Source organism: Echiichthys vipera (assembly GCF_963691815.1).
Source record: "Echiichthys vipera genome assembly, chromosome: 20".
NCBI classification, from domain to species: domain Eukaryota; kingdom Metazoa; phylum Chordata; class Actinopteri; order Perciformes; family Trachinidae; genus Echiichthys; species Echiichthys vipera.
This window is the reverse complement of record NC_139845.1, coordinates 17,863,045-17,935,133: the sequence shown is the minus strand read 5'-3', so window position 1 is coordinate 17,935,133 and position 72,089 is coordinate 17,863,045. Positions and strand designations below refer to the sequence as shown.

At 40.6% G+C, this 72,089-nt stretch overlaps 1 protein-coding gene across 1 annotated transcript; it reads right to left on the bottom strand.

The window, feature by feature from the left end:
• Positions 1-18,049: 18,049 nt before the first annotated feature.
• On the bottom strand, positions 18,050-57,775 carry ntf3 (neurotrophin 3). The gene is made up of 2 exons (XM_083934932.1): positions 57,646-57,775; positions 18,050-19,136 (listed from the first exon to the last, which is right to left on the bottom strand). Exons 1-2 carry the CDS (start codon positions 57,661-57,663, stop codon positions 18,258-18,260), a joined length of 897 nt encoding a protein of 298 aa, XP_083791058.1. The 5' UTR covers positions 57,664-57,775; the 3' UTR covers positions 18,050-18,257.
• Positions 57,776-72,089: the final 14,314 nt, after the last annotated feature.

Here is a 72,089-nt window from a genome sequence, read left to right as displayed (position 1 = left end):
TTAGGTTTGAACAGAACATAAGGATGCAATAAGCAAGAAATCATAAATGTCTCAGTACATCTCACGATGTAGTTACACATTACACTTTAAGTCTAAAACCACAAAGATCACTTATGGCGTCCATATGTTTTCAAAAACACAGACAGAAACACGCAGCCTACTATCCCACATCACTTCACACAACCTCTGTACATTTAGCACCCTCAGAGCGGGCAACTTCTTTAACCTTAGGTCCCTGAACATCGCTGACGCCCCGACATCACTCATCCGTCTGCTCATATCAGGAAACAGCTCTGGCCTTTAAATACTTCCCCCAAAATACATAAAACATAACTGTTTAATACACCAAACATTAATTATATATGGTATTTTAATATTGGAGTGATTAATTTGGGGTTGTACTCAAGACCCATCTTGCAATGTTTCCTTTAGAATTTTAGGCTTTGGTGCGTACATGCATGCCTATGTGCCACTGGCAGGCAGAGTAAATATAAGAAAAATATTAAACATCACATTTGACTGCAAAACAAACTTTAGGACTTATTTATTGACATCTCTTTATTCGTAGAGTATGATGTTAACAGCACCATTTTCACCAAGAAGGGATGACCTGAAAGTCAGGAGATCACTTTCATGCACTTTTTTGGATCCTTGAGGTCTCATTGGGCTTGACTTCAATTTCCATCCATCCTTATTTGACCATCTGTGTCACAGTGGTCACAGCAGGTTAAGGAAAGTAGCCAGATGTCATATTCCCCAGCTTCTCCTGGGGGATCTCAAGACTTTTTCCCAGGAGAAACAGCAGAATAAGTAGTTTCAATATATTTCCTATAACGCCTAAATTTTTTCATTCAACCAAACTACTCTAGCCGCCGCAATTATTCCGACTTTTGTCCATTAGGTGCAAATGTCACGAACATCACATAGGATGGATGGGTCATTGTAACCAGGATGAAGGCATTTACAAAATATGGCTTTTATTGTTTATTTATCTGGCTTGCTAAATCATTCCAAGGACAGACAAGATATATAAGTCCTCCAGCATGCTACAGTAGGGGTGAGTCTCAACTTAGTTGGCATGCCCAAAAAACCTCTAAAGAGAGGCCTTACCAGATGTCTGAACCGCCTCAACTGACTCCATTAAATGCAAAGGAGCAGCAGTTCTAACCCAAACTTCCTCTGGATGTCAAATGATGCCAATCTCTGAGTTGGAGTTTACGCATTCTAAAAAGGAAACTCATTTGGGTTGCTTTTATCCGCAATCTTATTCTTCCAAGTAAAGCCCAAAGCACATGATAATAGTTGATCAGGGCTCCAACATAGATTGATGGGTAAATCGAGAGCTCAGCTACCTCTTCACCAATCCATTTAATCCAGTTTATGATTGACAAGTTTGTTCACTGTGTGTGACTTTAGATAGTGCAAGACAGGACTTTAATGTACCTGATGGGAAAGAAGAATTTGAACATCTACTCTTGCTCTTACCAAAGAGGGGGTAGGCGCTCCTGGAAGGCTCAAGCAAGAGGAGACAGCTGCCAAATATCAACTGAACAAGACTTGGTTCTTAATGTCAGACTCAACCTGGATTCAGATGTATTTTCAGTAAGTTCTTTTGTCCAGTGTGCTCTGGCCCATCTTTGTTTTATAATCCTAGGTAGGCAAAAGAATGTTGCGGAAAATGGGAAACCTGTACATTTTAAGCACAGAATTAAAATTGTTGTTGGGTCCTCGGTGACAGCCAAGTGCAACTGCAGGCATAGTTTGACAGTTGTACCACAGATCAGACAGAGAGCTTTGCAAAGCAATCTCTGAGTGCAAAGATCTAATTTGTTGCCTGAAATCAGATGTGAGCGAGCTGCTTTGTGATGACTTGGAGTGACTCTGTAAAAGCTCTTGTCATGAAGGATTCCTAACACGCCTTGTGTCTTAATGCCTGAAACCTCTGCAACTAAGTCGTGCCCCGCAAGAGGCTTAACTCCTCCTCAATACCCATTGCCCAGCACAGTTCCAGGCCTCAGGGGACTCAGCTCAACCTGCAGACACTACGGTAGTACAGGTGTACATAATGGGTTTGGGTGTGTGATTCCATAGATGGGGACCCCAGGGGTATGGAACTTCTTTCATGGTCTTTTTAAGGCATGTGCATGAATATGTTTGTACATGTGTGTTTATCGGTGCTGATCCTGTTATGTTGTACGTTTTTATAACCATTTTTGGCAGTGACGCTGTTTGGATAGTCTCCTGACCTCAATCTCTCTTAGGCCAGAAGTGTGTATGCATATTGGGATGTGGTTGTATGTATGCTCAATGCACAAGGCTGTGTTGAACATCATCCCCATCCCAGCAGCAAAATTATTTTTGCACCAAACATGCATGCGTATGGGCTTATCTTTTCTTCAAGACATTTAATAACATTCAGAGAGTATATTTTTGGCCACAAGAGTCCTTTATGATTGCCCAAGCTAAAATGAAGGACAAATGTTGGAGTTCATTGTAAGCTCCTTAACCCCTAGGACGCCAGGGCATCCTTGGCGTAGTGTGTTTGCGTGCTAACACTCGCTGATAAGCACTTTACACAAAGTACAGCTGAGGCGGATGGGGATGTTATTACTATTGGGTATTTTGTCAGAAACCAAAGATTTGAACCTGATGGATGGCTATTTTAATAGAAAACCAATTACTGTTGAGGTATTGACTCAAAACCTCAAATGTCAACCACACAGTTATGCTAATAGTAAACCTAGGGGATCACCAAAACCATTAAGATTCATCTTCTGAGGACCACAAATGTCTGAACCATATTCCATACCCATTAATCAATCTGACAGTGGATGAGATATTTCACTCTGGACCAAGGTAATGGGCCGGGACACCAAGAGCATTATCATTGTCTTTCCAACAGTAACCTGGTTACTCCACAGACTTTACCACAGTTTTCATTGGAATTTCTTTCAACCAAAGAAATAGTCCTGATGAAAATTGATGTTGTGTTCCATGAAATATCCAGACCTACAGAGACTGTCTCTGTAAAAACATTTTGTTTATGAAATGCAGCTCAACCAATGTAGTTAGTGTATTTATGCAATCCAGACCGAAATATAAATCTTCCGCTTGCATGTAAGAGGAAGAATATACATTTATACTCCTTTACATTTGCAGTTTGTCTCAGTGATTTATGACACAATCCCTCTGTGAACCACAGTCAAATTAATGATATTTCTTGTGGTGATCAATCTGCCTTTGAGACCAGAATGGCCATTTTTTTTCTTAGAAGGATAAACATGAGGTTTTATGACTAAAACTGGGGCACTCAAGCTGTAAGAGACACATACAAGGTATTATTTAGAGTGACCGGGTTATGACTCTACTTCAACAGGGACTAAAATAACATTATGTCAGAGAGTTATGGGAACAGGAGTGTTGTGGAGAGGATCTCAGTCTCTTCGTTGAAGCTAAGAGCTCACATTTCCGTCTTACGCCCTTGTGCTGTGTTAGACATGGGAACCAGACCAGTCATGTAAGAAATGACAAGCACAAGAAGGGCTGATTCCATAGAGGCCAAAATATATAATAACAAGCCTTAATAATGGAGAAAAGCTCCCTGTAATAACAATTTACAGTATATAATGTAACGTTTTGTGGTAATCTGAGACATTAGATGAATCAGTGCTTTGGCTTTTATAGATATTTTGAAAAAAAGAGGGATAGCCATTGAATTCCCTTTGCACCATTAAGTAGCAAAAGAAATCCACCTTAAATGTATTAGCCTGCATTTATCCTGCATTAGTGCTGCCAGACAGCCTTTCCTCTCTTCAGTGTTGCACACATGCTTTTTCACATTTCTCATAAAAGAAAAACTTTCCCCGCATATGATCATTTTTATATCAGTTACTCACTCTGTGTTGAGTTCTTGAAGAAAACACGTTTATGCAGAAGTGTTATGAATAGTAAGGTATTAACACATTGTGAAGTACTGAGCATATGGCTAGATAAATGACACTTGGGTTTTAATGCATGAGTTGTGTGGGAGTTTGATGTTTTGATATAGTTTAGCTGTTATTAAATGTGGCCCCCTATTATTTCAATGCTTCGACTTTTCTCCTTCCGTGATTCTTTGTTTACCTTGGAACAAAAAACAAAGCTTTCTTCATGAATTCAAGGCAACAATCTTGAGTAACTGATTTACCAAAATGGTCATATTGGAGGTGATGGGACATGAATTAAAAATGTTACGGCGATCTATCCAATAGTTTTAGAGAGATGATTGACTAGCTACAGGACCCGGAAGTGCATATATGGCGATTGAAAAAAAAAAAAGCTTTTTTTGTCCGTTCTTGGAGCCACTCTGACTGCAATTAGTATGAACGACCAGGAAACCTCAAGGAATGTATGTGCGCCCTCCCAACATGCCAACCACAACAAGCATGAAATAGGTATTAGGGCTGGGAAAAGATCATGGGTGGGGAGGCACATGGGATGTGAACGGTGACCCTCTGAGTGAAAGTCCTGTGTTTGTTTACTTATCCCCCACCCTGACATCCCCCCTACGTAGACTTTGTTGCTCTTGTCTAATATTAATATTGATGGATTTACAGTTGAAAGCACAGTACATTTCATACAGATGCCCAAGGGTGCCTTGTGCATTGGTATCAATTGTAGAGGGCCGTGACAATACATCAGTATTTGATGCCCTGGGAATGAGAACGGGCTGGACATTTCAAAACCATTATATATACTGCATATAGTCATTCTATCTACTGTATACTTTTACAAGCACTGCAGGTTGGTACAGCATAGTATTGAAATGATCTGTTTTGTTGTTTTCTTCAATAAGCATGGTGTGGTATTATGTTAGCTATCACGGCTATTGGATGTCTACCATGTGTGGAGTCTGAAGTGTATCCGTGACTTGATATTACTGTGCATGTTTTATTTGTTCCGCCTGGACTGCCAATTCGTTTTTATTTGGGGATAACAAATTTAATCAACTCCAGTTTTGACAAGCTTGGAACTGTTTTTAAAGAAGATCATTTCAAAAGCTGTGGAAATTGAATTCCCACAGCTTTTGAAACAATTTATGTACAGTGGAGATCAAACTTTGAGAGCAAAGTGTTAATTCTTGATTCATTCTGAAATACTGTTATTTTTTATTGTTCATAATTTGATAGAATATCTGCTTTGGCCAGGTGTGTCGTTAGACCTGGGCATTTGGGGCTATAGCCCCAGACCTATGTGCTATCAAATAAAAAAAACATAATGATGATGAAAATAGCTCTGTACAGTATACTTTTATATGGTTGCCGCAAAATTCTGACGTGTCAACACACTGACTTGATAACTTCATAATCAAACTTAAAGCAGACTGACATGCCGGTGTTTCGGTTTAACTAGTGACCCTGTTAGCTGTGAGTGCCTCTGCAGATCCAGATCTAAACCCCATAGAGAACCTCTGGAAAATCCTCAGCAACAAAGTAATGTCTAAGAAACCCACTACAGTTACTGAACTGTGGAAGAGACTGAGTCAGAATGGACCAAGATCAAAGCAGAGCCATGTGAGAAACTAGTGATGTCCTGTGGGCGCAGATGTGCTGAAGTCATTCAAAGCTGTGGCCTCTACACTTCCTGTTCATTTTTGAAACCTATAGAAGAAAACATTGTTTAAAACTTCTCTTCTGACACAGTGGTTACTGTTCTCTAATTTTGCTCACTGCTTTTTTTCACAAAATAAAGGTTTAAGTTGAAGTGCCTTGGTTATTTAGAAAACATGCTAGTACAACACTGGAATAGCCACATCTGATACTCTATGAAATGTATCTATTCATCTATACAGCTATATATCTGTAAAATCTGTTTATATATATATATATATATATATATATATATACAGTATGTATATACAGAATATATGTATATATATATATATATATACATATATAAAGCATGCAATTAAAACATAAAACTGCATAATTAAAGGGAAACATTTTAACCTTTAAACCTTTTATGTGAATGTCCAATCAGTGCTGATGGTAGATGTAGTCAATTGGAGAAATAAATTCCTCAGTGCGTGATACAAAGTTTGTGTATTGATTGAGGAAACTGATTTCTCCTTCTCACAGAGCCGTGCATACATCTATCAAAGCATTGTGTGCGTGCGCTGAGTTCACATTCCACAAGCTGTTCGCTTTCTTTAGTCTTATAAATTAACAAAATGAACTTACACCTTAACAGATACAACTGTACACCGTACACAGCTAAGACATGTAAAACACACAATAAAACTCACCCAAACCCTTGCGCCCCATAAACACAGAGGACATCAGCAACTGCACATTCTCCAAAAAGAGGGCATGTTCCCCTGGATAGATAGCAGCAGCATGTTTGCATTGGGAATGGGGATTTTACTGACATTCCTTTTGTTATTCTTATCCCCTCTGTGGAATTTTGAATATTCCACATATAATCAATCATTTCCAAAGGCTCTAGCATGCTTACACATATTCAATATACATTTTGAACTGTGGGTCAACCCTCTACTGTATATCCCGGTCAGGCCCAGCAGTGTGAGCTAAATGCACCTTGAACTCTTTGCCAGGAGAAAAGAAAAGCATACAATCTTTAAGCTCAGTGGATTTCCAACCATAATATGACTCTGGTCACCCAACACATTAAAAGATTTGGATATGTGTGAATCAGCAGCCAGCAGACTAGTCAAACAAAGTAGGGTCAGCTTTAGTGAACAACAAACACCACACAGAAAGTCATCCTTTACTAAAATAGAAACCTGTCACATTCGTTTAATTCTCAGGATGTTCTATATGGCTCAGGGGCTAGATGAGAGGGATGAAGAGGGGAACGCACAAAGACTCTTTTGATTTTTTAAGAACTTTTTTTTTCTCTGATTCAAACTGTCTTGGAGACACATTTGGTTCAACAAAGCAGAGGACATCCATTCATCGCGCTGGAGTCAGATCCGTTTGCGTGACTGGTCAATGCTTTTAGGCGCCGTATAGCTGCAGGGACTAAAGAAACGCCCATTAAAAAATGAAGCTGGAAAACAAGGGAATATCTAATTGTGATAACCTCAGTGATCTTGTGCATTAACCTGATACTCATTTGACTGAGAACTCAACACATCCACATACTTTATTGAAAACAGTGGTGATTTTAAACATGTGATTGTAACACATAACCATTGTATTTAATGTTGTTAACTGGAACTATAAGTTTAGGCAACAAAACTACTTGGTTAAGATTGGGAAAATATCATGGATTGGCTTAAAATGACTCACAGACGTAACTTTTTTGTGTTGTGATACTCCTAAATCAGCAAGTTAGGAGCATGGACGTATGAAAGTATTGGCAGCGTACCAAAAATTGGCGCCCATGTATTCCTATGAAAGCTGCTCAGTGGCGTATGATTGCTTTAGAACGTTGCTCTTTCCTGGTTGTGTGGCGTCTTCGTGTGAACGTTGGAGGACTGTAGAAATGTTCACGTTCCCAGAGCCCATACCAGAGCGCCAAGCATGGAACATAAAAAACAATAGAAAAAACATTGGCCTTTATGAAGATGGGAACTAATCTGCTGAATGTGTTTCACTACAGCTCTTTTTAGCTGCCCACCCTCTAAAATTATGTCCACCTACATTTTTTTAGTAGAGGGTCTCAAGATAATTATGAGCCTTTGGATTGGTATCCAGAAACTTTTTCAGAGGTGATCTCCTCTTCCCCGCATGTATGGGAGTGAATGCGTGAATGTGTAGGGGCCAAAGGACATGACACAAACTGCCGAGTGCTGCAGTACCGTGTTTGTCCCCTTAGCCCATAGGAGTATTTGACAAGAGTGCTGGTCCTAGGGACCTGGTTAGGAGCTACTTTTAATCTTAAGATCTTTTGTGAATACATGCCCCTTAACTATGAAGTCCATTGTTAAGTTGTGTTGTTTTACTGTCAAGCTGTTGATTGGTGGTTGGTCCATTTTAATAAGACTTGACGTTTAAAAATTGCAACATATAGGTGGATATTGAGAAGGAGACCTCAGGGGCTCTGTGTGTGTGTGTGTGTGTGTGTGTGTGCGCGCGCGTGCGCGTCATCCAATAGGAAACAATTTTAGAGGAAACAGCACTCCCTACGGACTCCATGTGCCTATTAAAAGACCTATATATTGCTATACAAAGAAACATTTTCTTCCGTCAAGGCCTCTGTCCCTCTTACACTCACACACCCAAAGACCCAGTGGGTGGTCAATGCTGCGTTTAGCTCCAGATGTTCACACAGCAGGCCAGCTCAGTCATGGCCTCACATCTCACAAAATTTCTCCTGTCAATCATTTTGTGTGTGTGTGTGTGCTCACCCCCTGCCATAAACACAGGCCTCCCATTGTCACCTAATTTAAATGTCTCCATGTGGAACGGCTTCTCTCAACCGCTGCCAGTGTCAATACTGAATGTGCTGCAACTTAGAAATGCCTTAAGATCTTTTTGATCAAGCATTTGGCAACGCCTCTGTTTTTCTTTTGCCTTCCAATGTCAAGGACTCTGCCAGCAACGTTGTGTGACATGCTGATCGAGAGGGAAGTACATTACAGGATAATTGTTGTGTACACTTAAGAAGCATAAGAAACTGTTCAAACATGTTTTTGTTTGACACTATTAACCCTAATGTGTGGTAGCTTCAGTGTTCTAATTCTGGGACGGCATCAGATATTGATCATGAGTAATTCTTGCCGAAATTGGTCAAAATGAGCTGTTCCAAATACAGAGGGTAAGTAAATATGTTGCTGTACAGCTTTGTAAACTCAGTTTGTAAATGTAACTGTATCCCCAGCTTTAAAAGTGTTCAGGTCTGCAACCTTGAGCTGACCTTTAAACATTTTTAATAGGCTTGTTTCTGTTTTGCAGCATAATGGTTAATGTATCTCATCATCAAAAAGCATTTGAAGAATGGCTAAGTATACATAGATTTAAAATGTATTGCGCAGCATCCCTTTTTTGGGCAATGCTGTGAGATGGCCCCCCTGAGAACCATATTAGGACTTGTGTCTTGAAATACTTGGAGTTTAAAAACATGGTATTAGTGGATCTCTCGAAGCCCTGTTGTGGAATGTGTGATGTTGAACGAAGCACTTGCTCTGGGTATGACCCGGCCCCCTAAAGTACTGTTTAATCCTCTGAAAGTCAGAGCTTTTGGCATGAGAGCTGGTTCAGATATGTTTGACAGGGCTCCCACACAAAAAAACAATATCCTTGAATGTTTGATAACTGTACAATGTTACATTTGTTAAAACATAAACTCAAAACGTATGTAAGTGATCCTCAAAATCACTAGGAATTATTCTGAGGGAGACATGAATGTCTGTACCAAATGTCACAGAAATCCATGTAGGTTGATTCATTTCCATGTGAAACTCAAATGCTTTTGTTAAATTAGGAGGAAAAGTCCATGTAGTAGGCTGATGCAAGACAGAAATGTAAAATCATTAGAGCTTTGTTGTGTGGTAGCCATTGACAGACTGGTTCATGCTTATTTAGTCAGGGAACTTGAAATGAATCACTTTAACATAATTCAGTGGATGCATTTTTCCAAGCCTTACGCACAAAATGACTTGTATTACTATCAGAAATGGATCTATTCAGTCTGATATTTGGAAAGTCTAGAAGAGCCGCATGATTAAATAATTTAATCCAAGTCAAGTTAGCCAGATTGCTAAACTGTAACTAGCCAGCTCAGCCAGCAGAAGTCTCTATTGCACCTGCTCTATGGGCCCAACATTGTGAAAGTAATGCCAGTCATCCAGGTATTTTAAACGCAGTAGTTGAACTTTATTGGGTTCATGCACAACTGAGCAACTTTCATAGGAATGAACGAGACTCTTCTTCAAACGCTGTATCCAGCCAAACTCTAACTAATAACAGCAGCTACTTATGTGTCTCCAATGTACTCAATTATGCTATTTAAAAGCCTATTGCATTCAAACTGATGGCAGTTTTTAAAAAATCCCAACAGAATATGAGGTGCATTTATCCCTCCATTGACCTGTATTAGCTTCTACATAATTCTAATGAAAATATATCACTCCCTAAGTAACTTTTCTTGTATTTGCTTTTTGTACTGTATAAATCATGAAGCTTCCTCAGAGACTCCCCAAATCCACTGGCTGTTCTTAGGATCAGTCATTTTCCTTTGAAAGTTTATGTCTTTTCAAATCAGCATAATACTTTTCTTTCTCTTTTCTATTTACCCAATTAAACTCAGTAGAGCACACATCTCCTCCGTTGCTGAAACATTTCTCACAGGCCCTCAGCTTCCATAATGCTTCATGTTTATTGTTTAATCTTTGATTTCCTGATAAAATAACCCAACATTCACACTTGACCTGCAAAAATCACACCACAGCTGAATGCAGCTTGATAATGAAGAAGAAAAATGTGTTTCATTTTGGAAATCCCCACCATCTTATCACCTGATGCAGTGACTTCCAGGCAAAATAACTTCAGAAATATTTGAGATATCTTGAGAACAAACATTTAAATATGGGTGGAAACAAAACCTCTTGAAGTTTGTTGGCTTTGAAGACCAAAGCTTGAAGTTTGTTGGCTTACAAGCGGTGTACTATTATTTTGACCTAATGCACTCTTGTCAGAAATATAGTAACAACAAATATCATCGACTCTCATCCTTGTGATCCTGCCATCTGTAAACACTTGTGACCTGTGACCTCCATTCTGTCAGCAGGATCTAGGACTGTATGAACCCCCCCCCCCCAGAATAGCTTTCAATGCCTTAGTCCAAGACAAGGATCTCACGCACCCCTCACCATGAACAGTCGGACCAGGGTACAGAATACCCTTCCCTGCAAATCCTCCCTACAGGTATCAATATAGGATTGAGAGGCATAAACCGTTTAAAGTACAGCAAGCCCTCATTGTGCCCACGTCTGTCAAGTAATTTCTCGTTTGTCAGGCGTGCAACAACTAATTTTAACTTTGCTCTGGTAACATAGCTGGCAGGGCTGTGAAGGCCACCAAATGAGATGGTAGTGAAAATTCCTCTTCTAGGAGCAGAAAACTATTAAGAAAGCTAGTCCTTGATGTTTATTTGAGCTTTTACTCTCAAATGATCCTCCTTTTATAACAATGCTGTAACACAAAGGTTTAAGCGTGGATGTCTCTGGTTACAAGGGATATTCTTTCAGCAACTACGTAATCAATCTGGCTGCTCTTACAGTCACCTACAGTTCCCCTACTAATACTGTCTGGAGCTGTACGTTGTGACATTACAGATTAGATGAGTGGGCAGTGTCTGCGCTTTTAGCTCTGGCTGTAAGAGAAGGCATGAAAGAGCCAACTGGGGACAGGAAGGCATCTTTTGCAGGAAGAAATGCATTTTTTTGGAGAGCGCTTATGAATGGTTGTGTCAATTTTGCACACTGAAACACTTTGGGCAGCTGCTACACCCTCAGACACAATTGGACTATAAGGGCAGTTTAAATGTATGAACGAAATGAACAATTGCTTTAGTACTTTCTGTCATTAATGAGTTATTTTCTGCTTCTTACCCCTACCCAGAGAGCACCAGTCTGCCTGAGGTTAAGGTTTCTTTTATATTCACTGAATTTGCCCTTTACACATAAAGCACTCCTATAAGCACACATTCAGTTAGCACATTGAAGGCATTGCTGATTTGCTCGCCTCTGCAGCCTGACAAGTGGTAAGCTCCTCTTAGAATAAGAGATTACTGCCTCAAATCCCAGCTCTGCATGTATGTACATCTCCTTAAGTCAGCTTTACCCTTCTGTAAAACCCCTGGGTCATTAGAGACAGCACATTCTGCTGCTCCCCCCAACTGCTTCCCTCACTTGCCTCATAAACAACATATCCAACACATCTGCAGGTCATGAATGAATAGGCTTCTGAAGGGGTGCGTGTCTGATCACACCTCAAGGTCGGAGGAAACCGTCTCTTGCCTGAGGACGATGGGGTCAGTGGGAGGCAGAGAGGGGTGATGGATAATCATGGGAGGTCTAATTGATGTTGTCACATTTTGTGACAAGCTTTGGTGAGAGATAATCAGCAGTGAATGACCCCATGACCTGTCTGACATCACTGCCAAGCTTTGTGGCTGTTACCATTTACGCCAAAGTTTGGTGGCAAGAAAATATGCTATGGCAAAAACCCTAAAAGGCAATAATCTTCTGTTAGAATACAAAATAAAGTAAGAATAAGAGAAACCTATAGTTACAGTTTTCACTAGTGATAGACCAATACATCGGCCTGCCGATATTATCGGTGTATCGTATTGGCCGAATACGATACGAAAATCCATATCGATCCCTAGTTTTCACCAGTACACGTTGTGCTCCAGTGAATTGTATACAGTACCTTGCTGTACATTCATTCATATTTCCAGTCCTTAATTGTTGTCATACCCTTAAGAGCTCTGGGTTTTCAGTAGAGCTACTAAACTCCTTCTGTACTTTGCCTCCGAACCCGACAAAAAGTAATATTTTCATGAATACTGAAGAAATAAGTCATGTTTTGTACCACGAGTTACAAGGAATCTTTGCACAACATGTAGGAATCATACTGATCACCATAAATGAGTGTCGATATTGGATGATTCTGCAAAACTCTGAATGTTTTTTCCTATAGAGTACTAATGTTTTTATAATTCTTGCTCTTTATAATACCTCCATACAGCAACTAGGGAATGTTTCATGAAATACTGTTGTTATGACAGAAAAGTCACTGTTAAGGGGCCAGTGCATTGAAGGAATTGGAGAGGCTGTTTGCTACATGCCTAATCACCCCCTGGTACACTTGCCTCACTACAATTAGGGCACACTGCTTCCTGCATTGGCGCTGACCATTGACAGTGAACGTACTTCCTGTGGCAGTACTGTATGGCAAAAACATACACACTTGCTCATCACTCAGTACCCAGTGCAACCAAAGAAAGAGATTTCACACATCCATTCAGTGCTTACAGCATGTTTTAATTGGTAAATATGGAAAACCAGTGCTTCAGAATGATGGACACCAGTGCTTGAGTTTGGTTCACAGCCTTCTGCACAAAAGTCTGTCTGCTTTGAGTTCAAACATTTACAGCCCAATTGAGAGTCAACCATCCTGCAGATAAAGCTGCTTGTGGATGTGTAGGCAGTATCAGGTTTGTGACCAAATCCTATGCCACATGGAAGAATCTGCCCCTGAAAGGTAAAGTATGTGCCCTAAAGTAAGACACTTAAAGGGAAAATCCACCTTCCCAGTTATAGGTTGTTGTTAACTTTATTGAGGGCTTCTTTATCACTTCCTCTATCACTTTTAGAATCTTTCAATACATTTTCTGGACTGTCATTGTAATATCTTAGAGCATTGTCAATGTGGGGTATCTAAAGAGTATTATCATTATTATTATCATTATCCATTGTGGATGTACGCCCTCATTGTGGGGATAGTAGTGTTAATGGTTAGTGTAGTATTAAGCCAGTTGGCTTCTGGGGTTATCGGGAGTAATTTGGGATTGAGATTGACCTTTTTTATTGTAACAACATTCCACTGACTTGCTTTGGTTATTGACTTACTACATTTCCCACGGTGCCTTTCACCGGCCCTAAGAGAACATACATAACTTGTTGCAATCAGATCTGAAAGTTGCGTTTAACTGCAGAATACAATAGCAAAAGCAATATAGCTGTAGTGTTTCTAGGCTAGAGAGTCATATATTACTTACCAAGTCATGTAGCTGCCTTGTTCTATTTTGTGCTTCTGTGGGAGTCTTAATGATCTTTATCTCTTGCTCTGTGCAATAGCATTTTCTTCATGTGATTGATAACCATTGGTGCATGTTGGTAGCTTTAGAACGAATGTGTTAAAAGGTGGATTTTTCCTTTAAAACCAAAAAAAAAATCTTTCCAATCCAAAATAATGGTTTGAATACAAACGTGTGCAGTCCCCCACAACATCCATTACATCCTTTTTATTAATAACCTTTCTTGCTGAAATCAGTCTATTTTGAAACAACACAGTGGAATCTGTTCTTAAAAGTGATATATATTATTTTGACTGATACCCAAGATGATTCATACCTCATAATGACCCAGGACATGTGTTTCTGTCATGATAGCGATCATCTGTTATTAGTCACTCTAACTCAGGGGTGTAAAACTGGTCCAGTAAAGGGCCACTGTGGCTGCATGTTTTCATTCTAACCAAGCAAGAACACACCTGATCCAACAAATCAACTGTGTGAAGACAATTCAGGTGATTGAATGAGTCGAGTCAGGTGTGTTCTTGCTTGGTTGGAATGAAAACCTGCAGCCACCTTTACTGGATCAGTTTGACACCTATGCCTAGAATCTTCTTCCTGGTAGCTTCTAATTGGCAAATTCTTCCTGTCTCCTAACATGCAATCCAACACACTGCATACCTTTACTGTTAACACACAGTGTGGGATTTGCAGTGACCTCTGAGGAATTTGATAATGACTGATTTATATCTTTGTCACATTATCGCCTCCGGCCTGTTTCTGTCTCGCTGCACATTCAGGGATTTGCGTAATTCAGTTTTTCAGTTTCTCTGTTTGTTCTCTGCCGTTCGGTCTGATGTGTATTTTTACACCTATGTCGGTCTGTCTTCGTTGATCCACTGCTTTGCTCTTGGCTGCAGGTTTCTGGCATGAATTCAGATTTGGCTCTGAGCTTTGAAAAACGTCACATTAATTGCCTTGTTTCTAAAAGTTTTTTTTCTCTGCTTACGCTGTTTCTGAAACCTCCTTTTCTGAGGCAGGATGTTCTTTTTTCCACACTTCAGGCTTGTTTAAAACCTATTTGTATGTATGAGCAGATTAGAACTGCAACTAAAAATGTTTTTCTGTATGGATTAATCTGTCAATTATGCTCTTGATTATTTGCTTAATTGTTTGGCCCATAAGATGTCAGTAAATGGTGAAAAAGTAAATCGCTGTTTAAAGTCCAAGGTGATATCCACAAATGTCATGTTTTGTCCAGAGCTCAAAGATATTCATGTAACTGTCATAGAGGAGGAAAAAGATATTCAAAACAACTGATCAATTATCAAAATAGTCTGTGATTATTTATATAGTTGACAAATGATCAATTAATCAAGTTATTGTTGCAGCTCTCTGACATATAACCAAGGCAACTGGGTTTTTAACCTCTATATACTGTAATATCATAGATCATAACAATGGCACAGGGAAAACCATCACTGAAGTTTGACTTTGAGTTGATTCTGCATTTAACCTGCCGCACACCGTGGGAGCCATTGTAGAAGTCCATCTAGAACCATTATTTCTTCAATATGCGTGAAATGATGAAAGGCTGCTACAAGACCTTTTGACTCTTAAGTGTTACCAAGACACATCTATACATCACACACACCTACAAACACTTTTTTGTCTATTTAAACACTGACCCCATGTGATAAAGTTCCATCTGATACCAATGTTCTCACTGTGTGCTGTAACTGGCGAGATAACTGAAGTGTAAAACATCTGATCAGATCGGAGAATAAATTACTATTGATTAGACCTCTGATCATCACCACTGTTTTATTTCTCTTGCTCAACCCTGAACAAATATCACTGCCATACACTATTTTGGGGAATAGCACAAATATATTCTTACAAATGTTTGATAGAGGCAAATATTTATGAGGATAAGGCTAATGAGGATCGATGTGATCGTTATTGTCGACGAATCCCAGGTATATAGCAAAACTAAACATTCATCAGTCCGTTTCTCAGTAAATTGGCCTTCAGGCAAATTTGTTCCCATTGAACACATAAATCTTTAAAAACTCAAATAGTTTTCTTTTCTTTTTTTAAAGATGGCATTGCTGTCCCTATGGTTACTAGAATGAAGGAACATGTCACCCAGTGCAACAGTGTGGCTCATAGATTTTAATAGTTTTTAGACAACAGTGTAGCTCTATGGCACAGAGAAAGACGATAAATCAGGCTGTGACACACACACAATACTTGTAAGTATGTTCAGTTCATTGTATGTTTTTTGTCATGGGATGTCTTGATAATAAGAAACATAAAGAATATATCCAGACTTTTTAAGCTTAAAGTTGTACTCCATAAGATTTGGGATACCTTGTTTCTCGCCGCCTCTGTGGCACTAAGATGTAAGTGCACCTTTCTTTCAGAACCTCCATCTGGTCACGCTTATGGTGACTATTGTATTTTTTTTTTTTTGCTCTTTTGTAAAATTTAATGAAACACATTCACCTCTCTACTCACAGCCCGTCCTCTATATGTTACCCTCTAAAATCCATACCCACACACATGTTTCTATTACACTTCTGCCCTTACTACACGCCTGACTCAGAAGTTGGAATTTCCGATTACAAGTGAACGCAGCATAACCATTGGTGACGATCTGGGCCGATAAACAAACGGCTGTCAGCAACATCACTAACATGGCGGCGTATTTCTAGCCCGGGAATGTCGCCACAGTCACGTATATTGGAATACTTGTCAAAAAAGTCAGGTAGAAGTGCTTTCATTAGGTGGTCATATGATCAATCACCATTGTTTTAACTCACTATTTGATGTTTATTAACTTAAAAGGCAATTAAATAGATGGAAATCTTACAGAGTACAACTTTAAACCATTAAATTAATTTACCTTCTTGTATACTGTCAGGAAACGTCACAACTCCATTTTCTGCACTTCAGTTGAGGGAGTTCTATCTCGGTTCGGGTTCTCTCCAATAAACATGTAAAACTCAGAGGCCCTCAAACAACTAAACATCTTGTGATCGCAAAGTCCGTTGTCTGACTCACCAGATGTTGGGATAAATCCTGCCACTGACCGTCTATTTAAGCAAGCATTCTCCTCCCCTTCAGCTATCTATTTGGCAAGGGCACAGTTGCTGTATCCTGGGAGTCAGTGCCAACCGAAACAATTGTGATTGGTTTAAAGAAATACAAACAACCCAGAACATTTTTCACGTTAACTCGTGCAGCCAGTAGCCGGTAACAGATTCAAATGTTACAAACACAACGTCAGCATAAAGCCAGCTCTATCTTATAACTGGACAGGAGCAGAGTGAGGGATTTCTGCAATGGCTGCTGCTGTACAAAAACTAATATTTGGTAATAGCTTTGATAGGAATTAAAGAGCTATTACTTCATCTTAGAATTGATAATAAGTTACCAGCAGCTGGTCAAAATATATTTTGAAAGATGACTGAATAATTTGATTAGGCAATACTACATCATTCCACCTATATAATGTAATCGTTGTCACCATGTTACTTTCCCCCCCTAAATTTAAAAATTGCAATTTGTTAATAAAATGTTTCCAACTTTGAGAGATATAAGTTTTTATTGATGGGAAGAAACAAAAACACCTGATGATAGTAAAACATGATGAACAGAGTCGAGATGGACTGATGGAAACCAAACAGATGAATCTCTGTCAGTCACTGCCAGCAGATTCCACAAGAGAAATACCTATCTTTATTAAGTCAACACTGTCTCCCAGAGGAAAACATGGATGTGTGGTGTGTTACATGGTCAGCTGTGAACACAGTGTGAATGTATTTGGTCACAATCCTCAGATCAGTGTTTTGGTCATCGGATCCTTATATCTCATTAAGGGGTGATGCAAAGAGTTTGGGTCCCATATTGGTCCAGGACAGGCCCCCACTTTTTAGGTTAATTCCCAAAACACTTGCGGAAACTGCTGAGTCATCATGTCCTATCTCTGCTCTGCAGCCACACTGGTCAAGGCACATGTAGAGTCTTACTGTGAAGCACCTTTGCAGCCTTGCTCTGTATAATAGTCTCACAATGAGTTCATAGCTTGTTTCATTCCTTTTTTATAGACACTTCTTTCAATAAATAACACAAATATATTTATACGTCATATATATATATATATACAGTATATATACTTATATATATATATATAGATACATGTATAAACTACATGCATTTCATATAATTTAAATAATTTATATGTACAGTTCCCCCTCCCTCCCCAGCCCCTCTCAAATGAGTTCTTCTGTAACAGTGGCGCTGCACTGGTTTGTGGGTTGCAGCGCATTAATGTGAAATATCATTTAAATGGACCCAAGATCTCTTCAGTAGGAGTTTCCGTTTGTGTGTTGCTTCACCAACATGACATATAATCCTGTGGTGGGGAGCACTGTGAACAGGAAATAAAATCCTAAACAGGAAGTAGAATTCCAAACAGGTAGTCCGCAGCAAGGCTTGTGCTGTTTTGTTTACGTCCTATGACGTTTCCTTGACAATGCGCACACGCAGGAAGTGTCTATGCGTATCCACCTCCAGCCCACTGAATTGCGAACCTGGGTCAGCGCTCGGACATACGTCTGCGTCGTCTTGCATTGAGAGTTCCAGTTCTTGTCATCAATGCCCCTGCAGCCACCTTTGAAAGGCCTGGCGGTTCGACAGCGTGTCTCATAAAAGTACTGTTTGATGTCCTGCGTGGCGCTGGTTTTAATTTTGGCCAGAACAGTGACAGGGTCCCCCCTGGTGTCCACTGCTTGGGTTTTATCCGTCACCCACTGGCTCTCACTGTCGCACACAGAATACTCCCCACGATAGCTCTTGTGCTCAGCGTAACGCTTCTTCCGTGTCTTGTTTACCGCTGCCCCGCCGTCCAATCCACCGCTCACGTAATCGTCCGCTAGGTAGAGCGGCGGCGGTTGCAGTGGTGGCCGGTCACTTAACAGCACCCGAGGTGAGTTGTACCGCTTGTGCTGCCGGAGAAGGTCTGAGTTCAACAGCATCAACTGCTGGTCGACCACGTCGTCGCTGCTTCCGCCGCTGCGACCCCCCATGCTCCACTGCTCCACATCGCCCTGCTCCGCTAAAGGAAAGTTTGCACTGAGAGGAGGCAGCGTGTCCTGGGGCTCGGTGTCCCTGCTTTTCCCCTGTTGGCTCTGGTTCCCTCGGGTCTTCCCTCTCGTCAGGTCAGCCTGAAGCAGCTGGATGATGAGGGAGTTTAAGGGGTCAGGACTCGGCTGCTGCTGCTGTTGCCCCTGGCGACTGCTGTCCATGTTGGTTGCCTGGATACCATAGAGGTACACAAGGACCATCACATACAGCAGGATGGACATCACTAGATTCACCTGTAAGATCTGCAAAGACCGAAAGAGAGACAATTTTAGTGATTTTGCTTTACTCATGGTTTTCATCCTAATCAGGACTTATTTTCTTTTTAAATTAACAATTGACACACACCCATCCCTCTACACCAGAGGGATGGGTGAACCTGCCCAGGAGGTCACAGGAGAGTTTAAAGGGGGAGGGAAAGACTTGAGGCAAAGAAACTGTGTGGTGTATAAAAAGCAGGCGCATGCTATTGTTCTTAAAAACAACACAAAGTTAATTATTGTAGTTTGTCCCAGTGATTGTTCCACCTCCACAGTGAATGTGATAGATTTGGTGTGACCTGCACTTCCTGAGGATATTATTATCTTTGATGTCTTGTTACCTCAGAATATGACAGAGAGACGTTTTCCTCCGTTACATTGCAAACAGGAATCTCTATTAGCTATTTACACACAAAACAGGTGTGGCTTTGTGGGAACCAGTGAAATAACAGCAGCAGTGTGTTTGTATACGTGTGTGTTTTGGTATGAACAAACAGTTATGGGAACTAACGGGCTGATACATGCACAACATACCATGTGGTCATAAAACGCCCATAATTCTGTTACGGGGAGCACATTGACATGTTTGGCACGGCCATCTAAAATGTGCAGGATAAAACCTGGCTCACACACACACACACCCTCTTTGTTGGGTCGCCAAAAAGTGTGTTTCTCTTTTTAAAAAGCATCAATTACAGTTGTAGTAATTGATTAGTTTTGTTCTACTTGGTGGAGAGGCAGTTTTGTGACAGGAAGGTTTCCAGTTTGAGTCCCCAGAGCAGCAGGATGATTCTGTGAGGATACACCCTGCTTCATATATGCAATACTGTTGGATAATAACACACACTGAAAGGTCAAATAGTTTCACTAGATTTCCACTGACTGTTTTCATGGTTTTTGTCTTGCTTTCTTTAACTCTATGATCTGTACATTTCCAAGATGACTTAAAACACCCTTTTAACTAGTAGTTTAGGAAATGTCAAAGATTGCATCAGACCAGCTGCTTCCTTCTTCCAGTCAAAGCCAAAAATGCCACTGAGATGAGCCCTGCCGAAAGAATCTCTTCCAAAAGTTTGTCATCGAGTGGTTTGAGTTATGTTCTGAGCTCCGGTGCCCTCAATGCAGTCATCTGTTTAGCCCTGAATGATTTCCAGCTTTTTGTTCTTTATTTTCTCGCTTTTACATTTGATTACTCGTGAAAGTGTTTTAAATCAGGTTGTGTTCAGTTATATCTGTAATTCACAGTAGCATCATGACACAGAACATTTTTCTGATGTTTGTTTGCATGTGCACAAAAGCAGATGTCTCAGCAACACATGCTTGTTCCCACTCAGCATGGGTCAGGATGTGCGGGTGGTGTTAACCTCAGGGAAGAGTTATTACCACTTCCTAGAGTTCTTAGAAAAGCTGTTTCTGTCTTTGTTTTTGTTTTGTTTTTTTAGTAAAGCTGCAGGCTTCAAGTTCCACATGTTAGCAGCCTCCAACTGCAGTCAGTCTTCTACTGTTGACGAGGGGGAAACTTGTTGGGAAGGGCATGTTTTTCATTCATTCATTCTTTAATTTAGTCAGTCTGGAGATGTTTCCTAGCTTTTTAATGAACGGTGTTTAGGTTTCATTACCTAAAGGCTCCAATATACTCCCAAACAAACATGTACATGGACAACTGTGGACACTGCAGACTTAACATAGTTATATTTACACCATCCACATGGAGGATGTGTTCCGTACATGCAAAGTAGATCATGACACTACCACTTGCTGTATAGGGGCTGACATCTCTGCATGTCTTATGCACATTCTAAGGAAGCAGGACCTTTTCATTGGAGCCACCATAGGTTCTCTACACGCTTGCAAAATGATAACTCAGTTGTTTGCAATCTGCAACATCACTGCTAGATGCCACTTAATTCTACAGACTGCTCCTTTAAAGCACTTCCTCATATTTCAGCCACTTGGGGTCAGAAGAAACACTGACGTATTATCACATTATCTCATATGGCAAACTTGTAGGAGGTTTACTTATTTACACATCCAGCAGACACACATTTGTCACATTTCATTTCTGGCCACCTGACACAGATAAATCCAGTATTCTCCTTTTAGCACTGTTTTTATGTCTCTACAAACTCTTGTGGGAATTGCTGGGACATAAGTGGATAAATACATCACTATGTTCACCAGTTAGCTGCTAACTTTTTGTGTTCATTGTTTGCTGCTGGCAAGGTAATGTACAGTGGCTTTATCAGATATTTTTCACTGAAAACAGCTGTCCGCTTCAGACAGAAACCATACTGATACTATAAGCTGAAATATTCTAAAATGCAACACAGAGCTGAGGTGGAATTTAGAATTTGGCGATGATTGTCTGTGGATTTGTATTGTTCATGTAACCTGCTTCAAAATAACTCAGCTTCTCTGCAGCACTTTTATTTCAAAGATCCTCCATCTCTCCATTAGCAATGTTTGGCGTTTTCCTCTGCAGTTGCTAGGATAATTCTCTTTCTCTGACGTACTATATGGTAAAAATAATTCAAACGCGCAGCTTTCAATTTTAACTTGTCAGGTGCTTTACAGTCCTTGAAGATGAGTGATTTTGCTTTATTGTGGCCAAAATGAATAGTTGATTATAACTTGCACAAAAAGGCCAGAGGCTCCTCCGTTTTTTTACAGCAAAGGCCAAGTAAGGCTGTCATGTTGTAACCAAATGGATCACTAAGGATGAGAATTCAATCACTGCACCTAAAAGGTTTTCAAAGCTCAGACCACAGCCAATGTTAATTAAAGTTAAAAAAAAAATTGGTGTATCCTGTCCATGATTCAGAATGTAATGGGTTCTTCCATGGCCCACCCTACACCCATCCACCACGTTTCATGAAAATCAGACTTGTATTTTTACGTAATCCTGCTAAAAAATAAACCAAACTGAAAACGTGAGCTCCTCCTCTCTGTCAGGTAATAAGATGTGCTCTGTGATTGGACAGGTACATTTTAATACAGCATCAGTAGGTCTGTGATTAGGCTTTGCATCGCAGCTAATGTATTTGTGCAAATATGAGGTGTATATGTTCTGAAATTATCATTATGTAAGCAGTCAAACACTATTTCTCTGTTTGAACACAAGTTTAAAGATTAAACAGAAAACAAAACTAGCCTATAGAGTAATACCTGTATGTACTCATTCAAAAGAGTTCTATTTATTATAGATGGTCAATCCGAGCTTGATGTTACCTAACATCCTGGCTAATAAACACCATTATTCTCTTATCTTCTCAAAATAGGTATCAGCATACTTTTCTCAAGTGTCACCTGACGTAATGATCCCACAGATAAGCAGAAGGTGATGAGTGTTTCATGTTTCAGGGCAGTTGTTGTTTATGATCCAATCTAATGCACGCACACCGGTTGTGTCACCAAATGTGTTTTAGGGAGAGAGGAGAAAAAAGAGGGATAATGGGTAAACAGACGGCTGTCTCCTTATCAGTGACTTGAACACGCACACACCCACTGCTCTGTGTTTCAGCCCGAAGAGAGGTATCAGAGGAATATAGGAAATTCTGCACATGCACACTTGCATGAACGCAAACACACATACACTCTTACTTTTGCACTCTCAAAGATCCTCACTGACATAATACATTCATACATACAGTACCTTAACCCTGACATGTAGTCTTCAACCTCAAACAACCCCTTGTTTTCAGTGTCATGACACAGTCAAGCGTGAACACACAGAAGTCATACACACACTGCTGGAATGTTCATCACCATTAAACATTCATGAATCCACTCCCTGACACTTATTTATAGTCCATGCGTTCTTCTTCCATGTCAAAACCTGGTTCCGACATTACCCACAAAGCAACTTGACCCTGACAGTTTGGGTGTGTTACGCTGTAAGCGCCTCTTTTAAACACTATGTTTTAGCTGTGGCATGAGATTAATGGACTAAACAATGAAGGAATGATTAATTCTTACTGATTTATTAATTCATCTACAGATGGCAGACACTTTCTCAAAGCTAACAATAGGAGAGCAACGTTGACAAATTTTACAGCATCTGCCTTTAAAATGACACCTGGGTGCTGTAAAGTTGTCTAATATTTGGACTGTTTTATATTTTGTCACTTCTCAGCTCCTCAGCCTGAAACGATCCGCACTTAAGAGAAACAGATGTGATCAGGGTTTTCACTCAGTTTTCTTGCTTCTGCTTTGGTGATTCCAAATGTAGGAATAGGTTGCCTTTGTAAATCAGGCGCCCAGCCTGTGAAAACTGCATGCAGTGAGACAAATTATTTTTCCCTCCCGCTGCCATAATTGCCTCCACGAAAGCCCTAACTGTAGTTATGTGTTCAAGATCGCCTTCTGCAGACTAAAGACTAAATGGGTATTTACTGCCTACTTAAGTAACGATTAAATATGCCATTACCAGCACACAGTTCACACTGGAGCAAACTCAAGCAACAGGTCTTATCTGCATCACGGCTGTATCCATCAGGGCTTTATCGCTCTATAGTTTACCTCTCCCACTCAACTCAATATTTCAAGTATTATTTTAAGGCAAATAAGTTCTTCAGTAGATTAAATATTTGTGAGCTCCCGTGATTTCCCTCTTAAATGTCACTTAATGTGGCTCGCCTCGATGATTTAAACCATCTGCCTCACAGTCCGACATTGGACAGTCTGAAAACCTGCAATGCATTTTGAGGGGGTTGTGGCAATGCATTTTCTCGCGTACAGAAAATCGACATACTATGCAGCTGGAGCCCACTACATACTCAATTTTTCTCAATTGTTGACATTCAGGCTTATGGAGGCACAGTGGGTAAGCGATACCTTTCTCAGAAGGCAGGGTGACAATAAGACTGTGTGTGTGTGTGTGTGTGTGTGTGTGTGTGTGTGTGTGTGTGTGTGTGTGTGTGTGTGTGTGTGTGTGTGTGTGTGTGTGTGTGTGTGTGTGTGTGTGTCCTGCTTTGCTGTGCCGATTGTAAGAACAAATGTCTGCACACGGATAGGAAAATGAGGAAACACCTCCCCACTGAGGACACTTTGCCCGTCATCACCTCTGCAAGAAGTTATTTTAGGACAAGGTTATTTTTATTCAGAGGTTAGATTTATTATTAGGTGTTGGTTTATTGTTAGGGAATAAATGTAGTCACTGAAAGTCAAAGTGTTACGTGCAAGAGAGATGGAGGGAAAAGAAGCAGCCTGACAGAAAGATAAAATGCAGTAAAATATATTGGTGTGCAGCCACAGATTGTCAGGAGATTATGAGTCCACCTGCTTCATTTACAGACACACTCTGTACCATATTCTGTTTCCATGTGTGACCACAGAGCTGATAATGAATGACGAACTTTGTTTGCTTGTTTACTCTGTCTTTCAGGCTGCCTTCGGCTAAGATTCAGATCAGGAGGCAGCATGGCTGGGCACGGTGCATGGCTGACACTGACACATTAATGCAAGGACAAAGAAGGTATTTTTCAAGACTATGCTGTGGTGTCTTTTATTACGGTTAAGCAGTCAGTATGCTTGTAATGAAGTGCTTGTTGGATTATGTGTTGGACAGCGTCTGAAACAGTTACAGCTGAATTATTACCAGCAGCCTCTGGACTTAAAGGAGATTTGAGGTAAGATTGTATTCACCCTGAGGGACATTTCTGTGCAGCAGTTGCAGTACAAAGTAGAAAATAGTGCAAATACAAAATATCATGAGGTGCAAATTCCAAATAAACCCAACACCAAAAACTATACAGTAGCTATGTATGTACAATGTCACATCTGAACTATACCAAGTACATATGATAAATTAAAAAATGGTACGGATTATGTCCATGATACCGCACTTAATATCCTAAATTGGAGTACTCAGGTGGTTTAGTACGGAACAATTCATCCAACACCGCTCAGGATAAGTTATTGCAGAGTGATTTTCTGAAAGTATGTGCTACTATCATTATATCATCATCATTATCATTATAAGTTGAAACAAGTTTTAGATTTTTTGTGTGGATTTAAAGTGGTCAGAACATTTTCTCAGCCCACAGAGTACGCTGCTTCCACTGAATCTGGTTCAGAGCTTGTTAGTTACCTGCACTGCGTAAATACTGTAAATGACTAAAGAGCAGGCTTGGGCAAGAAGAAACATCTGAAGCCTCAGGGAACTCAGGATTCCTCACATTCATCTACAGGTCACCAGAGATTCTGTGGAGTTTCAGTGTTCAGGACAGGTACTTACAGCCTGTTGCTTTAGCATGAGGTCACCTTCTGTGTCTCTTTTATAAGCTTTTCCTTAAACTGACTTATCCCCTCAAACAACAGGGGACTCGACAGTAGGCATGTTTACAAGAAACTCACCACGTGGCTCTGAGCGTAAAAAAAAAACACTAAATGGATAATTGCTCAAGGAAAGTTTATTTTTCATGTGACATTCAGATGGTACTGTGACCTTAAAATAGAACTAAATAGAACTGGGTGAAACTGGAGTGTAAGTTTTTGGTCGTTGTCACTCCACACCACCTCAATGCCCCGTGTGACATTATGAATATTGGCAAAATGCTTTCCTGTGTCCATTGGTGACAATTCTGGGAAAGTTCTCCAGCTAGACATCTGCTTAAATGTCTTGTTTGTGCAAAAACAAAAGTAAATAAAATGTCTTTCTTTTCTGAGAGCTCATACACTGCACCTGTTCTAGACGTGCTAGTGGCGTGGCCCTAGGGATGGCGATGTCAGTCTGATAGTCCACCACTGTGGTCCATACTGAAATATCTTAACAAATATCAAATGGACTACAATGACATCTGCAGATGATGAACCCCACTCACTTTGAACCCCTGACTTTTTCTCTAGCACAACCAGCAGGTTTATGACCAAATACCTGCAGAACCAGCAGGTTTATGACCAAATACCTGCAAAACCAAGGTCACCCCTATCAGCCTCAGCTGTTCTTTGTGCTAAATGACCAAATATTAGCATTCTAACACCCTAAACCTAATATGATAAGAATGGTAAATATTCAACCATTATCTTTTTCTTTCTCCTTTTTCTCTTAGTTCTTTCCACAGTTACCAAATCTCTGTATCAAATATATTTCTGCTACAATGTTGGGATCATGAGGTGGGGTGAGAGGGATATACAATAGCTATTATAAAGTTTGAAAGTTCTTTGTTTCTTTCATCTGAGAACTAACTACTGTAAGGGGTCACAATTTAACAAACAAAGACATTTAAAAAGTGTGTGTTAGCATACCGATGTTAGTATTTAGCTCAAAACACCTACCACCTCAAAAAGCAGCATGTGGCTGTAGTAACGGCTTGCCTACACAAGAGGTGTTTCAGTCGGTTGTGTCACGCACATCTGACGGAACCGATACGCTTCTATTTGAATCAATCCAGCGGGGTCTACACATGTTACACTGTACACTCATCAGACATTTTGTATTTTGCAGGTCAGCTTCGCAATCTGCATAGCAACCTCTTCTACCATGCTAGAATCATGTATCATGTACATATATCCCCATAGACAATGATGATGTCATCACGTGTCCACCCAAAAAAACTGCATATAGCACCACACAACCGATTTCAATCAGAGCTAGACTTGTCACAAACATACTGCCTTGGTATATAGCGGCATATATGTTGTGCAATATGCACTGATATGAAAACTTTTTTAACAAAACAATGTAGAAATCGATGCTTGGACTGATATAGAAATGGTAGCATGGTCAGCAATACAACATACTGTATTTACCTATCGTTTTTTTTTTACTCTGTGTTAATTTCTAGAAGTTGTATCGACGCAATACATGTAAATAGTTCATAGTTAATATCGTCAATGTTACATACAGTGATAAGTAGACAGAGACTGAGTCAAACACTCTGTGAAGGACATATATTTCAGGAACAGTCCAAATAAAGCTTTACCACTGCGGCCGCTGCAGCACTCCACCTCACCCTCATCTAAACCAACACACCTGAAGCATTGTCTTGTGTTATGACAACTCATTAGCCACCACATGACTAAGGATGAAGTGTTTTATCTGCATCGATTCACTGTCACTGACGCACAAGGCAGACACTTGAAGACCGGTCAGGGCTTGATGAGACAGGTATTCAAGTGTCCTCTCCAAGATTTTGCAGAGGGACCAGTTTCCTTTATTGGTTTCCAAATGTCAGATATTTGGATAAGCTTCACTTCAGGCAATCTCCAAGGACAGAGAAGAAAAACAGAGGTTGGTACTGATTTCCCAAAAACAAATTTGATTTGATTAAATTCCATTTATTTAAATTTAATTTAATACCAATTCAATTAGCAATAGTTCAGTTACAAAAGCTATTTTCTGTGGATATGAAAGATAATCTCAGAGAGCAAATGCCGAACATCGAACAAGGAACCCCTTTATTCTGGTACATAATTAAAAATATTAAAAGTTGACAAAAGTTCCACAAAAGTTCCGCATCGGAAGATCAGCGGTTCGATCCCTAGTTCCTCCAGTCTGCATGCTAAAGTGTCCTTGGGCAAGACACTGAACCCCAAACTGCCATCGGTGGGTAAATGCACTTCTGCTATCAGAGGGTGAATGGGTGAATATGGCAAATAGTGTAAAAGTGCCTTGAGTGGTCTTGAGAAAGGAGCTAAATAAGCACTAGTCTACATACAATTTACCATCCAGTAGTAGTAGTTCAACCCTTCAGACTCTACAGTCTGTGAGTATTCAGTGACATTTACATACAGCTATCTTGAAGTCAGAGGTCAAGGGTTTGAAAATGGCCATGCCATGCTCCAAAATGCAGCCTTTAACTTTACCAACATGATAGCATGACATACTTGAAACCAATGGCTTCCTCAGGTCATTTAGTTTCATGATTGATTCTTCTTTTTATGAATCGATATCAGATCATTCAAATGAAGATCCATTTTAATCGTAAAACATCAGATTTATTTAACCCAGCCCTACGATCAATCTTAGTTGCTTTCTGTCCTGGAAGATCCAAACTGCACATAGTAAACTAGTATTAGTTATTATTGAGACTACACCTCTCAAAGGCTAAGATCTATCCTATATGGCTAATTTTGCATATTAAAATTAACTACTTATACAATATGCAACATAAATCAAAAATAATATGTTAAACATGCAAGTTTTTGTGATAAACTACCAGATGTGTATGAAAAACAGCAGTCAGTAATAACAAATAGACTTGCCATGGCATATTCCACGAAGTAGAAATAGCTGTAGGACTATGTAATGGACACCTGCTGCCTTTACTTCACTAACTGACTGTTATAAAGAATACCAACAGATCTAGTGTATGTGCAGAAATCCCAACCATAGCGACTTCCTGGTTGATCCAATAAGGAAGTGCCCAAAATTGCAATTTGTCCAGTGTCCACTAGGATCAGGTTTCATAATAGAGCATTTTCCCATTGACCCCCATGTTAAACAGGCCGTTTTCAAAGCACAATTAAACCTGTTTAAGGCCTGTTTACAAAAAACGTTCTAGTCTGTATGTCTAGGTCATATCTCCATGACAGCACTGTGTGGGTGGATTTTCTTTTTTTTGTACCAGGCTAGTTTTTATTTTATTGGAGGTTAAAGTTTATGAATAATTAGGGCCATGGCCTCTTGAGCGACAGCTAGCCTCTGGTGCTGACTTTGTGTCAGAGGAATACGTCAGTCAGATGGACGCATCCCCCTTCCCCCAATGTCACATACATGCCCTCTTTTTGGTCAGAAGAATTGAGATGGAGTCAAAGTCTGATACTCCCGTAGGCAAATACAATTGAATCAAGTTGAGAGAACGGACCTCGACATAGAGGCTACGCCCATTTTTTTTACAGACTATGATGTGCAGCCTGGGCAAAGACTTTTCTACGCTTTACTGTTACCGAACATGTACTGAGGTAAAAATATTTTCTGCCTGTTTCGCCTCTATTTTCTTCCTTTTTTTATCTAATCAGTTCATCCTTGTGTCTCTTGTTTCTCTTTCTAAATTTGATGTTATTTGTTTTGCTCATAGAGGCCATTGTTCAGTAACTTTAATCCAGTCAGACAGGGTGGAAGGCAATGCAAAACCGCCATCACAAGACCTGTTTTATATTTAACAGATTTGTACGTTTTTCAGTTCAAATTAAAATGATCACAGAAGGGAATTCATCATAATAAAAAGAGCCTTGTTGCTGAAATAGAAATCAAAAAGAACAACCCGCCTTCCCCCAACCCCCCCACTTTGCTTTTGTTCCCGTCATATGTTCAGCTTAGGAGGCTCAAGGTCCATTAGGTCAGTGTCCAGCTCGCCTCCCCCTCCTTTGACATTATCCCTGCTTCATCCGCTCATCATCTCGCACGCCTATCTTCTCATATACATCCTCACTTCACTCAATTCTCCTCTTCCCTTGCTCTATCCGCTTGTATTTCCATCCAACCCTAAAGCCCTATTTACACACAGGAAGCAGATTATGTGATTCATGAACAACCAGCACAAAGTCTCATAACCTCTGCGCAACCAATAGATTTTAATTCACAAATCATTTCCAAAGTAACTTTTTTCCCTTTGCAATTTAAACCAGCATTGTCCTCCACTTGAAATCACCCCAAACATTAGTCCAATGCAAACAGAGCGTATAAAGATATGAAAGTATATCTTTTACACGCCAGTCTGTTTGCCCATTTGTCCAAAATACCTGTGCTAATCATTCCCAAGCAAACGGAGCGGGTCGTTTGACTGCTCACTGAAGCTGATAATCTGCTTCAAGCTTGTGTCGTAACTTGGAGTTGCTGCACAGTAAAATGCACATCATGGAAATTATAGCCTATAGGCGCAAATGTGAGATGAGTCGATGAGGTTCCATTTGCATGGGGTCTGTGGGAGCCAAAGGTAGAAGCAGCTGGCTCATGTCCTCTGAGCTTAAACTAAAGATAATCAGCCTCAGTGTGGCAGCGTCTTAGCAGCAGCACAGACAGGTTTCCTCAGCAGTGACGTACTGGACGCCTGCACTGACTTGTCATGTGCACACGCAGGCCAAGCACCATTATATCATGTACTCCTCACATGGATGAGCATTTAAACTTGCAACTTCTCCCAAATACACTGAATATACCGTACGTGCACTGTGCACATTACTTTTGAGGGTGTATATTCGGCCTGTTCAGTTGGTGGCCCTTCAGGGCACATCTGGCCTAGAAGCAACCTCCATGTGCCAACAGAATCAGAAAATCAATATCATATAAAATAGAGACTGTCTTTATATCATATAATAATGAATTATCAGTGTATTTACTTGCCAAAATTTCTTGTGGCTTGTGAAGGAAATAGACCAGGGGAGCTGGCCAGGGAGCTCTGCGCTGCGGCATGTCCTGTCTGTCTGTCTAAGCAGCCCAGGTGGTTAACATGGGCGCCGACAGGAAGCGGGTTTCCCGATGCTTCAGGGTGTCCCCGCCTCCTGTCTGCGTCTGCCAATCCACAACATTTATGACACACAAGACACGGCCAAGTATCACTGCTGTTGGTGACTGGGTTTTTTAAATAATGTTCCTATTTCGCAAGAGACACACTAACACACACACACACACACACACACACACATACATGAACACAAACACACAAACACACACACACACACATACATGAACACAAACACACACACACACACACACACACACACACACACACATAGTGTACACAAGCAGACAAAGAGGTTTTAAATAGGCTTCTGAAAATGACTGGCCCACTTGAATTTGTAATTGATTAGCCCTGGTCTACATAAAGGGGATGTACTGTACTGCTGATCACTGAACAGTTTCAGAAGCTGTGAGCGCAATGATTGAACAGCATCTGAAAACTGTTCTGAAAAACTGTGTGTGTTCGTGCATGCAATGAGCAAGTGCATGCACATCAACTCTCTAAATCTGACTCTACTGTTTATCAGACCTGGTGACAAGTTAACCATAAAGCAGCAAACAGATCATGTTATCAGAACAGCAGGTATGTGTGTGCACACCGCTCGATGTCATCTGATTTAATATGTGTCAGAACTGCAGGCCAATTCAAACAAACCGTAAACAGCGGCCTCATCACTTCAAGGAAAACACGGACAGATCATCCAAAATATTTGGAATAATACCCAGAACCTCCTGGAGCAGTCCTTCAATCTTTCCTGTAGTAAGCTGGTGTGATGATCATCCTTTATTTTGAAATACTTGACAAAATACACATTTATTTTAGAAGTAATCCACCTCCTCTGAATAAAACAATTCATACTGTAAGGTTGTGAGTAACAAACAAATGTCATGGCAGTTGCTGTTTGTGATGACAGACCGATTACAAAGCAGATGTAATGTAACCTCACTGGGGTGTGGTGGGGATAAAATAGCACGCCCCTTCACTACATCCTAGTGAAAGGGGCATCAAAAGGAAAAATTGGTGTTTACCGGCAGTCGAGGAGTGGCGTGTTAGAACAGGACAGACAGCAGTCCGTCTGTCTGATTAACATGCGGTAATGATAGAAGCAGCCCCCGCAGTGTCTGGCAGCGTGGCGGCAGAGAGCGTGCCAACCGGTGTAGATACGCCAAGATGGGGAATAGGAGTATAAGAAGAAAGAAAAGGAGGGAAAGGAGAAATGACAGCCTCATATTAGCATCTCTTAGTTAACGGCCCACAAACCACAAAGATTCATATATTGATTTTACATATAGTAAGGTCAGACGTCCAGAACAATTGCATCAAAATGCACCAACATAAATACAAACAACATGAAAAAGATATCTCAAAAACGTCTAATTCTCGCCCTACGGCCAAAATATGCGTCATGTTAGTGTGGTGCAGCGGCGTTTGTTTGTTTTTTGTTGCTTCACTGTGTACATATTGAGTTTTGATAAGTTAATTTGCAGTTTGTTATGAAGGGTTTGGAAGTGTATGCTGTAGTAACTAACACTGACTTAAATAACTGGATCGCTTTAACTACAGGATACACAGTGATTTGATTGATTTATTTTAATATGAAATGTAAAGACACTCACAAAGTTGCTCTACTGACTCGCCTCTGGTCCAATGAGGTATTTATTTGAATATTTTTAAATAGTCCAGCCTTGTAAAAATAAGAGTTGAGCCATAAAGCGCCCGCACGATTGTGCACACTTCAGCTGGATAGAATGGACACACTCTGCTGCTGATGTGCTGTGGCAGCCATGTCGCACGACCTCAGCTCACCATGTGTACCTTTACCTGTTAGAGACAGACCTTCATTTCTAATTGCCCATGTTCTACAGTGAATGCAAACTCCAAACTCCAAAGGCGTTCCACCTGTGCACTGTTAGGGGAGAAACAGGCAGTCACCATGAATGAAACTCGCTAATTCCTTCCGTCAGCCTTTTTAATAAACTTAAACTTATGTGTTCAACATTTGATATAACTTGAATAACTCGCAAGTAGACAGATTTATGAAATCAGCTCATTTTGATGTGGCAAAAAAACCAATGAATGTTCTGGAAATTTAAATTAAGTAAAAACTGTATATACTCTATATCATCTATTTTCAACCACATTTGTCACTGTGAGTTCTATCCAGATCTCCCTGATATGCAAGACTGCGGTGATTTTCCGTACAAAAACTGACAGCATGCTGACAGTTAGGTACCGATATATGTATCTTATACTGTGGCACCCAGAGAATTGGGAGGAATATGAGGAAGAAAAGAAACATAATAAAGATATTTTTTAACAAAACAATCAGGGAAGAAAGAGGAGAAAGTGAAAGGGAGGCGAAAAGAGGCTCAGGGCTAAATAAAGGTGAGAGAAGATTAAGTTATTTTAAGAAGTTGGGATGAAAACAACAGTGACAAGCAAATAACTGTCTGACCTCTGAGCTGATTGTAGACGCCGGTCTGCTAATCTAATGGCAGTAATGCCACCTGCTGTCAAACTCTACTGAAGGAAAGTAAATAAGCTGGTGGGAAACACCCCACGCCACATCCAAAACTCCATGGACTTTGTGAACAAAGTCCGAGACCTAAAAATGGATCCAGATGAAACCATGGTGTCCTACGATGTGACTTCCTTGTTCACCTGTATTCCAACCATGGAGGCCTTGGCCACGGTAAGAGAGCGGCTCACACAGGACATTTCCTTACAAGACCGAACAAATCTCAAACCAGACCACATTTGCCAACTTCTGGATTTGTGCCTGAATACCACATATTTCCAGTTTAATGGCATTTTTTACAGACAGAAACACGGCTGTGCCATGGGTTCACCAGTGTCCCCGATTGTGGCAAATCTGTACATGGAGGAGGTAGAGGGCAAGGCGTTGAACTCCTTCAAAGGAGTAACCCCAAGCCATTGGTTCAGATATGTGGACGACACATGGGTTAAGATCAAATCCAAAGAGGTGCAAACTTTTACTGAACACATCAACTCAGTGGACAGAAACATCAAGTTCACCAGAGAGGAAGTTAAAGACAACAGCTTGCCCTTCTTGGACTGTGACGTCCATATGGAGAATGACAGGAGCCTCCACATAGGGGTATACAGAAAACCCACTCACACGGATCAATATCTACTTTTCGACTCTCACCACCCTTTGGAACACAAGCTTGGCGTTATCAGAACACTGCAGCACAGAGCTGATAACGTACCCACTAGCTCACAGGCTCAAGGGGAAGAACGCAAGCACCTGAGAGGCGCCCTCACAACTTGTGGCTACCCCAGCTGGACCTTTGTTAAAACGGCAGCTGCCTCCAGAAAGAAAACCAAAGTGGTTGAGAAAGAAAAAGATAACAGGAGAAACAACATAGTCATCCCATATGTGGCTGGGGTATCGGAGAAACTCAGGAGGATTTTCAACAAACACTGCATCCCTGTGCATTTCAAACCCAGTAACACACTCAGACAGAGACTAGTACATCCGAAGGACAGAACACCACACCACCACAAAAGCAATCTGGTTTATGCTGTCCAATGCAACGAGGAATGCAAAGATCTTTACATTGGAGAAACAAAACAACCACTGCATAAACGCATGGCCCAACACAGGAGAGCTAACTCCTCAGGCCTGGACTCGGCTGTCCACTTACACCTCAAGGAGAAAGCCCACTCCTTTGATGACAGCAATGTCCAAATCTTGGACAGAGAGGACAGATGGTTTGAAAGAGGAGTAAAAGAAGCCATCTATGTTAAAGTGGAGAAACCATCGCTAAACAGAGGAGGGGGTCTGAGACACCACTTATCTCCAATTTACAATGCCGCCCTTTCGTCCCTTCCCAGGAGATTCAACAATCTAACCTCAAAGGACAACTGTTCACACATGGCCCGGGTGACCCCAACGACTGTCGTTCAGACTCAATAGAGCACTAACGACGTCGAAACCAACTGCCCACCACCGACTGTCACTCTAACGACGGGCGTGGGCACTTGGAGCACAAAGGGTTTCAGTGACATCATCGGCCTTGTGAGAGGTTAAATACTTGGATCTCCACACCAGTTAGTTGGACCAGTCCCAGCCTGGTCAGATGCCTACATGAACTGATGAAGCCTCTTGGATGAGAGGTGAAACGTCTTCCTAGACAAACAACCAGTCCAGTTGTTTTTGACTGAAATTGCTTTGAGGATAACGATGACCTGGACGAATGAGAACATTCACAGGCTTAAATAAGCTTTTCTAGTCTCTTAAGAAAACAACTGTAATATCCAAATGGAAATACGTATTCAGATATAAACATCCATTTATCCTGGCACCAAATGAGAACCTAGTGATTTCTTTCCAAATCCCAGCAGTAAAGTCAAACATTGAATGCTACTTGAATTCAGCTTTATGCGTTTTGTTTGAGACAACAAACTTTACAAACTTGTTTTTTCACTGCATGTATTCAGGTGGATGCTGTTGACTCTCAGTGTTGACTCGGTTACACAACCAACACTTTTGATTAGTCAAACATGTCCCCACTGTTAAATGCTGCATTCACACTCAGACCTCAAACCCAAATGTTAAAGCTCTGGGAGTCCTGTTGTTAATTCAAACAAAATGAATTTCAGTTTGTTAGGTAGAACTCCATCCACAACCCCAACCTTTCTCCTTTTACAGAGTTTTCTGTCTTTTAATAATCCCTAACATTGTTGCTCTTTATACTACGTCATCATTACCGTGCCACAGTCGAGCAGTTGAACGAGGCACGGATGAGTGATCCAGCTTAACAGTAGAATAGATGATAACAGCCTACTGAGCCAACAAGGAGGTCGAGTAAGGCCAGATCCCATTCACGGTCACATCGGTGCATAAGAAGTCAAACCCATCTGGAGAAACAACATTCTTTAGCATGAATGAGGAGTACAAGTTGTCCAGAAATCAAAATTATCAGCTGTTTTTTTTCTAAAAGTAATTTCAGGCGAGTCTGTTCTTTCAGAGCCCTCCATCTTGTCATGTTCACGGTTGCAATACGTGCTAACTTTTTTTTTACCTTGACACACACACACACACACGTTCCTATTGCACTACTGCCCTTACTACAAGCCTGACTCAGAAGTTGGAAGTTCCAGATTTCCCATTACAATGAAACGCAGCATGCCTGCTAGTGACGAGCTCCATCAGCAGACCGACCGCTGCTGACTGAGTCAACAGTGTCACCAACATGGCTGCTCATTTACATCTAGGGAGGGAACACTTAAATTGTAATACTCTGCAAAGAGGCAACAAGTGCTTTCTTTATTGGGTCATATGATCAATCACCATTGTTTTAACTCACTCTTTGATCGATAGTAACTTAAAAGACAATTAAATAAATGGAAACTTACAAATGATATCTTTAAATGCAAGTGATGTAGAGAAGTGTCTAATCCAGCCTCTCCCTACACTCTTTGTTTGTAAAATGTCACAGATTTCAAACTGTGATCCACTGATTAATGCGTGGTTGTGTCTTATTAGGCAGTGTGGTGCATGGTGATCTCAAATCTGAAACTGCTTTACCACTGAAAAAACAAAACAGCACAACGGGAAATCTGGAAACAGCTCTTAACTTATTTTCTGACTTATTTTAAAGTTATGGAAACAGCAATGTTGACATTTCAAAGGTTTATGTTTGACAAAGCTAACATAGAACACTTTGTAATCTCAAAATGACTGTTCTTTTTTCGTTGATTTTTAATTTGGTTTACATTGTGCAGTCTGAAGAGTCGCTAAAACATGGGCTCACACATCATCAGCCGTCACTCACTGTGCAAATTTACTAAGCCAGCAAAAAGTCGAGGTGTCCGGGCAGCGGAGAAGGCAGAGGATGCAAATACAAAAGTACTCTAGCCAGAATCATTGCTGATGAAATGTTTTCTAAAACTGTGTTTAGTCTAGTTTCATATAATAACAAAAACACTGTACTGTAGTTTTGATAACATTAGGCCATTTTTTTAATAATCTGCCCAGGGTCAACAGGTGAAAATGATCTCATTGGCTAACTGAAAACTGAAATGTTGATTAATCTGCACTGTACCTGGTAAATCAATACATTCAATTAAATAAACAGTATATAAATACACTTAAAACAACTGCAAAATGAATGTTTTTCCGTGTAAGACAGCCACTAGAATAGACACAACAACAGAGGAGATGGAGAGGAGCGCGAATAACCTAATAATAAAATGATAATTAAAAAAACACCCATGCCCCCTCTTTAATATAGTTTCTGAGTCAAATGACATGCTTCAGTGCCCGTGTCCCCTGAACCTGTCCATTATGGACCACCAACAGTGTGCGAGGACTTCCCCGGAAACTTTGTTGGTCTTTCATATTTGAATTGCATCAGGTAATACGAGTTCAAACCCTGAATTAGCATCTAGCAGCATATAATCAATATCATGTAAGATTATCTCAAATCAAAAACGCTCTGTGTTAGCTCCAACCAGAAACCTGCTGGCTCAGGAAACCACTACAACTGTATCGAATTGATAAGGTGGTGACGGATGGTGTGTGCAGTAACCGTGGAGACCCCAGTGATGATGCAGTCAGGGCGCTTAGCGATGGGGCTTAGCGAGCAGTGTGCCAAACCGGCAAATCCTCCAGAGGGATTTTCACCCAACGATGTCTGAGTCCTAATGCTGTCCAATTGACTCCAGATGTTACGGCACAAAAAGAGAGGGAGCGTGACAGGGAGAGATTTTTTTTTTTACTAATATTGAGATTGCAATTCAGTGTTTTTTTTTTTCTTTTTTAAGGTTCCTTGTCTTATGAATTATTCACTATAAATGAGCGATAAATCATTATAAAGTATGTCCAACACAACATTGAATACAGTCAACATAAATTGCTCTATGCGTTATGATGAAATAAGATTTTATTGATATGAATCACTTTTTTTATTATTCAACTATTCATTTGTTTTTAAAAAAATCCTTCAATCATAGTAAAATATTATAACGTGTTACTCCAAGTTATACTCTTGCAAACAAGTAATATAATCATCATGACTTAAATAATATCTGAAATATAGCAACACGCCTGATGTGAACATTAATATGAGAAATAAATATGAAACTAACTGATTTCCTGTTAGTAAAAGAATTGATTTGGACAGCAACAACAACCTGGAAGGCAACACGACCAGTCATAACACCCAGTTCCACAAACATGTCAAAACAAATGACAAACTAAAGTGCACACTGACTCTGACTCTACCCCTCTAAAATATTTAGAGAGCTCAAAGCCTTGTTGTAGACATGTTGATAACCGTTCCTGCTTCAGCTTCCAGACCGTGGTCAGGACACTTTACTCGTAGCAGGGACGCAACACTCTGGTAATTTACTGGGTCTGATGAGCTGCAAGGTTTTTTATGGCCAATTGAAATCTGCACCATAATCAATCATTTTTTTAAAAACCTTTTTAAAATAATCAGAATCAGAAACACTTTAATAATCACAGGGGGAAGTTATTTTTGTTGCAAACTGAACAACAATGTTATAAAGATAACATATATATTTGGAAAAACAGAAATATAAAATATGTATATTACTATAAATATAAAATATAAAATTTACAATAATAATATATAAAGACCAAAAGTACTGTGATAATGTGCAATATAGCACTTGAGTTTGCGTATTTGTACTCTCATGATTTCTGCACTTTTGGGGTGGTATCTTCATGGTCAAATGCACTTATTGTAAGTCCCTTTGGATAAAAGCATCAGCTAAATGAATGTAATGTAAATGTAATAAGCTGTTCCCCAAAGGAGTAACGCCACTCGTACTCTCTTGAAGCCAAACTGAGCCATTTTCACAAAGTAGTAACTTGGCGTGGCATTTTACAATGGTGTTCAGTAAACATTCTATTACATCAATTTGAACGCGATCAAACTGAAGATGCGAGACGGCAATGGACGTAGTCGGCCCTGAGATGGTGACTGACCAGAAGCGGACCGGGATGGTTGCTTTTGGTGTTGTTTAGGGTATGGGCACCAGAACTACTGTTACGGGAACAGTTTAAGCCTCCAAAAGGTGATGGTTAGGATTAGGTAACAAAACGACTTGGTTAGGATTATTGTGGTCTGGCTTAATACGTCCAGGGCATTAACAGCAACAGGAAGTGTACCTCGCTCGCCCGGGTAAAGTCCTGTGTTGGGACCCATCCACCACCCCAGAGATTTGCGGTCTTATACAACGTTGCTTGTGTTTAATGAATACACATATATGCAGAATACACACAAATTACTGCACATTATTTTTTCGTTGTTGGAAAAATTCATGAGAGCAGCCTGGAGCGGACATATTGAACAGAATGTCTTGAGGAGCTGTCAACACAAACGGTGATAATGTGATCAACATCATATGTACAGGTATGCTTAGTATCAGTGGCATCTTTTTAATTGCACAACTTTGTAGACGTGAAGGCTGAAGTGTTGTTATGCAGCTCAGGAAAATCAAATTGATGTTTACGTATCACATCCAAAGCTCACATAAAGTGAACGAAAGTGAACTACTAACAGGAAAGAAAAGCTAGAAATGTTTTGCAGTTTTTCAAACCAAGGAATACCTGAAACATCCTGGACTTTAATAAGTATTGGAATCCAAACAAGGGAAACCTGTGGTGCAAGTCGAGATTATCAAGGATTTTTAAAAAATAATAACCTGTCTAAGCACTTCGTTCACACTATTGTTACATTAGAAACCTGAATGGAATATGATATTCCGATGATGCCTTTACTTACGGATGTGTTTTCAAACAGATAAAAGAAAGGTGTGGCAGGGTCATGGTGGAACCTTGAGTGTGTTTCTATGGATATGAATAACCTGTTTATGGTCAGGTTTTTGGAGTATCATGTTTATGTGTTTGAGCATATAAACAGCATATTCTGTTTTCAGACTCCTGGATATGCTAGCTGGACTACTCCACAAGAATCCGGGATACTGTTGCATGTTTACACCTTAACCTGGTTATCGGCTTCAGCCAAGAGACAGAACCGAAGTACAAGCTTTGCAGCAGAGAAAGTGTATCACTTTTTGAGTGATGAAGAAAAAAGAGTTTTGTCTTTCAGTAATGAAAGAGGCACGTATATTAGCCTATGTATATAGGGATATGAAAAACCTGATTTCTCTTTGCTCATGTAAACACATGCTGAATAGGATCATTAAATCCTCAAAAACTGGTTATTCATGTCCAGGTTAACACCATTTTTGGAGAATTCACCAAGTGACTGCAGTGAAATCGCTTTTTTATCTCCCGTCACTCCTTTTAGCCTCAATGTGGTCTTACTTAAACATTCAGGTTCCTCCTTTTTTTGAAATCTCAATTTTGAATAATAGTTAAAGATTTTGGGAATTTTGCTTCGAAGTTGCCTTTCTGAGAGCTGGATTAGAACCTTGATACCACACTTTACTCACGTCTATGGGCTAAATTAAGTTATCCCCAAAAGCTGCTCAGCTAAGCTAACAAAAAAATATTATATTAATGTTCATTTGTATAGGCACAAGTATGTCCAGGCCTCTCAAGTGTCACGCTTTAAGCGTGCCCAAACTGTCTCTGGCTGCAAGTAAAGGAATCAAGTGCATCTCCCCTAGAGTTCAACCGAGCTGCCACTTACCAGCGGCCAGCCAATCAAAACTAAGAAAGGGGCTACACAATAGCCAATCAGAAAATAGCACTATTGTACAGTATCTGGGTAAGATATAACGCAACAACCAATGAAGAAAAGCATAGTTATCCTGGAATGATTCACATGGTTCTGGTACAACCATATTCAAGCCCGGACCATCACTTTGAGCAGATTACAACAAATTCACAACTAGACTGCTGCTAGAGAGTGTTGCCCACTTAATTACCATCAGTTTTTCAATGCTGAGTGAAAACAGCCCCATTCCCGTGACCCTTACAGACATGGGAGTGGTATTTATCTTCTTCTTTGTCAAGAAATTAAATAAGTGTATTACCAAAAGCTTAACACCCCATTTATTTGAGCAAACAGAGTAAATTAAAAACCCCACTTTTGTGACATGGGGCTCATCCTCTGTGTCTTTCTCCACCTCCCTCCTTGCTTTCTCTTCACCCCGGAGTGCTAAGGTTAGTGAAGGGAAGGGCAGAATCCCAATCATAACAGTGAATTACCCTCTGACTGTTTTGACGTCTCCAGCCAGGTGACTCATCTGCATTATGCCTTGAGCAAACTAGTTTGTGTGGTTGCAAAAGCGAGTGTCTTTGGTGTGGTGTGAAAGTGGTTTTAAAGTGTGTGTGTGTGTGCGGTGTGCTAAAAAGCTGGTGCGGAAAGGGGAAGATTAGTACGCAGTGTTGCGGTCAAAATGCTGTGTGTGTGTGTGGGGGGGTGGGGGGGGGGGGTAGGTGTAAGTTCAAACGTAGAGCACATACCTACAGTTACACATTCCTTCACCTGACATCGAAAAACAAAGGTGAACACACACCTTGCATACATACACTACACACACCAGGGAGAGAGGAAAGAGGGAATATCCCTGTTGATTCTCTACATACATGATCACTATTAGAGTGCATATATCAAATTAAATAAAATGTAATATTTTATAGTTTAAAGCCAATCAGTAAGAGCCAACCATTTTCCCAATGGCAGTCTGTACTTGTGCCTGCAAAAAATGTTGAAAAGTTGAGTGTAGTAAACTGAACAGCTGTGTCCCCAATCTGTTTGTTCTTGCATATGAGGGGACGCACAGGCACGCAATGCTTTCACATTATCATGGATTTACAACATGCCAAAAAATGCAGAGATGCACCAGCAAAGGCAAGAAAATGGACTGCAGGCAAATAAGCATGGCTGTAAATAGTCCATTATTGTCTTTGGAGCAGCTCCACACTTTGTACTTGATGACTTCACAAGTTTGAGACTTACTTCTCTGCTTTCTGGCTTTAAGGGAGAGCAGCTCATGCTCAAACAGATTTATAGACATTTCCTAATAATGATAATAACATATTGGAACTCTTCATTTAGGTGGTGTTCTCCTTTAAATTAAATTTGGGGCTGCCCCATTGGCTCAGGGGATAAGACACTGTCAATAAACCGCTCCAGTTCAAGGTATGTCATTCTCCACCTCTCTCCCCTCATTTCCTATCATTGCCAATAAAACCATGAAGATGAAAGAAAATAAGCTTTTTCAAAAGTTTTATGAGGAAGGAAATGGATTCAACACGTGTGTAGGGCTTCAAGGACACACACCATGTGTTTAAGTGAGTAAATCTGAGTGTAATCAGAGACGTCCCAATGACACCTTTAATCCTGTTAGAGGGAATTGGAATTTTTGGAATTTCCTCTTATGACTTATTTTGCTCTTCCTGTGGAAAGAAAAGTAATTTTGACACACCCTAAACATCAGTGCACAGTAAAGCTGTAGTGTCCTTTGTTGCAACCCAATTTTGTTTTGTAGGTTGACCGATATATTTTTTTAATAATGCTGTCAAAATAACATGTTCATTTCTATTAATTAACTACAGAAAAAACAGATTCATTGAGCTCCATGATGCCTCTTGACCCCATGCATCACTGAACATCGGCTGTCCACAGTAGCCTTGTAAACATGATGGAAGCAGAATACAGAATGCTGCTTGGCCCAGTGAATGAAGCTGCATGACTTGGAAACGACTGACCCGCCAGTACCGCGCCAGAGTGCAGTGACATTAGGCCGTCCATTCACTGTGTTTATCTTAACTGTTTACCTGTTCTGTTATAACTCAACTCAAATATTGATATGTGACTATTTTAGATAAAAATCAATTCGTTTTTTTTGTTGCGTGACAGCCCTAATTTTTACGTTTAAAACTTACTTCAGCAATGCAGTATTGATCTTCCATTAAGTTGGGGAACTTGCAGGAGACTGATTTTAAAAGACAATGGTCTTGAAGCCGCAAAAGCTGAGCTATCCTGACACATTGCAACTCATTAGTGTCCTCTGTTAGACCATCTCTGGTCAAACGCACACAAGAAGACATTATATACAACATTTTTAATGGTATAATAATTCTGTGTGCATAGTACGTTGACTTTGACAGGTAAAATTGTTGGAGTATGATTTTAGACTCCTGCCAAATGTAGCTTTAAGTCTGAATGAAATGTCTGTGGAAAACTCTGAAACAGAATAGGTTACCACGTAACACTGAGAGGCCGCAATATGAAGGTAACATCACACCAAGCACGGTGTCTCTGAGGCATGTTTCCGTTTATCCAAGATTTCACACTTTAAACAGAGGAGCAGACCCAATGAGTGAAACCAGATGCTCCAGTGTTTGGGTGGCAAAGCGAACTTGCAGACTCCTGACCCTCAGTGGCATATGTCTGTCCCTGCCCGGCCTTTTGGATAAACGAGCGCAGCAGTGTTGACACACACCTGTTTAGTCCTCGTGTGAAAGAGGGAAGTAAATTTATCCATCTCCTCCTTACACAACAGCACTGGCAGACACAGCAGGACTGGCCGCAGTGTTAGATTTCTGCGGTTCGCTCTAAGAGTGAACGAAACAAATGCTTTATTTCTTTGATGTGGTTTTCATTATGCCCTACATCGGACAAGCTCCACTCTAATTGTGATTACACACTGAGAAGAGGTTTATGCTCTTTTTTTCCACTTCCTCTGACTTTTGTTTCAGCATTTGTTTGTTGAAAGCACTCTGGAGTTACATTTAAGTCCACCTCGCGTCATATCACGCCAACCCACATCTTCGAGTGTGAACAGAGAGTGAGCACAGGAGCAGGCTGACAAATGAGAAGTATGGGATCTAAGCACTCTATGAGAGATGTGTGAGAGTGAGAGAGACAGAGCAGTAATAGGTCATAATAACCAACCCAAATCAGCCGCAGAGATCAGGGAAGCTAATCCGGTGCCAAGCCTAATAGAATCACAGACACAGGAATAGACTCGAGGGCTCAACAGTGGCTTTGACCTTGCTTCAATGTGTGTAAGGCCCAATCCCATTTCACCCCCCACCCCTTCCCCTTAGCACCTACCCCTTGGTTTTGTGTGTTCATGTGTAGGGGTAGGGGGTGTCTCAGTTCCCTCTGGCATTGAGGGGGAGGGCTGAGGGGGAGATAGCCCTCCAAACAGAGATTTCCTTTAGATTCCAAAGAATCTAATGACTAACACGTGTTAGTGAGCATGTTTCGTAGCTAGGCAAACTACAAAACTTTTTTGCACTCTATACTACATACCATAAACTGGTCCAGCAGCACTATCAGGAATTGAGGATGTTTTTGTTTTCTAATGGCGTTAGCCAGCAGATGGTGGCAACACCGACTAGAAAACACTTTCAATCTAAAAGTTGACCTATCAGAAAGCTTTTCTTTGTTTCGGCTTTGAATGACGTTATTAAAGCCGAACAATTTGACAAACTGTAATGAAACTTCAGTAGCTGACTGGGGTGAAGTTAGTTTTAAGTTGGATATTCAGATAGGCTGTGACCGGAGTGAATATCTGTAGAATATAACTATCTAACATAGGACTAACTTCACCCCGGTCAGCAGCAGCAGCAGTAGCAGCAGCAGCAGCAGGTGATGTGCTCTGTGTCATCTGCGGAGTGTGGCCGCTCACGCTGCATACATTCTGCTCTAATGTTAATGCTCCAAATAGTAGAGAAGTAAAAGGATTGTGCACGTGTCCCAAATCTCAAGGCAGAGTAGAGTCCTAAGTCTCAACTCACAGTTGTGCGTGACTTAAGTGCAACTTGCTTGAGTCTCAAACTCGAGTCCCCATCTCTGCTTGAATCCTGACATATAGGCTTGTATGTCTAGCTTAGTTGCACATTTTAGGTTGGGTTCTGCTTTTCTAATGAAGGTCTCTATGTCAAAATATTGTTTTTAGCCCGTTATTATTTCAGTTTTGCACAAATATTTTATTTAATCATATCGACATGCATCAGATCTGGGACAAGATAAGATTCCAGTAATTATCGGACACACTGCACAGAGAGAGACAGAGAGTGTGAGGAATGGGGTTTAATCAGGGCCCAGCAGCAATTTCGTCCACCTCTAAGGGTTCCTAGTAGGTTCAGCTGGCCAAGGGACCACATGAGTATGTTTTAAAGACATAAAAGGCCATATTTATACTGACATGATCACTATCAGTTATGAGTTTTAGGGCCTTTTCACACGTGTAGTTTGTTTGCTTTGTTCTAATTCAGGGGCTTTAATTATAAATTGTTGAATTTTGATTCATTTACATTCACACAACAAAGTTGAAACAGCGCTACAAAGTGGATCAAAATGCCATGCAACAGCAAACTTTTCTCTTATTGATCAGATAATCTTACTGGAAGACTTCGCCTCAGGACAGATTTGCCTCTTCATTTTCTGCCAAAAAAACAAAAGGCATTTTACTTCATCACCGATCCTTGGTCTTATAATCAAAAGTTAGGCTTCAGTAAAACCTCTGTCAAGTGTAGACATGTGAACCGTCCTGTCAGCTTCCTTCTTTCTGTCCAAGACTACCGTTTCTTTGCCATCTTGGTTTTATCCCACATACGCCTATACAAACTAATATTTGAGGGGGAAACGCTCCCCATTTCAGAACAACTGTTCCAAACGAGTTAAATGACCCCCCCCCCCCTTAATCTGTTGAAATCTGTGTTTGTTTTACCGTGGCACATACAGTAAAAGGATGCCAAGTGGGAGAGATCAAATTAACTTGGCACATCTCCTTCTTGCAGAGTAATTACCACTTATTGGTTCTCAAAGCATGGTAGATTTGATAAGGATCAAATGAGCTATTAACCTAATTTGTCGCATGCAACGCACATGACCAAGTTTCCCCTGAGATATGATAAAGAATGAACTGCACTACATTTCTACAAGCGTGTCAACAACATCAACAGCAACAACACAAAATTACTGAGCTTCCGGAACAAAAGTCATGAGGAATTTCTTCGCGATAGGATCTGTTCTGCTGTTTGGTTCTCCCCGACATTGTTGGTCATCTGACTCAGAACTGAAAATGACTTTAACTGCCTGTATCCTATAGTTAGAAAGAAAAATGGCAGCAATTACAGCGATAATTGGATGGATTACACTAACTGTTTGTCTTGTTTGTCTGTGAGAATGCTACAAACAAGTTCAGGCACTTTGGATAAAAGCATCCCTGAACCAATTTCTATGCTTCCCGATGGTGTAGTGGTTAGCACTGTCGCCTCACAGCAAGAAGGTTACAGGTTCGCATCCCGGCCTGGGCCTTTCTGTGCGTAGTTTGCATGTTCTCCCCGTGTCTGCGTAGGTTTACTCCGTTAGGTTAATTAATGATTCTAAAACATTGCCCGTAGGTGTGAATGGTTGTCTGTCTCTATGTGCCCTGTGATAGACTGGTGTCCTGTCCAGGGTGTACCCCGCCTCACGCCCGATGTCAGCTGGGATTGGCTCCAGCATCCCCGTGACCCCAACCTCGGGATAAGCGGATGAAGATGAATGAATGAATGTCTGTGCACATGAATGCAAAACTGCCGGAAATGAAGTTTGATTGTGTGCAAGTGTGTTAGGAATTTCCAGCTCCTCTAGACTTACCAAATGTTATCAGACTTAAATGATCAAATTCTGATAGTGAAATGTGTCATTTCACTAACTTAAAACAATTCATCTACAGTTTTACAGGCGCAATAGTAGAGACTGTAGTGAACGCAATGGAAAAACACAACCGTAAACACAAGTTTAAAAATATTATACACGTTGGGCTGCAGTAAAGGGAAGCATCCTGTCTCACCTGCTGTATGTCATTCCAGTTTACCCAAATAAGATTTTGGCGCGATACGAAGTGTTCAAGCCACGGCAAGTGAGCACTTTGTGCCCTAATAACTCAAAGCTTTCATTTCTCAATCTAAGAGACACATCCTGACCTGTACCTTTGCTTTTGCTAAACAGCAGGCTTGATTAGCTTTCTGATCTGAGTTTTGCCGTAGATTTGGTTTCACTTTGGTTTGACAAATGGAAAGCTTTACAACTTGTTTCTGTGTTGTTTTGGCCGATCTGAGCAGCATCTGCTGACAGTAAAGTGATTGGACCACGGTTTTCTGTGTGGTGACCAGGCGTTTTTAAAGATATTAGGGGTTGCCTGTAAATACGTTTCCTGACACTGTACTCAGTATGTCAGAACCTGTTTTCATGGCGCTGAATGGGCAGTTTTAAAAAATATTTCCCTGACTCTACAGTCAGTGATCACTTTATAAGAGGGGATTATTATTTCAAATCGGACGAAACACTTGCTGGAACGTTCCCCCCACCCTCTCGCTCCACCAAAAAAAAACAGCAAATGTTCTCCATCCAAGTCAGCATTTAAGCACTTAAATAATTAAATAAACACACAGATTGAATTTTATCGTCTTGCCAGGACACATCAGACCTCCAGTCACACTGGAGGCAGTTTTCAAAGAACTTTTGATCTTACCTCTAGGAGAACTCCTAAATAGCACTAAAAGTTAAAAATTTTGTCTTAAAACCTATTCTCAGAAGAGACCAACTTTTATTAAGGAATGTGATAAGTAAGAAACTGTGATTGTCTGTCTTGGGTCTAGGGTGTTTTTGGGTTGCAGGGAATTCTTGATAGAAATGCTGTAGGAGGTATGTTACCATATCCAAATATGGACCAGTGTCACTGATTTTAATATCAAACAAGGAGTAATAAGGCTACTGACAAGTCAAATGCAGCAAATAGTCAGCCTCTTACATGTCCGACAGCTCGTTAACAATCAGCAGGTAAGAAGCCTCATAATTATCAGACTACCATAATGGCTGATAGTGAGAGGTGCAAACAACGACAGCTTTTACTTCTTGCCCAACTTGTGCACAAAAGGTAGGACATTATTAAAGAAAAAGTCAGTTTCAGGGTTAGTGCATCAAACAATAAGAAGCAAAACCATTTTAACAGCTCATTATCAATAAAGGTTTCAAAATGATTGACGAGATTACAAGGCAGATTATCATCAACAGCCATTTTAGGGTTGTTTGTGATTTCCTCTTAGTGAATGAGGAGTCCTCTGGACTGAATATGCTTTGTGAAATATCGAAGAACCCTGGGGAACTTTGGATTCAAACTACTTTAAAGTACAAGCAGACTAAAGTAAGGAGTAGTTATTTATCTTTCATTTTGATACTTTTATGCTGTGCCAACACTGGGCATCCAAGCAGCACAAACTGACACATTTCATTATATCTGACTGTCACATATCTATGATGTCCTAACTGGAATACCAAGCCCAGGGCAGAACAAATTAAAGTGAGCTCTCTGCATGCACAAACTAGATTTTCTAGCCATGACATGGCTGTAGGAATGGGAATGTCAGTCCGTCTCTCTACCTGTCAGTCGGTCTGTCAGTCCGATACTTTAGTCCAGACTTAAACTGGATGGATTGTCATAACAATTTGAACAGATGTTCATCGGTCCCAGAGGATGAATCCTACTTGATGATGATCCTCTGAATTTTTATCTAGCGCCACCATGAGGTTGACATTTGTGATTCAGAGTGACAGCCATGATTCTGCCGGACTGCAGCCATGATTCTGCCAGACTGCACCCAGGTGTAGCCAACTTCTGACCAAACTACGCTGTAGCCACATTTATTTACTCCAAACCAGTTGATGACCTGTTTTGCAACAATGTTTGCTTAAAATTCGCTCCACAATTGAAGGAAAACACGACTGATACTATAATCTCATGTATTACATTCTTTATATTTAGTTACCACAAACGAGGTTAGAATATTACATTTGAAGAATATTATTGCGTGCTTTCAAGTTTGACATCTTCTATCACAGAAGTGATTACTAATCGTAGAGACAAGTAGATGGGCTAAAATGTGCTCCATGTCAGCACAAGTACAATGGCATTAATGAGAAATTAAATGTTGGTTGCAGCTGTCAGGTGGTGTAGTGTTTGAAATATCATCAAAAAGTGTTTGGTGCAAAGTATCATTATTTCAAAAGCCATCTCAGAATGTCCAAAATCTTTCCAAAATAAAAGCTTTTTCTTTTATTGAGGGAACAGCACTACTTTTAAAGTACATCTGAAAATAAGGCATGGAAAAGCACCGACATGCATTGGAAGTTGCACTATTGTTTACTGTATTTATACATTTGAATGAATGCAGATATTTGAATTTACTATGAAGACTTCATTTGCATCTGCAAGTTACCTGCTCTGTTGACTCTTCAGCTCTCTCATGCAATCAACTTCTAGTACAAAGGAGGTCATGATTTGTCTGTTATCATATTTCTCATTTGTGTTTGGCAAGGCTGTATACAGTATGTAAACAAACTAACCACTAGTGTCCTGCCACACACACTATTGCAACACGTCATGCTATTCCCTATCTAAGTGAAATTATGAGGTTGGGTTTTCTTTCCCTCTGGTCTGACTAATCGTTTTACCAACCATAAGGCTCTTGTCAGTTCAGTGCTGAGGTGTGACAGTGAAACTATAGTTCTAAAATGAATCACGTGCTTCAGTAGAAAACTCCAGAACAAAACATTTTGTACTTAATAGAGGAGCTTGTAAAACCACAAAATGACCATATTAAGATGGATAAGACACAATATTAATCACAAAACAGTAGCAACAGACATGTCAGACTTACCTAAAAATGCACAAAAACAGGTTTTGAGTTAAGCTTTTTTAAATGATTAATTTGGTTGATCTAATGCTTGTCTACATATTATCATCCAATCAGTTCTGAGCGTGAAAATCAGAATTCACATCCCTCACCAAGCAACAACACTGAAACTCTAAGTCTGCAAACCTTCATAACATGAAGGATTTTCTACAATAAAGCGGGGACAAATGAAAATCCCACCCACCACTCTGACCTTGAAACTTTTTTAGCTTAATTTACACTTCTACATTAAGGAGTTACACAGTACTTAAGGCAGCTACAAACATAGGCTCCGAAGCTACTCCTCAAACTACACGTAACTACAGGGTTGCGACCAGGCAACACATCTTGCTGAACCTGTTGCTTTTGTTTTCGGCACCCATGTTAACAGATCGGAGCAGCCACAAAGCCGCCCTGAGCAGCGCAGCTCAGCTGCGTGTCGGCTGCGGAACACCTAGAGATTAGAAGTCTCGCTTATTTTTACTACGCCACTTGCACGGTTTTCAGCAAAAACAGATAGTGAATGGTCTTTTGACTGTCATAGCAGTTTTAATGTGTATATATGAAAAATATGTCACAGACATGGAAAAAAATATTTGTACTCAACTGAACACTTTCTTCAATAGTCTTTTGTGTCTAAAACAAATATATATTACATCTATAATGACATCAACATTATATTATTATGGATATTATCACAGGCAAAACTCAGTGTAGAAAGCCAGGCACTGCTCTAGTGTGTGGAGACCACACACATGCGAGATGCAGCAGTTTCAGGGGTCCTCTGTCAGACATTGCTCATGCAAGATGTGTGGCTCAGCCGTAATGGCACAACAAAGATAGCCGTGGAGACCTCAAGAAGTGGGACTGAGTACTTGTGTTTATTCTCAACAAGTTTCTGACACTAGCAGAGTCTGTTGAGAGTGAAGGTAATGTTAAGGAAGTCGAATAAAGACTCCACATAGACAAGCAAGGATTATGAAATAAATTCTGTAGAAAGTGGCAAACCTAAGATTTGTTCTCTTTGGTTTGGACCTCTGCTGCCCATCCCCAGACCTTTCAAACCAGCACATGAATGCACCACAGTGGCACACTTTGCTTTCGAGTGCATCATCACCTAACTTTTGTCAAAAGTTATACTGATTTAACATCATAACGTCAGTATTTAGACAGAGCTTCTGCAGTAATCTATCTGATTATGGCCGCACCTATAAAGTTTTCTTTTTTTTAAACTGGAGAATTAAGTATTTCTTTTATGATTTGAGCAAAATAATCCATTTAAGTGAGTGATTTGAGACCCCTGGGGATATTGTGCAATCCTCACATCCTCAAGGGCCATGTTTAGGGTTAAGATTCTTGCTTCAGGGTGAGGATTAAAGTTAGGATTAGTCTCATGTTAGGGTTAGGGTTTAACCAAATGAGAGGACAAGAAGGGATTTGGTTTGTGCGTGGGTTGTGAGTGTGTGGTTCGGACTCTGAGCAGTAAGTTTCAGCCTCAGGCCCTCTCAACATCTGTAAGCTCAAATATCAAAGGTGACCATTAACCTGACACATCAGTCCACACAGATGTCACCTATAGGCATCTCATTCTTTAAGGAGAAAATGAAGATGGGCGTTCCTGAGTCTGTGAGCTGTGATTACACAACAGGTAGTTTCAGACAAACCATCTGAGACACGCTGGTGCTTTACTTAAGCATTAGGAGGGAATCCATCGCTGAAACATACCTCTGGTATCACTGCTGCAAAGGAATCATCCGTGCGAAACACAAGATCCTTTAACACAAAGCTGGTTTTTCAGGCTTTTTCATGGAGGTGATTTAAGAGAAGGGAAAGACAGTAACAATATGTGGCCATATCTTAGAAAACTTTACAATGGACTTTTATTTATTTAGCTGATCTGGGGAGCACTGCAGGTTATTAGTAAATCAATCAGATGGTGTAAATCTCTGCTGAAACTAACAAGTCAGGTTTTAGTTTCATAGTTATAATAATTAGGAAGTGATAATCGCTTTACTGGCAAAAGGCCCCAGATCCTAATCTGACATTATCACTAAATATAATCCTTTAGCACATAAGCATATGGATAAGGCTGACTCATTTGACACCCACCTGACTCCTCCACAGGAGCACATGTGCGACTTGTCTGAGGTAATATTTTGAGGTACTCCATTTTATCTTATTTTATACATCTACTTTACTCCATTTCAGATGGAAACATGCACTTTTTATTGCGCTTCATTACTGACAGCTCTAGTTAAGTTTCAGATAAAAATGTAGAAACACTTAGGTCAAAGATCTGAGTACTTCTTCCACCACTGTACATTGGTATTAACAATCTATTTTTAACTATCTATATATTTATCAATCTACACATTACCTATAATAATATATCAGTCATACATTTTTTTATAATAGTTCTTTAACTTAACTTACTTGTAATTTAATGTGTTTGTATTTTTACTCAAGTAAAGGATGTGAATACTTCAACTCTTGGTATTGATACAGTAAATGCTTAAACCACTTTCCGGGCTTATAAATGTTTTATGGGCAGCTGAATTTAAATTAAATACATAGGATATAACATACAGATTTGAGCTCCCAATGCTGAAGATCCAAACCTGCATTTGAATAAATTAACTACATCATTTAATTGATGAGTCTAAAATTGCCCGTAGGTGTGAATGGTTGTCTGTCTCTGTACGTCTCTATGTGCCCTGTGATAGACTGGCGTCCTGTCCAGGGTGTACCCCGCCTCACGCCCGATGTCAGCTGGGATCGGCTCCAGCACCCCCGCGACCCCGACCCCGGGATAAGCGGTTGAAGATGAATGAATGAATGAATTTAACTGTAATGAGTCTCCAGTTCATTCATTAAATTAACATAAATAAACATTTTTGAATTATGATTTTTGAGTCAGAAAAACTTGCAATTTAACAAGGATGCAACCACTGAGATTAGTCACCCGTAAATGTGTTATTAAGACACCAAAGGCTTAAGATGATGAAAATGTGGGTATAAAAGATGCACACCAACATACATATATAAATCTATCACGAGGTTAAAACCTACATAATCACCAAATCTAGAAGAGGTATAGAAGTAAATGAAGTACGGGAATTCATCCCAGTGGACACTATCGGTCATCAGCTGTATCAGGATGGGATGCTATCAGGAGGTCACTGAGTCTACCTTTAATGTGGAAACGGGAGAGAGTGGAAAGAAGAACAGGCTGGGGCAGGAGGGAGGGATGTACAGAGAGAGGGGGGAAAATGAGGGACATAAAGATCCGGACAGTGAACGCGAGGGAGATAAAGAAAATCGTTGAGACAGAAAGGCAGATTACTGCTTCAAACCGGACAGAAAGAGGACCGTCATATGACCGAGGTGCTGGGAAGGCCGAGTCTCACCTTGAACCACATGATCTCTATCTGCTCTGTCTTAGGGAATTATGGGAAAGAACAGGAGAGAAACGTATGTTTCCCTAGAGCTGGCTAGAATTTCAGTTAAGATGAAGGTTTGTTGACATCATGGTAAGTGTTTAGGTTACAGGTTAAAGGAATGAATTCCCTGAAATGAATGCCCTGACGTGTATAAGTGGGTTTCTGCACTCTTCTGTTTCTTTTTCCACACAACGCCGTCTACTCCAAATCCTTACAGTGTGTGTCTCTAACTAGCCATAAGAAAGTGCAGCGTGTAAACACTGGGGCTAAATGTGTAAACCATCTCGGAGCTGGTGGGGCGGTGAAACGGCAGCCATATAGAATACAGCTTGAATATATGGAAAGAAATCCAAAGTTTTGTTCCTAAACACAGGCTAAACATCTTTTGCCCCTCTCATCATTTTGAATGGAGAATCTAAATACATTTTCGTATTTAGGTTTGAGGACCACTTCAAATTGCAATCCTCTCAATCCTCTCAACTCTCAATTCTTGGAAATATCAATCATGTTCGCTAACCTGCTAGAGAAAGGCCCTACCAACCCTTTAGGTGCTTGACCCCAGATGTCTTGCAAACATATTTTGACACAAATCTATTAGAAAAGTACTTGAGCTCCACTTGACTTTAATTACAAAACCCTTGAAAGGCAGAAACAACCTGGAGAAATATTGAAGTGGTTTTAGAGTTGCAGTGATACAGTAAGTGGAAACGGGCGGACCTCAAGGACGAGGGGTGATGTGGGTCTAACTGTACAAACTAGCTGTGAAAGATGGTGGCAATTTGATAATTCACTCTCACGCCGCATTGGCTGCTGCTGTCCGTTGGAGAGATACGTCAATGTGACTGACTTCATTAGGCGGGGAGTCACTTCTCTTAATGCATCTACTATTAAAATCATCATTCCTAGCTGAATTTTCAACCGAATTCCAAGCGGTTTGGTTTGTTACAAATGCCATGTTTGTATATGTGATACAGGATACTTGTAGCCTCGTGAGACCATCCTGATCTCGCAAGCTTTATTGTATTTTACTCGCAGATAACTCTGGTAACGTGCGACAGAGAACATCCAAAACGTTGGTTTTGAGGCGGATTTAAGTGTTATGAAACGAGAAGCTTTTGTTCAGTGTCAACAACATGGCGTCTTCCGCGGATGAGATGAGCGTGTTTATTTCTGCTGTAATGTTTGGCTATTTTAACAATGTGGTCTATGGGGATTGACTCATGGAGAACGCCTCAAGTGGCCGTTTGAGGAACTGCAGTTCCGCCTTGAATAACTTTCATGACAAACATCATTTTCAGCATCTTACTGATATATTACTAATTACTAAATATCTGATGTAAGCTAGTGTTCGCTTGATGTAGTATCAGAACAGTCACTTAACTTTATGTTAAAGGAGGACTAGGACCTCCTCTTGTGATGTATCAAATTCACCAGGTTTGTAACAGTAAAATATTAAAAACATCTTCTCGTCTGTGAAATGAAATTCCATGTTCCTTAGTTTTGGTATTCCTTTCAACAGAACATCTAAAAGCAGCAGAAAAGTATTTTTCTATGAGTCTTTACATACAGTCTATGGTCAGAAAGGGTCTGAACCCTGTCCCAAGATGGCAGTAGCTGAGATGCATCTTATTCCAGATGCAGCACAATTCTGTCCACAACATGAAAGTGTCCCATATGAATTTGGATCTGGATCTAAATCAGATGATCTCTGGGTCGTGAGAGTCTGGTTAGCAAATTTCAATGAAATTAAATTTTCCAAGACCATCTTAAAACAATAGTGACGTAGTTTGGCTCGCTGTAATCACTCCTCCAGTTAGCCTGTGAATATTCTCATTTGTCCAGGTCAGCGTTATCCCCAAAGACATTTAACTCAAAAGCAACTGGACTTGCTTTTTTCACCTCAGTTATTTAACCTCTATTGCGGTTCTGGATCTCCACACCAGACCTTTGGAACAGTCCCAGCCTGGTTGGATGCGTAAATGAACTGATGAAGCCTCTTTGATGAGAGGTGAAACGTCTTTTAAGAAAAATAACCAAGTCCAGTTGCTTTTGACTTAAATGTCTTTGGGGACACTCCTCCTGTTCACAGTGGTCATGAGCAGCTTTATTTAATGCACTTACAATGGAGAAAAGTACATGGTGAAGTTTATCTGATCTCGGTTGTATGAGCTGAACAAATCTGATGATTACATTCCAAAGTAACTGTGTGACCAGCTCTGAAACTCTGTCTGGTAAAACAGATTGAGAAAACTGTGTACTAAAGAAACTTCAGAAGATATCTTGATTTGATGGACCGGCCACATATTAAGATTAAACAGACTGTGGAACTTATTTTTTGGTGAAATACATTCCTCATCATGCTGTCCCTTGGCTAAACTGTCAAGACATCTTGTATTAGATGATATAATCAAACTGGGGAAGGTGTAAGTGTTGGAGTGGTGCTGACCACAATGAAAAAGCAGGTGTGAGGGAAGATAGTCACATGACTGTCTTCTTCAGGGTACATTATTTAATCACTGTACATATTTCTGAATGGAGAAATGCTGAGTGTAAATTGAATTACTTGTGACACAGCATGAGGAGAGATGGAGCGATAATGAGCAAACAGATTTCTGTAACAGGTTCAAGTTCCAGACCGTCCCTCTGGCGGTGTCACAAACCCAAATGAATGCAAGACTGTGGTTTCCTCTTTCAGTGTGTGATGGTTTTCACTGGATTAGAGCCTCAGCCAGAGTTAAATGGTACACAGGAAAAGAGAAAATTACCTCACATCCAACCTCTGTTTGTTTAAACCTCTAATTAGCAAGGAGAGTACTTGACGGAGCAAGATGCACAACACCAAAAGTGCAACACCGAGAGTGAAAATCAAAAGGGTGTCTTTCACTGTGCAGTGTGTATCTTTAAACACGTTTCAGTCTTCATCCCTGACTTCTGCACTTTGTCACTGTCTCCTCTACAGTGACTCATCGGTCTTTTCCTCACATTTGTCTGGTAATTAATGATGTTTATGTACGTCATCTGCTGTTGCCAGACAAGTCCTGCAACATCAATAAAAAAGCGACTGTGGAACAGGAGAGGAAGAGTAAAGCAGACAGGCGGGGAGCTGGATAGCACAAAAGCACAAAAAAGATTGGAATGCGGAGCAAAAGGGGACAACAGGAACTCTCCATAGTAACATTATCAGTTTATTAAACCACCTGGGAGCCATGTTGGCCCCTTTCTGCCCCTATCTGCTTTATGTTCTTCCCAAGAGCTCAGCCCCTAATCTGTTCACATCCCTTGCTCCTATTTTTTTCTCCCTTCTCCTGCAGTAAAACACAAAATGAACGTTGTTAAACTGAGGTGCCACAGCTGCACTGAACCTGGAGCTCTAACATGCATGCAACAGAGCAGCTGTAGAAGGCTTTTCTCAGGGTTCCTGGAAGGACTTTTTTTTACTCAAGTGCCCATGAAGGGAGATGGCTGCGGAATGAAACCGGCCCCTTGCTCGCCTCCTTCCTTGCGTCCTAATTTTCTTGTCCTGCTGTGTGCCTGGATGTCAGGAGGAGCCCTGCGTCAAATCCGCCGCTGCAACAGCTGCTTCTGCGGCCTCTGAGTGCACGCACGCACAAACATAAGCGGACTCCCACAGCAGCAGGGAAACATCCACCAAGGGCCCAAGACGCCCACAGATGCGCGCCATTACGCAAAGCTGCCCAGACCACATGTCATATCAGGCAGGGCCAACTGCACCGGAGCTCTGCTCGGGCCATTATGCAGGATTGTTTCCATGTTTTGTTATCAGACTAGACGCACGGGCACGCACGCACGCAGCAGATAATTCGGGGTTACTGGGCTTTTTGGCTTTATTCCCATCAACAGCTCCAACATTCAAATTCTGCTGTCTGATAGGAAAATTTAGTCCTGGGCGGCTGGGTGGGGGGGGGCAACGAGGTATAAAATGCACCCTCACATGCAATCACATAATGCAAAACACACATTAACCCCAACCTTGCACACCCCAGCTCCACAAACGGGTTAAAACGTCTCATTTTATTAGACCTAACCTAAAAGTTTTGCCCCCTAATTATCACGACACTCGCGTCTTACAAACATGATACATTATTTAGTTTAGCATTTGTTCAGAAAGACCTTTGCGCGCACAGAGACGCTCCACTTTCTCCACCTTGTGCGCACACAGGCTATAGTTTACATGCATACACAAACAAATATGCACGCATGCAAGGGACGCGCAGGGAGGGACAGAAGGCCGATTCAACGCATAGACCGCCTTTGTGTCGGGAGTCAACTGTGACATATCAGCTTTCACTCCCACTAACAGCGAGAGCCGAGGCACAATTAGCGCGTCGGTAATCCAAAGATACAAGCTGAACCATAACAGTTCCGTGCGCACTGAGCCAGTTCCGCTTCCCCGAACACGCCGCACACGCCTTTGAGAAGAGCAAGACTCCCGAGTGCATGCGAAAAAGGCTGGAGGCTCTGGTGTTTGTGTGCGTAAACGAGCGTGGGACGGACCCAACCCTTGTGTCTACCTGTGCACAGTGAGGGAGAGAAAAGTGGAAGAAGTGAGTTTGTCCGCACTGGTTTGTTTGCCTTGAGGCGGCGCGTTGTGTCTCACATTCTACTTTTTTTTTAACCTGCCAAAGCTCAAGCTTAGGGGAGGAAATAAGCCTCTGAGCACATCACGCAACTCCTCCGTTGTACAAGTGAAGTAAATGTGCAAGGCCACTTTAGACGCCTCTGTGGTGCCAAATGAGCTATTTCCAAAACTTTGGCAAGCTATTCAAGATGTAACTCCAGTAGCGCCAAAGCTTTTATTCACACGATCTGATGCACTTTCAGTACAACCTTGTGAATCGTTGTCATCTTTTGAAGTTAGCTGGACATATTGAACACTTTGGGTCGGTCTCTGTCACTACACTCGTGTCAGATTCCCCACATTGTTCTTCAGAGACAGAGAATGCTCCAAGAAGCACCAGAGAAAAAATGAGTAAAGCAGTTCCTACCGTAATAAAGGTAACCATAGCATCGGCGGGTTGGTATCCGACAAAGTCGACATGAAGGTGATTAAATTTTAGACAGAATCCTTTGGCGAAAACTTCCCACTGTCTGAGGGCTGCCGCCCGTCTGTGCGCTACACTGGTTCTGTGTGGAGAGGATCAGGGTGTGCGTAATTCTCTCTCTCTCTCTCTCTCTCTCTCTCTCTCTCTCTCTCTCTCTCTCTCTCTCTCTCTCTCTCTCTCTCTGGACAACATAATCTACGTCGCTCTTTCTGTTACAGGACAGATGGCTCTTGGCGCATGCATGCTGCCCCTGTCTGTCAGCGGAGCAAGCCTGCTGACATGAATTAGGGCACCGATTAGGAGCGTGCGCGTGTGCGTGCGTGACTAAAACAACCTGTACATCATTATGTAGTGCTGGCTGACATAAGGCAGGTTCCCCAAGATTTTAAGTTTCCAATCAAACATGGATGTATTCCTTTGAGAATAATAATTAAAAAAAACCTTCATGAATCACAGACGCCCTTATGAATACAATTAGAAATAAACCGTTTAATTGATAGAAAAGAAGAAAAAGAAACAGGAGATGGCAAATTCAGGATTGTTGTGGTTGTCAAGGGGCGTGGCCTCTTGAGTGACAGCTAGCCACTGGCCCTCACTCTGCCTAAGAGGTAAACGTCAGCCAGATGGATGTATCCCCCTTCCACCAGCGTCACATACATGCCCTTTTTTGGTAAGAGGAAATGAGGCAGAGTCAAAGTCTGACAAGATGTGGCGACTCCCATAGGCGGCTACGATGTAAAGGCTACATCCATTTTTTTATACAGTCTATGATGTGAAGCCTGGGCAAAGACTTTTCTATGTTTTACTTTGAGAGCGCACATGTACTTAGGTAAAAACCTTTTCTGCTTCCCTGCCAACATCCACACTGAACACCGGCCTGGAGGAGATAGAGGCATGGATGAAGCTAAACTTTTTTCAGCACACCATTACCAGTACCACCTTCCCCGGCCAAAACATCCCCGTCTCCACATCTGTCACTAACCTAGGTGTTAAAATGGATCCTCAACTCTTTTTTGACTCCCACACACACATCTGTAAGACATCCTTCTACCACCTTTCCAAACTCCGCCCATCACTCACCCTGGCGGATGCAGAGTAGCTTGTCCATGCCTTTGTCTCATCCAGACTCGATTACTGTAATGCACTACTCATCGGGATCTCTGGCAAGAGCATTCAGAGACTGCAGTACGTCCAGAACAGTGCTGCCAGGATCTTGATGAGGGTACGCAAACACAATCACATCCCTGCCATCCTGAAATCTTGTCACTGGCTCCCTGTCCCACTCAGAATTGGGTACAAGGTCTCTCGCCTCTCCCACCAGTGCATTCACGGACATGTCCCCCTTGTACCTGAAGGAACTCCTCGCCCCCCAGACCTCTGCACCATGGGTGATTGGGCCTTTTCCTCACCTGAGGGCCCCGCAGACTACAAATGCTTTTTAAAAAGACCTTAAAACCTTCCTGGTAAAACTTTTAGCATTTTTATTATTATTATTATTATTATTATTATTATTATTATTATTATTATTATTATTATTATTATTATTATTATGTTTGTGTGTTTAGTTTATATTTCCTTTTGGACAATCTTCTGTTTCTGAGGCGAGTTCACAACCCGACATCACAACAGACATGGCAGCACTCTCTTAGCTGCACATCGGGGCTTCCCCCTCCATCTGCTGTCAATCTCAAGAGCACATCTGGTAAAGCTATCAATGCTTTCTCATTGGCCAGCGCACACAAGCAAGATCTGACCCGACTGATAATTGGACAGGTGGATGATGGATGGGATGATATAATTAACCTTAACAAAAGTAGAAGGGGTTGTCAGGCACATCCTACAGTCCTAACAGCTCTGCCAATCAAATAATTGTGTATTTAGACTATGTTTATAGAGACTACGGTTTGTACCATTATGAGCCTGCCAAACCTCAACCTCAGTCTGACAGACAGTTTGACTGAAAGCCTCCCTCCATGGACAAACTCTCGAAATGTTAGAGACACCCTGTGGCGTTTGTGACCACTAGTGGCACGATGGAGCCAAGATAAGTAATGTGGGTTTTAATGTAAAACACCTTTGATGTGTTTACAACCTGAACACTTTCAGGTTAAGCTACCACATTTTCTATGTCATAGAACACAATAGTTATCCAACTGCCCAGTTCATTAAAACATTTTGCAATTCTAAACACTAAAGATGATATTAACTCTGGATCTGCTGCCTCTTTTTTTATGCAATAAACTGTGAAATTGCACACTGAGGTTTTGTGCCAGTGAATTGGAAGGAAACTGAAATTACATGTTCACTCCTGGTCAGAGATGACAGATCTAGGAATGGAGATGTATAGAAATAGCAGCGATTTAGCCCCCAGACAAACTACTGCAGCAGAGGAATCTGGTCTGAAACATCTGAGGAATCTGATCTAAGAAAAAAGATCTTAACATCTAGGGAAAGCAAGTGAAAATAATGCACTGTTTCATTGGACACACGTGGAGGATGACAGATTAGGAGAGAGAGATTAACAGTAGCAGTAACATTTGCAGCTACCGTCTAGAAGCAGCTTGTAAAACTTTAGTCCATAGAATAAAAAAAATATCTGATTACAGAAATAATTTAGTCAAAACAACTGAGGCAATTTTTCACGGCATCCTTTGGCTGACAACGTTTGTCTGTTTAACTTGCTCTTGCAAACTGAAACTTTGAGTTTAGTGTTGCCAACTTTTTGGGCTGACTTGAACTCCTACTTTGCAGAGACTCGCCAATATTTAACTGTGTTGTTTGTGTGCCTGGGGCTCCCTAGATTGACTGTGGTATCAGAGTGGTTCCTCAAGGCAGTTTGGCACCACTAGATGGTATAAGGAGTGTTGCAAAACTGAAAAAATTGGCATGTTTGAAACATCAGGTGCATCTGTGGCTTAAAGATCCAGTGTGTCAGATTTAGGGAAATCTTTTGGAAGAAATGGAATGTAATATTTACCAGCCGCGACAGCGATGCTTCTTTTGTTGTCACCTTGTGTGTGTGTGTCATCATGGTCAAATGTGTTCCCGGAGACACTTACTGTAGCAGAAACTACCACAGAGGATGTTTTAAATAATTTGCTAGGTGTATATATGTTTGTTTGTTTGTCTGTTACCGCAGAAGCATTACAACTGTGCAACATACATTCAAGAAATGTTACGCTGAAATGTTCGCTTGAATGTTCCCTGCTGGTCATGCTGTCCTATATGAGTAGCAGGCCCTATGCTGGATATGCTATTATAGATCCCTCGTGATTACGTACAGGCTACACACTGTCAAGCTAGCCTACTTTTCCTGCAGGAGCTGCTGGTGGAAAAGGAAAAGCGGACATATAGTCCATTTCTGACAGAGGTAGATGGAGCCAGAATGTTTGGTGTGTTCACAGCACCTTTCAGTGCTTAAGGGATATTCCCTGACACTTTCACTCATCATGGTGAGAAAAAAAAACAAGAAAACTTACAACAGAGCAGGTAAAAAAAGCAGTGTGTTTTTAGATGTAGCTGAGAGATTGGTGATGCAGTTGTGAAAGCTAACTACCTTATTTATAACAAAATAGTATCGGCATCCAAGCCATACTCTGAGGGTGCGTCTGTGAAGACTGAAGAATGCAGAAATCGTGCGCCCTGACAAGCAACAAGCTTGTGCCAAATCAGCCTGACAAGAAACTCTGTGGGAGACAGGATTCTGGTTAACACCTGGGTGTTTAATCACTTTGCTCTGCTGTCAAATAACTAATATATCAAACAAATACAAGCTGGTAAAGTCTCTCTTGACAAAATAGACTCACCAGCCACTTTATTAGGGGCACCTGGTGCTTAGTAAAGTGTCAGTGTGGTCTTCTGCTGCTGTTCCCTATCTGCTAGAAAGTAGGTGGTGTTGTGTGTTCAGAGATGCTCTCCTGCATTCCTCTGTTGCAACCAGTGGATATTTAAGCTACTGTTGCCTTTCTATCAGCTCCAACCAGTCTGGCCATTCTCCTCTGACCTCTGGCTAAAACAAGAGCTCAGAACGCACCTGCGACAGGCCATCAAAGATGGAGATTGTGCGGGAAAATGGACATCTGGTCACCCTATTTGACACTTACATAGGGTACACAAGTCAAATGTTTGGACCACTTAGTCATCGCTTTTACGGTAAAATCCCATCATGAGCATGATGTAAGAGAAAATGAATGTGTTGAATTGCTCTGAAAATGCATACTGGAGACTCCATTGACATATTGCTCAGTTGAACGGATGTGGGCTCCCTGTTACACAGAGGATACTAGGCAAAATCAAAACAAATGACTCTGCATGAAAGAAATTATATTTAATTTTAACAGCTCTTCTTTGAGCCAAGTTAAATAAACTGAAGACAGGTAATGTTCTAAAGGTATTTGAAATGCCCAAATACCGCCAGTCAGCACGTCCATGCAGATTTTATAACATGATTAGATTAAATCTGATTTCTGCTTCGTGAAGTATGACACATCAATCAGAACTGGGCGAATTGTGAAAAGTCTGTTTCAAAAGTTCACATACATTTTAAATGACAAGGAAAATAAAGTCTTCATACACAACATATTTGTATGAAGACAACATATTGTTAAATTTAGCTGAGCTTACCGGTAAACTTTTCCAATAGATCATTTGTGATTTCTGACAATTCACTTACTCATTGATGAACATGATTTGAAATTATTCAGTATTCATTTTAGCTCCATGTAAAGTGATAAGTGTGTAAATTGAATTTTTCTCAGATAACACTCATCTTCCTTAGCAACGCAGCTTACACTCTCAAACTGCAAGAGAATTCTTAGCATCTCCACAGGAGGCAAAATGTGAATTCTCCCAACAGATCCTGTTATTTTTTCACTTATCTGTGTGTGTGACAAAATGAGGAACATACTGAATTGTTTTTCCCCCTTCTATGACTAAACATGATAAGAAATCCCTTAATAGCAGCCTTTGGTTAAGCATCATCACCGTAAAGAACGTGTTCAATTTTTAACAAGCACAATGGCAACGCACATCTCCAGCAGATCCCTCAGGCTCCCCACGTGACATGACAACTGTGTAATTATTATCCTCGACCGCGCTGAATTCATCAAATATGTAAGGAGCAGGGGAAAGTTTTAGAGGAGAAAGCAGGGAAGAGGCGGCCAAGGATGAGAAAAGAAGGGAAATCAGCTGAGAGAGAGGAGGATGAGGAAGAGGAGAAGCAAGGAAAGATGGAGAAGGTGATGTGAACATGATTATGCAGAAGGAGGAAAAGAAAAAAGTGAACAGAGAAGAGAATTAAGAGAAAACATATGACAAGAGGTGAACAAATAATTGTAATTTATTATTAATTAAATATGACCTGTTTGTTCTTTATTGGTGGTCATTCAGTGACACCTGTTGTGACTGGCAGTAGGTTAGACAGGACAGGAACATGTCAGGACAGCAATAGAGAAAATGGTGAAAGGGCTAAAGAGAACTTCCAAGGAAAAAGTTCATGTGTGACTTACTCAGTGTTCATTAGCTGCTAGGCTATCAGTAATATAGGATGCTAGCTGCTTAGCCAGGCTGATAGTTTAGTGTGTGTGGCATCTGCTAGCAGAAGTTTCTTGAAGTTGGCTTTTCATATAAGTAAATCATGCATCAGCAACGAGTGACATAAGAATAAGAAAATCAATGACAAATGACAAAAACCATCCCACAGGTACACACACCTACAATACCTAATCATAAATATAGGATAAAATGGGAAGCCACTGTGAAGCTCTAAGACAAGCTATTTTATTTTCCGAAGGCCTTGTGAAGTGTTGGTGTGTGAGGTGCCAAAGTTTTATGCATAAATGTATAGTAATAGGGATCAAATCAATTGATTCAGCTCAATTCATTTTAATTCCTAACTGGTTTAGGGACTTGTTCTTTCTGGTACTGGTTGCACCGCCTATATTTTCATTAAACAGCTGTCGTTGGCAAATAAAAGAGCTCCTGTTACTTCTCCGTTAGTGGCTAATTTTATGTAGTTTACTTTCTCTGATAGAGCCATCCATCCATCCATCTTCAACCGCTTGTCGCTGTCGGGTTCGCGGGGGGCTGGAGCCGATCCCAGCTGAAATCGGGCGTGAAGCGGGGTACACCCTGGACAGCACACCAGTCTATCACAGGGCACATAGAGACAAACCGAGACAGACAACCATTCACACCTATGAGCAATTTAGAGTCATCAATTAACAATTAACCTGCATGTCTTTGGACTGTGGGAGCAAACCGGAGAACCCGGAGAAAACCCACGCAGACATGGGGAGAACACGCAAACTCCACACAGAAAGGCCCCAGCCCGGATTCAAACCAGGAACCCTCTTGCTGTGAGGCGACAGTGCTAACCACCACACCCACCGTGCCGCCCCCTTCTCTAATAGATGCCTACTTTAATTAAATGCCGTAGGGACATCTTTATTATGTAGAGGCACTATGAAACTAACAAACCAATCATGAGATGGAATTAAATATTGCACCATTTGGCTCCATGGAAAATTCTGCAGAACCTGCAGAAAGATAATTCATTTCAAAAAGCTTTGTTTGTCTGCTTGCCATCCAGGTCAAGTTCTCTCCTCTTCCTGTCAGGAGGTCATCCTATGTCACTTTCTATGAGCTAACATTCTCAGAGTTTTGTATGGGCTCACTTTGCAGTTCAAATTACAAAAGAATGGGGGGAGATTGAATGTTTAATGTTGAAGTTTGAATGGTTAAAATCTGCCCAGCCACTGTAGAGGTATCAATAGCTGAGTTTCCATTCAAGTTTGGCATATGGAAAAAAACATCCTCAATTGTGCAGAAAAAAACAATTTCCACTTGCAAGTTCATGTGCTAAATGGGATATGAAAAAACCTTTGCCAAATAAACTCTAACATCGGACTTGCATGACTGATCAGCTATTTCCACTGCCAGCGTCCTCCCTGATATTCTCATAGTGTGTCTTCATCTCTGGACAGCAGGAAGCATGGACAATACTCCCAGACATGAAAGGACAATTAAAACGTCAAATTCCTGAAGACCCCTTTCCATTTTTCTATCATAGATGTTATATGCGGTTTGATGGCCAAGGCTTTATTCCTGATTAGAAACCTGTACTTCTTATAGTATGTTTGCTGGCGGCTCACAGCCTTTCATAGCCTGTAGCACCAACTTTTGACAAAACCATGTTATAGCTGAATTTATTACGCCAAAACAGTTGATAGAAACACACCTATGTGATTTATTATCTGGATTAACAGCATGCAATTTCATCCTTTAGCTTTTGGCTTTCAGGGGGCCAGGTGTTTTAACCACTGACTGCAGGACTGCAACCCTTTGGTATCATCTATCAGAGTCTGCTTGACTCTGAGGAACTCCCCATTGATGCCTCGGGGCTTTTGGAGGGACTGGCTGTGAGCTTTCTCATATGAGGGTCCTCTTTCCCATTTCGATGAGCTTATTTGTCCAGTGATGGTGAGCCTGGCTAATTCTTCTACTAAAAGAGCGAATACTTGCCTGTCAGGATCATCCTTTATTGCAACTTCATTGATATGTGCCACCTCCAGCTACCTGCAGCTTTAAAGACACAGAACCAGTAGAACAGCTAAACAAGCCTAAGGACATTTTTGTCATATTGTTGACATATTTTTTATTCTGAAGAAGTGACTCATATACTCCTAACCACAATTAATAATAACACACTGTATTTATATAACACCTTTCATTGGTTAAAATGCAGGACAAAGTAGTTCCTAACTGTTGTAGCGACACTTTATATTACGACAATTAATTGAGGAACACTTGCAAGTTGGTTCAGGCAGATAACTCAAGTTTACTGCTACTCTCACCTAATTAACTCCATTCACTGCAGCACATATTTTTAATGCCCCCTTTTCAGTATGCCAGTCAGTGTTGCCAGAAAACCATTACATACGTAATAGAAAAGACATCATAAGCATACAAAGCGGTATATTAAAAATAACCAAAGATAAAATGTAAGATCTGAGCTTTATTACAGTCTGATTAGCAATTTCAAACGCAATAAAGGAGTTGGAGTTTAAAGACAACGTCTCTATGAACAGATTCAGTATCTGTTTATGAATGCAGATAAATAATATCAAAAAGGCAAAGAAAAGCTAAATTGGTCAATGCTACTCCAAATCTAGTCTGTATTCAAATGCAGCATCTGTTTATTGAGATTTCTCATCATATAATGAATCAAATGAGCAAAACCACAGTGGGAGCGCTGGACAAGAACTGTAATGTCCGGCCACTGTGTAACGACTAACATGGCGAAAAACAAATAAAACAGTGAAAATTTTAATTTGATTTTCTTACTTTGATGAATGATTCTTCAAAACCTAGCCAAATAAATATTTAGCAATCTATGCTGAATGACAATATTTTTTTAATTCTCTCTTTCTACAATATACATTAGAAAGTCATCATACCCTTTTGAAATAGTCACTTTTTTGTTTTGCAGGCTGAAATAATAAAACATAAAAAATATATATTTATTTCTCCAGCGTGATTTACACATTACAACACTCAAGTGAATTTTTTTTTCTTTCAAAATTTCTGGAAATTGCTAAAAAATTAAAAACTAGAAAAGCAGTAGGTATTATCATTTCAGGCTGTAAAACAAAAAAAAGTGTTTCTATTGGCACTGTAAGTGCATGCAAGTCGGTGATTAATGTATGGGTAAATGGTGGTTATGGAAAATTCCCTATGGTTAAGGTTAAAGACAGACGTTTAAATACAGACAAGACAAACTATATAAATTAAAATAGAAGTGTTAGATGCACATGAGATTGATGGCTGAAACTCTTTTTTATGAAGACAAATAGAAAATCACTTCTTTAGGGTTAGGTAAAGACTGTGTTTGCAGTTAATTGCAGGTACATTAAAGTCTGAAGCTACACAAACCCATCCTGGTGCATTTTTCGGTTAACACTAAAATTATTAAAGGGGACACTAGCTTCCCGTGGGAACTAGTTGCCTTCTCAGCTCTTCCTGATATTTTTGCTTTTGTTTTGTCTGCCCTTATATTTGTTTAAACCTCCTAATGAATAAATATGACTTGTACTTGTATTAACTTGACTGAATCCAAGATTTCAAGTGTGGAGTTGGTCCAAAGAGCTTGAAACATGATGCCGTGTTGAAATACCCCTGATAACCTCAAACAAGGCGAATAAGTCTTTTCTGACAAACTAAATCCTGACGAGATCGCAAACAACATCCTAAATTACATGAAGCGGATCCAATCTGTTTGCACAGTAAACCCCATGTGATTAATGCTGAGATCCAAGCATGCACCGCACGCTTGTTTCTTTGTTTGCACCACGATAGGCATCAGGGAACAATCCCAACCACCAACAGCAAACACTGTCCCTGTTGCAAATATCAACACAGAGTAATTGAAGGGACAATGTTTATATCACGGCATCTGCATATCGTTCCACTCTTTCTCCCATGGAAAATTAAACAGCAGTGCTGACGGACACACGCCATTAAAAAGGGATGACGCGGCACACTTGTTCAAACTCCAATGGGAAGACAAATACAAAACACATAATAATAATTAATAGAGACAGATGTATGCTGGCACGCAAAACAAACACACCCGAGAGAGAAATGAAAATGAGTGAGTGAGTAGGTGAGAGGAAGTAGGGTTTAACAGGAAGGGATAATAAAGGGGATAAAGAGGAGGAAAGATGGAAGACATGATGGAAAGCAGGTGGTGGAGAAAGAGGACAGGCCAGGGAGAAAAGAGTTGAATAGAGAAGGTGAAGAGGGCTAAGCCACTGCGCTCTACTGCTTTCCAGACATTCAGACAAATAAACAGAGGAAGTAGAGTGTGTGTGTGTGTGTGTGTGTGTGTGTGTGTGTGTGTGTGTGTGTGTGTGTGTGTGTGTATGTATGTGTGTGTGTGTGTGTGTGTGTGTGTGTGTGTGTGTGTGTGTGTGTGTGTGTGTGTGTGTGTGTGTGTGTGTGTGTGTGTGTGTGTGTGTGTGTGTGTGTGTGTGTGTGTGTGTGTGTGTTAATTGATAATGCGACCTGCAGCTTTGACAGAGTGGAAGCCTCCCTGCTCCCCTCAGACCTCACAGGGAGAGAGTATTTGTGTGTTGACAAAGGTACCTGATTACACACTACTGGGGAACTGTGTGAGTACATGTGTGTACATGTCTGTGTAATGCAATCATTTTACCAGAATGATGCATGTGTGCATGCCTTTGGTGTGTTCAGGTTTAGTGGTGAGTTTCTGCATTAAAGTCATAATCCGTAAGATTTGAGATCTCTTTGAGATCGGCCTCTTTGAGATGTACACACATTCACCTCCCTACGTCCAGTCCGTCCCCTATATATTACCCTCTTAAGTCCATATACGCATGTTCCTATTACACTTCACCATTGTTTTAACTCACTCTTTGTAGTTAGACTAGAATTAACAAGATGAAAATCTTACGGATTTAATGCTTTGTACATTTCATCGACTAACTATGTGCTAGAAAGCCTTCATCTTTTGTTCAGAATCAGAGAGACTTTACCGATCCCCAGTGATTTTGTCTTTGTTAAAAACAACTAGGATTGTGTTTGGCGACTCTGTTCTTTCACTCTGCGGTTTCTTTGCCTAACGACCAGCGGCAGCTTCGAAGCTTCTCCCCCCGTCAAGATCACTCACACTCACAGGCGGTCACACTTCACAGTAGCCTGGCGCAGCAGCTCCAGCTGGGCCAAGCTCGTTTAAGCAGCCTAGCTCTGCTGGCCATTGAGAGGACACTGGTCAAGTCCCTGGAAAAGACGCCAAGTTGGTACAACAAGGTGAAGGGTAGAATTTACATATAAATAAACAAACACATTTATGATGTAGGCCGGAAAAACTAGCTTCCCCTCCTCGAAAGACCAGCAGCCAGCACTGTATCACACATATTTCAAAATATAACAAATATGGCCATTTTTCATTTTTTCACTGATGAAAACTAAATCAAAATGACTTTATTTCTGTTGACAGTAAGACATTAAAGACTACAAGGGGAATTATTAAAAATAGTATTTAAACAACAATTAAGCAACCTAAAAGCATAAATCCCTCTCTTCCCTCTGGTATCAATCTAGTAGGATTGTTTTATTTTGAAACATCTTTAATAGATCTGCTGAACCGACATGAGCCCTTATTTTGGGAAAAAATATTTTCTGCAGTGAACGGTGAGGGACAAATCATTGTTTGATCTTATGTGAATTGTGCCATGAAATACGCATATGATGTTGGTCAATTTTATTACAGTATAAGGTTAAAGATCAGGTGAGATAATGTTACGTTGTGTGAAACATCTGGTATAATGTGCTACTCAAGCAGTGTTTTTGACAGAGCGGTTTTACACAAAACTAAAAGTTACTATGTTAAAACGTGCGACTACTTTCTTGACTGGCCAAATTATTGACAAACATTATACAGTATGTGTAACGTACAGGAAATAAACTCAATTAGACCCTTTTCACAGCAGACATTTTGGCCGGAGCACATTTGTAATCACATTAAGGACGGCTCCATTCCATTCAGTGTTCCAGTCAGCTGCGTTGGGAAGTGAGCAATTCGATTTTAGTTATAGTGACAAATCATAACAAAAGTTATCTCAGGACACTTTACAAACTAGGTAAAGACCACACTCTATGACTTATTTATGATTTACATAGACCCAACAATTCCCCCGTAGAGTACAGTGGCAACAAAAACCCTCCCTATTACAGGCAGGAAAGTCAGACAGACCCAGCTCTGTGGAGGACGGCCATCTGTCTTGACCGGTTGGGGAGGAAGAAAAGGAGAGAGAAAGAGAGAAAAGACGGACAGATGGACAGAGAGAGACAAAGAAAGACACAAAGACAGAGACAGACACACTTCCAGTAACTATAATAATATCTATAGTAATGTGAATATGACTTATATGTTATGGCAGTTAATACAGCAGAATAGTAGAAACAAGCACAGCTAAGGTGTTAGATTTTGGACCAACTGGAGACTCTTAACAGACTTATTGGAGCAGCCTGATAATAAGGAGTTGCAGTAGTCCAGCCCAGAAGTAACAAATGCATGGACTAGTTTTTCTGCATCTTTCTGAGAAACAATGTTCCTAATTTTCGCAATATTACGCAGGTTAAAATATGCATTCCTTGTCGTAAGTTTTATGTGAGAATCGAAGGACATATCCTGATCAAAAATAACACCCAGATTCCTTACTGTGCTGCTGGAGGGCAACACAACATCATCCAGAGTAACAATGTCTTTAGCTATTGAGTTGCGGAGGCCTTTGGGGCCAAGTACAATGACTTCATTTTTATCTGAGTTTAACATCCGAAAATTGCAGGTCATCCAGCTTTTTATTTCCTTAATGCACATTTGAAGTTTATCTAACTGATCGGTTTTGTCTGGTTTGATCGACAAATATAATTGTGTATCATCAGCATAACAATGAAAGTTTATGGAGTGCTTCCTTATAATATTTCCTAAGGGAAGCATATATAAGGTGAATAGAATCGGTCCAAGGACAGAACCCTGTGGAACTCCGTGACTAACTTTAGTGTGCATGGAGGATTTGTCATTAACATGTACAAACTGAGATCCATCTGATAAATGTGACTTAAACCAGCTCAGTGCGGTTCCTTTAATGCCAATTAGATGCTCTAGTCTCTGTAGCAGGATGTGATGGTCAATAGTGTTGAAGGCAGCACTAAGATCTAGTAAAACAAGTACAGAGACAAGTCCTTTGTCTGAAGCTATTAGAAGGTCGTTGGTAATTTTTACCAGGGCTGTCTCAGTGCTATGATTCATTCTAAATCCTGACTGGAAGTCCTCAAATATCTCATTATTATGTAAAAAGTCGCACAGCTGATTGGCGACTAATTTCTCAAGGATCTTAGAGAGAAAAGGAAGGTATGTTTTGGTCTATAGTTAGCTAGTACCTCTGGATCAAGACTGGGCTTTTTAAGAAGAGGTTTAATTACAGCTACTTTAAAAGACTGTGGTACATAACCTGCTGATAAAGACATGTTAATCATATCTAATACAGGAGTGCTAACTTAAGGTAACACTTCTTTAAGTAACCTAGTTGTAATAGAGTCTAGGAGACAAGTAGAGGGCTTTGATGCGTAAATAGTAGATGTTAATTTGTCAAGGTCGACTGAAGAAAAGCAGTCCAAGAACATATCAGGTCGTACAGTTGGTTCCTGGGTTCCTGGGTTTAAAGAAAAATTGGTGCCAAGCGAGTTGATTTTGTCTCTAATAGTTAGAATTTTGTCATTAAAGAAGGCCATGAAGTCGTTACTACTGAGGGTTATAGGAATATATGGCTCAATAGAGCTGTGACTCTCTGTCAGCCTGGCTACAGTGCTGAAAAGAAATCTAGGATTGTGCTTATTCTCCTCTATTAAAGATGAGTAATAGGCTGCTCTGGCATTACGTATATGTTTTTAGACTTTCATGCCAAGCTAAGCGAGATTCCTCCAATTTAGTAGAGCGCCATTTACTTTCTAATTTTTGCTTGTTTTAATTCACGGGGTTTGTGAGTTATACCACAAAGCTAACTTTTTTTATATGGGATACAGCCATTATTTTTGTCATTAATTCCACCTTTGATTTACCTGCTTTGACAAGTCAACTTGTCTGCTGTGAAAAGGGTCTACTGTGCTTGTCCGGTGTCAGTTTTGCTGACAAGCAGGGCCACAGAGAGAAAGAAAAATGTTTTACTGACTACGAAATAAAGAAAAAAGAGAAATCAGAGAAAAAGACAGAGGATGATGATGATTATCAGAGCAGAACATTGCATTATTCATCCTGCTCTCTGGGGACAGAGACATGAGCAAGAGGAGGGATGGAGTGAGAGAAGGTAGAAAAGTAGGTGAGGGAAGAAAGGAGGAGAAATGAGCAAAAGAGCACGAAGAGAGGGAAGAGGAGGAAAAAATGGAAAGTGGGTAAATGTGACAGGAGGGGTTAAAGGAAAGAACTGGAGGACAGAGGAGGAAGGACAAACAGAAGTTGAGGAACTGGATGAGGATGGAGCACATTTTTTTGGCATTCTGCCAAACACTGAAACGTTGATATTAAAAAAGTTTGGCCCCCTTTTACTTCTGTATGACACGCAATAGTCTTTCAACTGACTCCGATGTAAAATTACAGGCATAATAAACCCAGGAGACCACCATAGTGTCTCCCCCCATGTGAAAGTTAAACTTAAATATATACTTATTTTAACCCAAACCATAATCTATTAAATCTAACCATGGTGTTGGATGTCTAAACCTAAGTAACCTTAATAGTTCTCTTGTTTAAAGCTGCGTCTGTTGAGCATCAAAAAGTGTTGGTATTAGACAAATAGAGATGGACAGCC